The 72,089-nt window shown below is 38.7% G+C and overlaps 4 protein-coding genes and 1 long non-coding RNA gene across 6 annotated transcripts; 3 read left to right on the forward strand and 2 right to left on the reverse strand.

Annotated features, from left to right (window-relative positions):
• The first annotated feature begins 673 nt into the window (after positions 1-673).
• LOC133647968 (protein Wnt-8a-like) lies at positions 674-11,764 on the forward strand. Its single transcript, XM_062043730.1, has 6 exons — positions 674-1,031; positions 1,092-1,125; positions 1,187-1,325; positions 1,485-1,610; positions 6,933-7,075; positions 11,142-11,764. Exons 1-6 carry the CDS (start codon positions 961-963, stop codon positions 11,703-11,705), a joined length of 1,077 nt encoding a protein of 358 aa, XP_061899714.1. The 5' UTR covers positions 674-960; the 3' UTR covers positions 11,706-11,764.
• Positions 11,765-12,117: 353 nt separating this feature from the next.
• On the forward strand, positions 12,118-20,479 carry LOC133647969 (protein Wnt-8-like). Its single transcript, XM_062043731.1, has 4 exons — positions 12,118-12,419; positions 12,527-12,652; positions 17,336-17,478; positions 19,928-20,479. Exons 1-4 carry the CDS (start codon positions 12,269-12,271, stop codon positions 20,477-20,479), a joined length of 972 nt encoding a protein of 323 aa, XP_061899715.1. The 5' UTR covers positions 12,118-12,268.
• Positions 20,480-31,955: 11,476 nt separating this feature from the next.
• LOC133647972 (uncharacterized) lies at positions 31,956-38,616 on the reverse strand. The gene is made up of 4 exons (XR_009825815.1): positions 38,388-38,616; positions 36,325-36,430; positions 35,459-35,592; positions 31,956-32,315 (listed from the first exon to the last, which is right to left on the reverse strand). It is a non-coding gene; the product is annotated as an uncharacterized LOC133647972 (long non-coding RNA).
• Positions 37,442-38,381, reverse strand: syce3 (synaptonemal complex central element protein 3). The gene is made up of 3 exons (XM_062043732.1): positions 38,159-38,381; positions 37,825-37,930; positions 37,442-37,753 (listed from the first exon to the last, which is right to left on the reverse strand). Exons 2-3 carry the CDS (start codon positions 37,928-37,930, stop codon positions 37,605-37,607), a joined length of 255 nt encoding a protein of 84 aa, XP_061899716.1. The 5' UTR covers positions 38,159-38,381; the 3' UTR covers positions 37,442-37,604.
• Positions 38,617-44,202: 5,586 nt separating the features above from the next.
• Positions 44,203-46,113, forward strand: foxi3b (forkhead box I3b). Of its 2 annotated transcripts, XM_062043735.1 has the most exons (3): positions 44,203-44,925; positions 45,009-45,140; positions 45,211-45,398. In XM_062043735.1, the coding sequence occupies exons 1-3, from the start codon at positions 44,325-44,327 to the stop codon at positions 45,249-45,251; spliced, it is 774 nt and encodes a 257-aa protein (XP_061899719.1). In that variant the 5' UTR covers positions 44,203-44,324; the 3' UTR covers positions 45,252-45,398. The 2 variants fall into 2 exon arrangements, with proteins under 2 accessions (XP_061899719.1, XP_061899717.1); XM_062043733.1 differs by having other exon boundaries at positions 45,009-46,113.
• The last annotated feature ends 25,976 nt before the right edge of the window (positions 46,114-72,089 follow it).

A 72,089-nucleotide genomic window follows, 5' to 3' on the forward strand; every position in this document is an offset into this window, starting at 1 on the left:
TTTATTGAGCAACCTAGTAACACAGCTCAACTTATCTTGTTCCTTCTACACGCACGTCTATCCTCCTCCTCATTTCCGCAACAACAACACTTCCTCCTTCTTCGCCAATCACCTTACAGGCGTGCTACGTTCACAACATTGGGAATTCTAAATCTCACTCACTCGAGAACACAACATCAACTTCAGCAGGTCGTTACACTATATTAAAAAAATAAAAACAGCATGTGGTTATTGTTGACGACAATGCTTGTATAACGAAATATATATTTTTACATTTAAAAAAAAATCACACATGGCAAAGCACAATTAAAGACGTTTCCCACATTAGTGGTGTCATGGATTTACAGTCTTGTAAATTCCAGACTATTTTCACACCAGGTTGCTTCTGAGGGAAACATCTATTATCCTATTATCACCACCATGCCAATGTCGGCGATGCGTGAAGGACTATTTACATGACTATATGGGCAAGACTTTATGGCTTTGTCGTCACCATGTGCGCCCACACCCCCCACCCCATCGCACCCCGATCCACCCCCAAACATGGAACATATTTCGGTATCATTCGTACTCACCACCCTCTGCAAGATGCACTTCTAGCGGAGCATCCGTGCATTAGATATCGTGTTTAAATGCGGGATTACATCCTCATTACATGTTGCCAGTGGGTGTGAAAGGAAGAGGAGGGCAGGTGACTGAGTGAGGGGTTTGCTGAAGTGTCTGCGGCCCCTCTTTGAAGTGCATTTACGCACGGACGGCTCCTATTTGTCTACAGGCGCAGAGCGGAGGGGCGATTGCTGTCGTCTTGGTTTTGTTTTTTTTTGTTTTTTTTTGCCTGACAAATCTGTCAATCAAAGGGCCAAGCGGCATATAAATATCATCAGTGAGAAAGTCAGGGGCACAACTTCTCTCCTCTTTTGGCCCCTCGCACCTGGGACAGGACGGGGTGTGCATGCAGCCATGGGACACTGGACGTTACGCACAGTGATGGTTCTTTACCTGGCTTGGAATTTGCAGCCTTCATCAGCTTGGTATGTTAACTCGATTTGGGTGCGTTTATTCAGCGGTTTAATTATGTGTTCTTTTAACAGGACGGTGAATAATTTCCTCATGACCGGACCAAAGGTAGTTAAACACCAACATGCATTGCATGCAACAATAGTATATCCTCTCTCCATCTCTGTAGGCTTTTCTGACGTACGCCGGCAGTGTGCAAGTGGGTGCGCAAAGTGGAATACAGGAGTGCAAACATCAGTTTGCGTGGGACAGATGGAACTGTCCGGAGAGTACACTTCAACTGTCCACGCACAACGGCCTGCGAAGTGGTAAGATGCTTAAATATAATCCTTATTTCCCAAAGTCTGCCGTGCGCAATAGCACACCCAAACAGCGCAGCCTAATGCATTTTTTACGCATCAGTTTACGCACGATGCCATTCCAAAATATATGGTGGCAAAAATGATTTTTTTGTTTGTTTTTTTTAGCCACTAGAGAGACATCTTTTGTCCACGCCATCAGTGCTGCAGGAGTGATGTACACTCTGACCAAGAACTGCAGCATGGGAGACTTCGACAACTGTGGATGTGACGACTCCAGGATCGGACAGACAGGTATGACCCGTCATAGACGTATACGAGGAGAACATGGGTCCCCAAACTACGGCCTGCGGGCCAGATACGGCCTGCCAGCGTCCAAAATCCGACCCGCGGGCAGTCCCGAGTAAAATTATAATTGTTTCTAATCTGTTTTTTCTAAACCCATCCATCAATCCATTTTCTACTGTTTGTTACTCTCTGGGTCTCCTAGCCGCTCAGGCAAATCTAAAAATGCATTTTCCCATTGATAACGTGACACAATCTTTGGGGAAACGTAAAATAGAATGTAGAGTTTTTAAACATCAGTGGACATATGACTTTTTTTTTGTTCAGTGTAAGGAAAAGGCAGTTTGTCTAATCTGCAATGAGACAGATCATATATAGCACAACATGAGAATCGCAATTCGAATTCGAATCGATTTTTTATATGTATATAAATTAGGGGTGTGGGAAAAAATCCCCTAATTTATATATATATATATATATATATATATATATATATATATATATATATATATATATATATATATATATATATATATATATATATATATAAATTAGGGGTGTGGGAAAAAATCGATATATATATATATATATATATATATATATATATATATATATATATATATATATATATATATATATATATATATATATATATACTATATATATATATATATATATATATATATATATATATATATATATATATATATATATATATATATATTTTTTTTTTTTTTTTTTTTTTATATAAATTAGTGGTGTGGGAAAAAATCGATTCGAATTCGAATCGCGATTCTCACGTTGTGCGATTCAGAATCAATTCTCATTTTTAAAAAATCTGATTTTGTTGTTGTTGTTTTTGTTTTTTTTTAATTAATCAATCCAACAAAACAATACACAGCAATACCATAACAATGCAATCCAATTCCAAAACCAAACCCAACCCAGCAACACTCAGAACTGCAATAAACAGAGCAATTGAGAGGAGACACAAACACGACACAAAACAAACCAAAAGTAGTGAAACAAAATGAATATTATCAACAACAGTATCAATATTAGTTACAATTTCAACATAGCAGTGATTAAAAATCCCTCATTGACATTATCATTAGACATTTATAAAAATTAAAAAAAAGAACAATAGTGTCACAGTGGCTTACACTTGCATCGCATCTCATAAGCTTGACAACACACTGTGTCCAATATTTTCACAAAGATAAAATAAGTCATATTTTTGGTTCATATAATAGTTAAAACAAATTTACATTATTGCAATCAGTTGATAAAACATTGTCCTTTACAATTATAAAAGCTTTTTACAAAAATCTACTACTCTGCTTGCATGTCAGCAGACTGGGGTAGATCCTGCTGAAATCCTATGTATTGAATGAATAGAGAATCCTTTTGAATCGGGAAAAAATTGTTTTTTTGAAAATTGAAAAAAAAATCGATTTTGAATCGAATCGTGACCCCAAGAATCGATATTGAATCGAATTGTGGGACACCCAAAGATTCACAGCCCTAATATGTATATATATATATGTATATATATATACATATATATATCTGGCCAAATTTTTTTAACCCAATGTGGCCCGCGAAGTTTGTGGATCCCTGGAGTAGTGTCTACTTGGGGGCCATTTGCGCCCCGAAGACCGAGTTTTGTAGGCCAGCCGCATATTGTCAGGGAAAAAAACAAGAGCAGTGAAAAGGTTTGAAAAGTACTGTGAAAATGTATAAGGGGCAAAAAATCGTAAAGTAATAAGAAAAAGCTGAAATCTTCAAATGAATAATCAATAATAATACACATTCTCATTTATAACACAAAGCCGGCACAAAGTGTTGTCTTTAAATATATGTAATATCTGTTTTAGCATATGTTTGAAATATTAAAAGAAAAAATCTAAATGCTCCTGACACTTTTTCAGTATACAACCCTTGAGGGAAAAAAGTTTAGACACCCCTAATATAAAATACAAGAAGCTCTCTAAATGAAAAAATAAATAAATAAAATAAAATATGAACAACGTTTAGTTAGTTAGGTCAGTGATTCTCAAACTGTGGTACATGTACCATTTGTGGTATGTGGGCTCCATCCAGTGGTTCTTCCAAAATAATAATTTAATTAAATGAATTTTTTTGTATTTGATTAATTATTTAACTACAGTATTTACTTTTCCTATATATCCAAAAACATTGTTACTGGTCAAACTGAATGTAATGGTATAGTGGACAAAAATATTAAATATACTTGGTTTTTTGGTTTTTTTTTTGAAGAGGCAAGTGTTTTCTGAGGTGGTACTTGGTGAAAAAGTGTGGAAACCACTGAGTTAGGTAATTCAAAAACAAGAGTAATACTAACTTATAAATTGATTAATTTCAACAACAATAATAAACATTGTTAAAGGTGCACTGAAGATTAATATTTTTTTTACAGGCATATTTTGTACAATACAATCATATTATTTTACTGTTATTATTAAAACAGAGGGGAAACAAGTAAACATGTAAGAAAAAATAGAAAAACAATCTGAATGTAATGAGAAAAATTTGATAATAAAAAAAATATACTTGTGCACGCATAAAACACAGCTGACATGCATTGTGTCTTTAAATATAATATCAGTATTCGGCATGTTTTTTTTCCCAAAATCAAAATATAACAAAAATTGTCCCCGCGTATACCTTGACTTTTCAGTATGCGGCACTTGGTGGAAAACGTTTGGACACCATGAAGGACACCGTTAAGCTTTTCAATCTGGACTGCCGGATATTCCCAAATAATGTTTTTATATCTTTAATATCGAAACTGCAGCTTCCATTATGATGTGCAGTGATGTTTTCAAATTACCGTAAGTCTTGAACTATACAAAGTATTTCAACGGTTGGAATCTGCGCTTTTGCATGATACATTAGTTACTATGGTAATCTAAGTCAGAGCAGCTCAGACGAGGCACCAAGCGGTGTGGGTGCGGAGCATTTCCACAGAGTGTTTCCAGACCAACCAGCCTGAAATGCGGGTGTCAGGGACAGACACGGAGGAGATTTTTACAACAAAGTTCTAAAGCTTAGTGATATATCAGATCGTAGTTTTTTGTTTTTTTTACTCTTCGCGTTCATACAGTATTTCGCTGTGTTGTTGCATTTTTGTTGCGTTTCACTCGATTGTAAAATATGTCGATCGAGAGGGGGTGTGACGTTCTTATGTTGTCAATATTCAATGTTTTATCGTTCATAGTTAATATTGTAAATTCCACATTCTTTATTTTCATGTACATTCTGGGTGTATCATTCGGTAAAAATATGTAAAATTCCATTCCGTTTTTTCAGGCGGTCTGTCATAAAATTTTTAGCATTCAATCATACATTATTGTGAGGTTTTGTATTAGTGTTCCTAAAAATAGAAATACCGGCCCCCAGACACATTTTGTTCTCTAAATTTGGCCCCCGAGTCAAAATAATTGCCCAGGCCTGGTATATACTCACATACACACAATTATTCATACATATATACTCACATACACACAATTATTCATACACGTATACATACATATGCGTACACATAGGTACCTGGCTCCCACATAAATACACAGATACAGTAAAATATATACACACTAAAGGTACATACATCCACACGCACATTCACTGTAGAAACATACATATACATATACTGTACATATACAAGCACATACTGTATGCATACACACAGTCACGCATATAACCACGTTTCATCAAACATATATTAATGTTGTTCCCCTAGGCGAAATTGGATAACAACTGAAAAGGCTTAACTTATTGTTACTATAACAATCTACAAGGTTAAAACAGTTTGCCTCTCTTTCTTCTCCTCCATGTATCTGCTTTATTTTGTATTTTAAGTTGTTTCAAGTGTTGTCAATATTCAGTGTTTTATCGTTCATAGTTAATATTGTAAATCCCACATTCTTTATTTTCATGTACATTCTGGGTGTCTCATTCAGTAAAAAAAAAAAAAAAAATTCCATTCCATTCCGTTTTTTCAGGCGGTCTGTCATAACGTTTTTAAACATTCAATCAGACATTATTGTGAGGTTTTGTATTAGTGTTCCTAAAAATAGATATACCGGCCCCCAGACTAGGGTTGTACGGTATACCGGTATTAGTATAGTACCGCGATACTAATTAATCATATTCTATACTTTACCGCCTCTGAAAAGTACCGGTCATGTCGTGTCATTGCTGGTTTACGAGCAGACAAGCATGTTCGGCAGCGCACAGTCACAGAGTACCTACAAGCAGACAGTGTGTAGACAGAAAAGGGAAAACGGACGCATTTTGGCTTAAAAACTTACGATAAAGGTGAAGTTATAACACTGAAACGCCCTCAGGAAGAGGTGCTTTAAGACATGGCTAGCTAGCTAGCGGCTAAAGTTCAGCCGCAGTCAGCAGTGTTTTAGCTACTTCTAAATCACAAATCCTGGTCTCCATGGCGACAAATAAAGTAAGTTTCTTACAAGTATCATCCCTGCAGGACGAGGAATAGCTAAACATGCTTCACTACACACCGTAGCTCACCGGCGTCAAAATGTAAACAAACGCCCTGGGTGGATCTATATCTATCATCCACTCTAATGATTACAAAGTACTGGAGGGTATCTAGTCGATACTACTATGATTATGTCGATATTTTTTTGGCATCACAAAATCTTTTTTTAAATGTATATTATGTTTATAAACTCAGGAAATATGTCCCTGGACACATGAGGACTTTGAATATGATCAATGTATGATCCTGTAACTACTTGGTGGAAAGGTGTGGTACCATCCAAAACTAATGTAAAGTATCAAACAACAGAAGAAAAAGTGATTATTACATTTTAACAGATGTGTAGATAGAACATGTTAAAAGAGAAAGTAAGCAGATATTAACAGTAAATGAACAAGTAGATTAATAATTCATTTTCTACCACTTGTCCTTGATAATGTTGACAAAATAATAGAATGGAAAATGACACAATATGTTACTGCATATGTCAGCAGACTAAATTAGGAGCCTTTGTTTGCTTACTTACTACTAAAAGACAAGTTGTCTTGTGTGTTCAGTATTTTATTTAAGGACAAACTTGCAAAAAAAAAAAAAAAAAGTTTAATGTATCGTAAGATTTTTTAATTAAATAAAGCCAATAATGCAATTTTTTGTGGTTCCCTTTATTTAGAAAAGTATCGAAAAGTACCAAAATAATTTTGGTACCGGTACGAAAATATTGGTATCGGGACACATTTTTTGCCCCGGCCTGAAGTAGATTATTAGAAATGATGCTGTAATAAAAATATTTTTGTCATCTGCAGGTGGCAGAGGGTGGATTTGGGGAGGCTGCAGTGACAATGTGGCGTTTGGAGAGAAGATCTCCAAACAGTTTGTGGACGCACTGGAGAATGGTCACGACTCCCGTGCAGCGGTCAACCTGCACAACAACGAGGCCGGCAGACTGGTGCGATATTTTAAATTCACATTCATAAATAGAGCGATGTACACTATATTGCCAAAAGTATTTGGCCACCTGCCTTGACTCACATATGAACTTGAAGTGCCATCCCATTCCTAACCCATAGGGTTCAATATGATGTCGGTCCACCTTTTGCAGCTATTACAGCTTCAACTCTTCTGGGAAGGCTGTCCACAAGGTTGCGGAGCGTGTTTATAGGAATTTTCGACCATTCTTCCAAAAGCGCATTGGTGAGGTCACACACTGATGTTGGTCGAGAAGGCCTGGCTCTCAGTCTCCGTTCTAATTCATCCCAAAGGTGTTCTATCGGGGTTCAGGTCAGGACTCTGTGCAGGCCAGTTAAGTTCATCCACACCGGACTCTGTCATCCTTGTCTTTATGGACTTTGCTTTGGGGACGGCGTGGCGCAGTTGGGAGAGTGGCCGTGTCAGCAACCTGAGGGTTCCTGGTTCAATCCCCACCTTCTACCAACCTCATCACATTCGTTGTGTCCTTGAGCAAGACACTTCACCCTTGCTCCTGATGGGTCGTGGTTAGGGCCTTGCATGGCAGCTCTCGCCATCTGTGTGTGAATGTGTGTGTGAATGGGTGATTGTGGAAATAGTGTCAAAGCGCTTTGAGTACCTTAAAGGTAGAAAAGCGCTATACAAGTATAACCCATTTTGCTTTGTGCACTGGTGCACAGTCATGTTGGAAGAGGAAGAGGCCCGCTCCAAACTGTTCCCACAAGGTTGGGAGCATGGAATTGTCCAAAATGTTTTGGTGTCCTGGAGCATTCAAAGTTCCTTTCACTGGAACTAAGTGGCCAAGCCCAACTCCTGAAAAACAACCCCGCACCATAATTCCTCCTCCACCAAATGTCACACTCGACACAATGCAGTCCAAAATGTACCGTTCTCCTGGCAAGCTCCAAAACCCAGACTCGTCCATCAGAATGCCAGATGGAAAAGCGTGATTCATCTAATAAAGCCGACAGTTGACTTTGTAATATTTAGGAGTGAGCACATTTCACGACTGGAATTGTTGCGCAGGTGGCATCATCTGGCCAAGATCTTCAGCTCTCACTGGATCGGTTCGGAGCCGAGTGTGAAGCGACTGGGATGGGAATCAGCACCTCCAAGTCCGAGTCCATGGGGCGGTATTGCTCGGTTGGTAGAGCGGCCGTGCCAGCAACTCGAGGGTTCCAGGTTCAATTCCCGCTTTTGCCATCCTAGTCACTGCCGCTGTGTCCTTGGGCAAGACACTTTACCCACCTGCTCCCAGTGCCACCCACACTGGTTTAAATGTAACTTAGATATTGGGTTTCACTATGTAAAGCGCTTTGAGTCACTAGAGAAAAGCGCTGTATAAATATAATTCACTTCACTTCTTGCCCGGAAAAGGGTGGAGTGCCATCTCCGGGTTGGGGAGGAGATCTTGCCCCAAGTGGAGGAGTTCAAGTACCTCTGAGTCTTGTTCACGAGTGAAGGAAGAGTGGATCGTGAGATCAACAGGCGGATCGGTGCGGCGTCTTCAGTAATGCGGATGCTGTATCAATCCGTTGTGGTGAAGAGGGAGCTGAGCCGGAAGGCAAAGCTCTCAATTTACCGGTCGATCTACGTTCCCATCCTCACCTATGGTCATGAGCTTTGGGTTATGACCGAAAGAACAAGATCACGGGTACAAGCGGCCTAAATGAGTTTCCTCCGCGGGTGGCGGAGCTCTCCCTTAGAGATAGGGTGAGAAGCTCTGTCATGCGGGGGTAGCTCAAACTAAAGCCGCTGCTCCTCCACATGGAGAGGAGCCAGATGAGGTGGTTCGGGCATCTGGTCAGGATGCCACCCGAACGCCTGCCTAGGGAGGTGTTTCGGGCACGTCCGACCGGTAGGAGGCCACGGGGGAAGACCCAGGACACGTTGGGAAGACTGTGTCTCCCGGCTGGCCTGGGAACGCCTAGGGATCCCCCGGGAGGAGCTGGATGAATTGGCTGGGGAGACGGAGCTCCTGAGAGCGGCACATTCTTTCACAAATGTTTGTAGAAACAGTCTCCATGCATAAGTGCTTGATTTTATACACCTGTGGCCGGGCAAAGTGATTAGGACACCTGATTCTGATCATTTGGATGGGTGGCCAAATACTTTTGGCAATGTAGTGTACAAACCTCGTTTCCATATGAGTTGGGAAATTGTGTTAGATGTAAATATAAACGGAATACAATGATTTGCAAATCATTGTCAACCCATATTCAATTGAATGCACTACAAAGACAAGATATTTGATGTTCAAACTCATAAACTTTATTTTTTTTTGCAAATAATAATTAACTTAGAATTTCATGGCTGCAACATGTGCCGAAGTAGTTGGGAAAGAGCATGTTCCCCACAGTGTTACATGGCCTTTCCTTTTAACAACACTCAGTAAACGTTTGGGAACTGAGGAGACACATTTTTTAAGCTTCTCAGGTGGAATTCTTTCCCATTCTTGCTTGATGTACAGCTTAAGTTGTTCAACAGTCCGGGGGTCTCCGTTGTGGTATTTTAGACTTCATAATGTGCCACACATTTTCAATGGGAGACAGGTCTGGACTACAGGCAGGTCAGTCTAGTACCCGCACTCTTTTACTAAATTCCTTGCAATAGCTGGTTGAGAAAGGTTTTTCTTAAACTGTTCAACAATTTGCTCACGCATTTGCTGACAAAGTGGTGACCCTCGCCCCATCCTTGTTTGTGAATGACTGAGCATTTCATGGAATCTACTTTTATACCCAATCATGGCATCCACCTGTTCCCAATTTGCCTGTTCACCTGTGGGATGTTCCAAATAAGTGTTTGATGAGCATTCCTTAACTTTATCAGTATTTATTGCCACATTTCCCAACTTCTTTGTCACGTGTTGCTGGCATCAAATTCTAAAGTTAATGATTATTTGAAAAAAAAAATTTTTTTTTATCAGTTTGAACATCAATTATGTTGTCTTTGTAGCATATTCAACTTAATATACACATATACACATACTGTACATATACATTCACTGTACAAGCACACATACACATACTGTACATATACAAGTACATATGCACACATACACTCATGCACATAATCACGTTTCATCAAACATATATTAACGTTGTTGCCCTAGGGTAAACTGGGTATAACACATGGCACACTGACAAAGCTTAACCTATTGTTACTATAACAATCTACAAGGTTAAGGTTGCTTCTCTTTCTTCCCCTCCATTTTTCTGCATTCTTTCGTATCTCAAGTTATCATTACGTATATGTATTGTTGCATTTGAACAATTGTATTGTTGATAATAAAGGTAAAGTACTGGTATTGTTTATTATCAATAGCACTATTTCTATTGGTATTCATATTGCTCCATTTTTAGTGTAATAATGCTCATTGTCATTTCTGTATTTTTTTTTTTTAAATTTTCGCTAACTGCTTATTTGCTATTACTTTTACCATCATATTTGTACATGTCGTATTTGCTGATGTTGCTCTGTTGTTGTTGTTGTTGTGTTTGCTGTTGTTGTTTTTGTCTCTCTGTCTAATCCCCCTCTTGTCCCCACAATTTCCCCCTCTGTCTTCCTTTTTCTCTCTTTCTAGCCCGGCTTCACCAAATGATAATATAAATACATTTAATAAAGTCAAAATACAAGTAAGGCAACAAGAGAAGTATCCTACACTTCTCTTTTGTAAAGTAAATCTGAACAGCCGATATGGGCATCTACATCTGCTATATGATTTGCCCGAGAAGCTGGGCAGGACATTATTAAAAAAAAAAAAAAATTAATTTAAAAAAAAAAAAGTATTTATTGCCACATTTCCCAACTTCTTTGTCACGTGTTGCTGGCATCAAATTCTAAAGTTAATGATTATTTGAAAAAAATATATATATTTATCAGTTTGAACATCAATTATGTTGTCTTTGTAGCATATTCAACTGAATATGGGTTGAAAATGATTTGCAAATCACTGTATTCCGTTTATATTTACATCTAACACAATTTCCCCAATTCATATGGAAACGGGGTTTGTATGTATGTAATAATGCGTGTTGTGTGTGCAGGGAGTCAAGGCAACCATGAGGAGAGCATGCAAGTGTCACGGCGTGTCCGGGAGCTGCAGCATCCAAACATGCTGGATGCAGCTGGCCGACTTCCGGGAGGTGGGCCACTACCTGAAAATGAAGCACGCTCAAGCCAAGAAGCTGGAGGCGGACAAGAGGCCGGTGAGGGCCGGCAACAGCGCGGTTAACCGAGGGGGCATCGCGCACGCCTTCCGCAACATCCAGCGCACGGAGCTCATTTTCCTGGAGGACTCCCCGGACTATTGCGTCAGGAACCAGAGCTCGGGCTTCCCGGGCACGGAGGGACGCGAGTGCCTGAGGGGGGACAAGAGCGCGCCTCAGTGGGAGAGGAGGAGCTGCCGCCGGCTGTGCTACGGATGCGGCCGGCGTGTGGCGCAGAGGCGCACGGAGGTGGTCAGCAGCTGCAACTGCGAGTTCCACTGGTGCTGCACGGTGCGATGTGACAAATGCACGCAGATTGTGACGAAACATTACTGCGTGCGCAGACACGGTGCGGGGAGAGCACACGGGAACGAAACAAAACGAAAGCCTGGTCGGCACTGAGCATCTTTATTAATGCACTTTGTTACATATTTGATGGGGGGGGAAAAAACCCTGTTTAATATTTTATTTTGTACTTAATAAATATTTTTATATCATATAAAAGAAGTCATTCCGCCTGGTTTTGTCTAGCCACGCTTGTATATTGGTGTCATGGGGAAAATAAAGTATGGCCTTTGAAGTGCGCATATAGGCGTTTCCTAAAGCCGTTATCCAATCAGCTTTTGGCCGCTTGGGGGGGAGGAGGAGGAGGACACAAGCCCCCCGTTTGTTCCTCCTGTAAATAAAAGGCTCACGTTGCAGAAGACGGACTCATATTAAGTTGGCAATTCTTCCAAAATGCTGCATTCACTGTGGCTGCTGCCGATATTATGCCGAGTTGATGCAGGTCATGCTTGGTAAGTCACTTTTTTTTTTTTTTTTTTGGTTTCTGTGCTGTGATTAGAACTAATGTTGTCTCCTTAGGTTTGCAAGCAACTTTCTCATGACGGGTTCCAAGGTAAAATGAGAAATTAAATCATGCACTTTTTTTTTTAAGAGTTGCAGCATTTTGAAACTTAAAATGAATGTTGTTGGCGTGCATGCAGGCGTATCTTACCTACGCCAGGAGCGTGCAGGTGGGTACGCAGCGGGGCCTGGACGAGTGCAAACAGCAGTTTATGTGGGAGAGGTGGAACTGCTCTGACAGCGCTGTCCAGCTTAGAGGACTCAGGCATGGTAGGTGACATGCGTTTTACCCAAAATAATTACTATATCAAAACATTGCCTTGAGTGTTAATTTGGTAAAAAAGCATAGGTTGTGATGCATCTCCTTTTCTTTGCAGCCACCAGAGAGACGTCTTTTGTTTATGCCATCAGTGCAGCAGGAGTCATGTACACTCTGACCAGGAACTGTAGCATGGGGGACCTGGATAACTGTGGATGTGATGTCTCAAGAAATGGCCAAATTGGTATGGTATGAGATGATCAATTATATATATATATATATATATATATATATATATATATATATATATATATATATATATATATATATATATATATATATATATATATATATATATATATATATATATATATATATATATATATATATATGTATATATACACTACCGTTCAAAAGTTTGGGGTCACCCAAACAATTTTGTGGAATAGCCTTCATTTCTAAGAACAAGAATAGACTGTCGAGTTTCAGATGAAAGTTCTCTTTTTCTGGCCATTTTGAGCGTTTAATTGACCCCACAAATGTGATGCTCCAGAAACTCAATCTGCTCAAAGGAAGGTCAGTTTTGTAGCTTCTGTAACGAGCTAAACTGTTTTCAGATGTGTGAACATGATTGCACAAGGGTTTTCTAATCATCAATTAGCCTTCGGAGCCAATGAGCAAACACATTGTACCATTAGAACACTGGAGTGATAGTTGCTGGAAATGGGCCTCTATACACTTATGTAGGTATTGCACCAAAAACCAGACATTTGTAGCTAGAATAGTCATTTACCACATTAGCAATGTATAGAGTGTATTTCTTTAAAGTTAAGACTAGTTTAAAGTTATCTTCAGTGAAAAGTACAGTGCTTTTCCTTCAAAAATAAGGACATTTCAATGTGACCCCAAACTTTTGAACGGTAGCATATATATATATATATATATATATATATATATATATATATATATATATATATATATATATATATATATATATATATATATATATATATATATATATATATATATATATATATATATATATATATATACACACACACATATATATTTACACATATACAAACCCCATATATATATATATATATATATATATATATATATATATATATATATATATTATATATATATATATATATATATATATGTGTGTGTGTGTGTGTATGTTTATATATGTGCAAATGTGTATATGTGTATATATATAGGGACAATTTATGATATATATATGTATATATTTATATATATATATATATATATATATATATATATATATATATATATATATATATATATATATATATATATATATATATACATATACATACATATATATGTGTGTGTATATGTATATATATATATATATATATATATATATATATATATATATATATATATATATATATATATATATATATATATATATATATATATATATATATATATATATATATATATATATATATATATATATATGTATAATAGGGATGTCCAATAATGGCTTTTTTCCGATATTGTCCAACTCTTAATTACAGATACCGATATCAACCGATACCGATATATACAGTCGTGGAATTAAGACATTATTATACCTAATTTGGACAACCAGGTATGGTGAAGATAAGGTCCTTTGTAAAAATAATAATAAAATAAAATAAGATAAATACATTACAAACATTTTCTTGAATAAAAAAGAAAGTAAAACAATATAAAAACAGTTACAAAGAAACTAGTAATTAATGAAAATGAGTCAAATTAACTTTTAAAGGTTAGTACTATTAGTGGGCCAACAGCACGCACAATCATGTGTGCTTACGGACTGTATCCCTTGCAGACTGTATTGGTATATATTGATATATATTGTAGGAACCAGAATATTAATAACAGAAATAAACAACCCTTTTGTGTGACTTAGTGTGAATGAGTGTAAATAGGGAAGGGAAGTTTTTTTGGGTTGGTGCACTAATTGTAAGTGTATCCTGTGTTTTTTATGTTGATTTAATTTTTTTTTTAAATTAAAAAAAACAACAACAAAAAACCGATACCGATAATTTCCGATATTACATTTTAAAGCATTTATTGGCATGCCGATATTATCGGACATCCCTAATATATACACATACACATATATATATATAAACTGTATATATATATATATATATATATATATATATATATATATATATATATATATATATATATATATATATATATATATATATATATATATATATATATATATATATGTATATATATATATATATATATATATATATATATATATATATATATATATATTTTGTATATATATATATACACATACATACACACATGCACACACACACATATATATTTACACATATACAAACCCCAAAACCAGTGAAGTTGGCACGTTGTATAAATCGTAAATAAAAACAAAATACAATGATTTGCAAATCCTTTTCAACCTACTGTATATTCACTTGAATAGACTGCAAAGACAAGATACTTAACATTCAAACTGGAAAACTTTGTTATTTTTTGCAAATATTAGCTCATTTTGAATTTGATGCCCGCAACATGTTTCAAAGAAGCTGGCACAAGTGGCAACAAAGACTGAGAAAGTAGAGGAATGCTCATCGTGGAACATCCCACAGGTGAACAGGCTAATTGGGAACAGGTGGGTGCCATAACTGGGTATACAAGCAGCTTCCTTGAAATGCAAGTCATTCACAAACAAGGATGGGGCGAGGTTCACCACTTTGTCAACAAATGCGTGAGCAATTTGTCAAAGAGTTTCGGGGCGGCATGGCGTAGTGGGTAGAGCGCCCGTGTCAGAAACCTGAGGGTTGCAGGTTCGCTCCCCGCCTCTTACCATGCCGTTGTGTCCTTGGGCAGGACACTTCACCCTTGCCCCCGGTGCCGCTCACACCGGTGAATGAATGTTGAATGAATGATAGGTGGTGGTCGAAGGGGCCGTAGGCGCAAATTGGTAGCCACGCTTCCGTCAGTCTACCCCAGGGCAGCTGTGGCTAAGAAAGTAGCTTACCACCGCCAGGTGTAAATGAATGATGGGTTTTTAACATGTAAAGCGACTTTGGGTACTTAGAAAAGCGCTATATAAATCCCAGGTATTATTATTATTAAGAACAACATTTCTCAACGAGCTATTGCAAGGAAATTAGGGATTCCATCATCTACGGTCCGTAATATTATCAAAAGGTTCAGAGAATCTGGAGAAATCACTGCACATAAGCGATGATATTATGGACCTTGGATCCCTATGGCGATATTGCATCAAAAAGTGACATCAGTGTGTTAAGGATATCACCACATGGGCTCAGGAACACTTCAGAAAACCACTGTCAGTAACTACAGTTTGTCGCTACATCTGTAAGTGCAAGTTAAAATTCTACTGTGCAAAGCGAAAGCCATTTATCAACAACACCCAGAAACGCTGCCAGCTTAGCTGGGCCTGAGATCATCTAAGATGGACTGATGTAAAGTGGAAAAGTGTTCTGTGGTTTGACGAGTCCACATTTCAAATTGTTTTTGGAAACTGTGGACGTCGTGTCCTCCGGAACAAAGACGAAAATAACTATCCGGATTGTTCTAGGCGCAAAGTTCAAAAGCCAGTATCTGTGATGGGATGGGGATGTATGGGTAACTTATACATCTGTGAAGGCACCATTATTGCTGAAAGGTACATACAGGTTTTGGAGCCACAAATGTTGCAATCCAAGCAATGTTATCATGGACGCCCCTGTTTATTTCAGCAAGACAATGCCAAGCCATGTGTTACAACAGTGTGGCTTCATAGTAAAAGAGTGCGGGTACTAGACTGGCCTGCCTGTAGTCCAGACCTGTCTCCCATTGAAAATGTGTGGCGCAATATGAAGCCTAAAATACCACAAGGGAGACCCCGGACTGTTGAACAACTTAAGTTGTACATCAAGCAAGAATGGGAAATAATTCCACCTTAAAAGCTTCAACAATTGGTCTCCTCAGATCCCAAACGTTTACTGAGTGTTGTTAAAAGGAAAGGCTATGTAACACTAGTAAAAATGCCCCTGTGCCAACTTTTTTGCAATGTGTTGCTGCCATTCAATTCTAAGTTAATGATTATTTGCAAAAAAAAAAAAAAAGCTTCTCAGTTCGAACATTAAATATATTGTCTTTGCAGTGTACTCAATTGAATATAAGTTGAAAAGGATTTGCAAATCATTGTATTGTTTTTATTTATGAATTACACAACGTGCCAACTTCACTGGTTTTGGGTATTGTACATACACATATGTATACAGTATATACATATATACACACACATATGTATATATATATATATTTATTTTTTATATATATATATATATACACACACACATATATATATATATATATATATATATATATATATATATATATATATATATATATATATATATATATATATATATATATATATATATATATATATATATATATATACACACACATATATATATATATATACACACACACACATATATATATATATATATATATATATATATATATATATATATATATATATATATATATATATATATATATATATATATATATATATATATAGATATATATATATATATATATATATATATATATATATATATATATATATATATATATATATATATATATATATATATATAAAATAAATTGTCCCTAGTGTGTGATTGTGAGTGTCAATGTTGTTTGTCTCACTGTGTTGGCCCTGTGATGAGGTGGCAACTTGTCCAGGATGTACAACGCCTTCCGCCCAAATGCAGCTGGGATAGGCTCCAGCCCTCCATGAATCCGAGACGGACAACCGGTAGAAAATGGATAGATGGATGGAGATATAAAAGAAAAATTCAGATGTTCACCATTATCAAATTATCATTTGTGCATGTAGGTGGACAAGGCTGGCTCTGGGGTGGCTGCAGTGATAATGTGGATTTTGGGGAGAGGATTTCCAAACAGTACGTGGATGCACAAGAGACTGGTCAGGACTCCAGAGCTGCTGTCAACCTGCACAACAATGAAGCCGGACGTCAAGTAAGCCTCTTAATAAACACTAGATGGCAGGGCTATTCAACTGGTGGCCCGGGGGTCAAAAATCTGGCCCGGGAATAACACCATATACCCCCCGAGTTCAGTAAAAAATTTGGGTGACTAACATTTTTGCAGCATATTTCTAAAATCACCAGAGTGCTCCTGTTGTATAGAGGAACTGAGACAAATGTAAACACATTGGCAGATCCTTGCATTTACATTATAACCTTGCTGGCAAACATAGAACACCGCAATGTAACGTTGTCCCAATACCAATAATTTGGTACCAGTATTGGTACCAAAATGTATTTAGATACTTTTCTAAATAAAAAGGTACCACAAAAGTGGCAATATTTATTTCAACAACATATCTTATGATACATTAAACATACGTTTCTTATTGCAATCAACTAACGATTTTGGCATTAAACGAGATAGTATACACACCCGACAACTTCACTTTTAGTAGTAAGTAAGCAAACAAAGGCTCCTAATTTGGCTGCTGATGTATGCAGTAACATATTGTGTCATTTCTCATTGTATTATTTTGTCAAAACTATGGAGGGACAAGCAGTAGAAAATGGATTATTAATCTATTTGTTAATTTACTGTTAATATCAGATTATTTTCTGTTTTAACGTAAGAAGCACTTATTATTCTGTTGTTTGGATACTTTACATTAGTTTTGGGTGATACCACAAATGTGGGTATCGATTTGATACTAAGTTGTTACAGGGTCAGACATTGGTCATATTTAAAGTCCTCATGTGTCCAGGGATGTCTTTCCTGAGTTTATAAACATGACAGACATTAAAAAAAGGAAAAAAACATTTAGTGATGATAAAAAATCTCGATGTAATCATCGTCGTATTGACTAGATATGACCATTCTCCATCATCTGTCTTCACACTCTTTCTGCTTGCAAGAAGTGCTGTGTGTGCGTGTGTTGACTGACATGCACTGCAGCTTGTTTGCCAGCATTGTCATCGCGGCACACATCATGTCAACGAAAAAAAAAACAGTACAGTCACTTTTCGAAAGCAGTATAGTACCATTTTTAATTCATTAGCACCGGTATACCGTACAATCCTACCATAATGTGATTTACATAACTGAGGTGTTACTCTAGGCACCCATTTAAGCCCCTTCCTATTTAGCAGTTACTCTTTTTTTCTTTCATAATGTGATTAACGTAACTAATGTGTTCCTGTTGCTTGTTTACTTCAGATGCAGTCAATTTGTTGTTATACTTCTTTAGTTAAAGTAGTAGTGTTCCTCTAGGTTCCATTTTAGGTCCTCTCTAAGACCCTGTCTACATTAAGCCGGATAACTCATTAAACAAATAATTATTTAGCCTAAGCCTCGTTTCGGCCACACTAAACCATCGTTTAAAGTTCCCCTCCTTGGGGAATTTTTTACACATTCTATTTCTTGAATCTCCGGCTCTTAGCTTTGTATGGACTCATTGATCGTTTACAAACTGAGTTTGGAGAGGAAGTGACGCCAGAAAGACCGCGCCACAACCAGCTTCATAACAGACGCTTGTGGAAATCCTACATGAATACCTTAAAAGAAGGAAACGCTCGATTGCAGCCATTTCGGATACAACACATCTTCGACGGCAACATAGCAATGTTGAGTGACGGTTTTGGATAAGGCCTGGAAAAACGGCAGCCTGGTAGGATATGTTTGTCAACGAGTGTTGTGCCACAGGAACGGCAAGAGAACTGTCAAATGTCCAGGTCAGCTGTGATTGTACTTAGCGAAAAACTGTGTCCATTTGTCGAAGGGGAGACAACGAGAATGCGGGCTCCCGTGAATGAGGGAAAACAGCGAATACATTTAGACTGGCAAAGCAGACTCTTACTAGGTATTGTCCGCGATGTATGTCAAGCGATTACTCAACGTCTAGTTTTGTACTCCATAACTATTGTGAAGCCATGAAGTGGTTGCGGCCGTCAAGTACGATCCTCAATTTCAGCCTACAAGCACAGTGTCCTTACCAGATATCTAGATCCCTAGATTGATTGTTGTAAAATGTTATTTATCACATTGTTTACTTTCACACGTCCATTAAAGATATGATTCATTGTGTGAAAATCACCTTTTTACAGCAGTTTTCTTAAAAACACCAGAGTGCTATCATAGAAATGATCTTTGACTAGCTTTTTTTGCAGAAGCTCTTTAAAAGCAGCAGAGCTCTCCTGGAACTGACAAAATAAATAGACCAAAATCAAATGTCTCTTGAATATACAAAATAAGAATAGTAGTAAGGGAAGAAGTCCAGTCCTCCGGTCTCTAGCTTTCAAAATAATTTAGTTGAATAGCCCTGCTGTATGGATTGGTGATATTGCAAGCGTAATGTTGTAAGAGAAAGGGCGTACTGATGGATGTTGCATTGAAGACAATTTCATTTAAATCCAAATAAATGGCATTGTTGATGTCTCCATAGGCGGTGAAGGCGACCATGAAGCGCATCTGCAGATGTCACGGCATGTCTGAGAGCTGCAGCGTTCAAACCTGCTGGACGCAGCAGTCCGACTTCAGAGAAATTGGCGATTATCTAAAGGTTAAGCACGGCCAGGCCCAAAAACTGGACGTCGACAAGAAGCGCAAAAGGGCCGGCAACAGCGCGGACAGCCGTGGGGCCATTGTGGACGCTTTCGGCAGCATCGCCCAGAGTGAACTCATCTACCTCGAGGACTCCCCCAATTACTGCAAGAGAAACGCCACTCTCGGGTTGTACGGCACGGAGGGCCGCGAGTGTGTGCAGCACGGAGAGGGCCTCACCCAGTGGGAGAGAAGGAGCTGCCGCAGACTTTGCCACGAATGCGGCCTGAGGGTGGAAGAGAAGCGCACTGAGGTGGTGAGCAGTTGCAATTGTAAGTTTCACTGGTGCTGCAAGGTGAACTGTGATGACTGCTCACAGGTCATAGTAAAGCACATCTGCGCCAGGAGGGAAGGGACTGACGGCCTCAGACGCAGATATCGTGGCCCCAAATAAGACACATATTTGTGTAACAATCTTCCTAATAAGGGCCAAAATCTGAATGTACATCATGTTTGCACTTTTTTTTAAAATGTTTTTATGTTGTTCATGTATTTAAATCAATGTGTGCCACTGAGTGAAAGGTGTGAGTCTTGAATAAAAGTTAAACATATACAGCGCTTCTTTATCTTTCATTTCAAATGGTTAAACAGAGATAGTTTAACTTGGGGAAGAAGTGGATCTACGACAGACCACAAGGCAAGCCATGCCCATTAGAATTAGAATGGGGTAAATACACTTAACAGAGGATTACAGGGATAACATGGTGCAGATGACACCTATCAAGATGTTGATCCGGCATGACTTTGATGTCAACGCGTATTGAATTGATTCTCAGGCTTTAAAAGACAAATTAGAGAAGTATTTCCACTACTAGAAGTCAGCCGTTTGTCCTGATAATCTGGGAGGATACCCAGCTCAGGCTTGGTCACATTCAGATGATGCTAATGCAGCACACAATACATCAAAGCTGGAAGACAAGAGGGGGAAAACTTTGACAGCCTGCTACATTTCTGCTACTTTCTCTACAGTACATGACGCATGTGCTGAAGATACTCCCATTGTCCACCTTGAATCTTATTTTATCTTATTTTGTTCTTCAAATGCAGTTACATGTAAGGTCTGTGCTGATTTTCTCTTCCATAAAGTATCAACACAAAACTTTCCTCTCAGCTGGACGTGTCATAAATCTGCCATGGTCTCAGTTTAATGAGAGATAGCCTGGATATTTCTCTCATCAGGGGGTCCGGGCTTAAAGGAGAGGGGGAAGCAGTTTTTTATTTTTTTTACTTTTCCAACACTATGTTTGGGGCAAGAAAGAAACAGACTATACAAAAAATAGGCTTCAGTTTCAGATGATGACAGAAAGGACCCAAGAAAAAAAAAAGCGACAGATAGTGACTCTGAACACAAGAAAGTCTTTATCCCCTGAACTCACCTTCCAATCCCCTTTTCCCATATGTCTGTTTGCTCCTGGGGATGTCCTGTATTTCCCAGGCTATCCTGCTGTGCACTAATGAAGGCTTTGCCCCATGGAGGTCTTCCTCAATCCACTCCTTATCTCCACCAGTTATAGATGATTGCTTCCATATTGGCCCCATAAACGAATTGTCTGACCTGATGTTTAAAATGTGTTCTTCACTACAATAAAGGCCTACTGAAACCCACTACTACCGACCACGCAGTCTGATAGTTTATATATCAATGATGAAATCTTAACATTGCAACACATGCCAATACGGCCGGGTTAACTTATAAAGTGCAATTTTAAATTTCCCGCAAAATTTCCAGTTGAAAACGTCTATGTATGATGACGTACTGTATGCGCGTGACGTCAATCGTTGAAACGGAAGTATGCGGACACATTGAATCCTATACAAAAAACTCTGTTTTCATCTCAAAATTCCATAGTATTCTGGACATCTGTGTTGGTGAATCTTTTGCAATTTGTTTAATGAACAATGAAGACTGCAAAGAAGAAAGTTGTAGGTGGGATCGGTGTATTAGCGGCTGGCTGTAGCAACACAACCAGGAGGACTTTGACTTGGATAGCAGACGCGCTAGCCGGCGAACTCACCTTAACTTCCTCCGTCTCCGGGCCGCTGACCGCATCTGTGATCGGGTGAAGTCCTTCGTCGCACGGTCGATCGCTGGAACGCAGGTGAGCATGGGTGTTGATGAGCAGATGAGGGCTGGCTGGCATAGGTGGATAGCTAATGTTTTTAGCATAGCTCTGTGAGGTCCGGTTGCTAAGTTAGCTTCAATGGCGTCGTTAGCAACAGCATTGTTAAGCTTCGCCAGGCTGGAAAGCATTAACCGTGTAGTTACAGGTCCATGGTTTAATAGTATTGTTGATTTTCTATCTATCCTTCCAGTCAGGGGTTCATTTCGTCTGTTTCTATATGCAGTTAAGCACGATGCTATCACGTTAGCTCGGTAGCTAAAGTGTTTCGCCGATGTATTGTCGTGGAGATAAAAGTCACTGTGAATGTCCATTTCGCGTTCTCGACTCTCATTTTCAAGAGGATATAGTATCCGAGGTGGTTTAAAATACTAATCCGTGATCCACAATAGAATGCCACCCGAACGCCTCCCTAGGGAGAGAGTGTGGAATCCAATGAGCCAGCTTGTACCTAAGTTACGGTCAGAGCGAAAAAAGATATGTCTTGCACTGCACTCTTGTCCTTCACTCTAACGTTCCTCATCCATGAATCTTTCATCCTCGCTCAAATTAATGGGGTAATCGTCGCTTTCTCTGTCCGAATCGCTCTAGCTGCATTGAAAACAATGGGGAAATGTGAGGAGCCTTTCAACCGTTGACGTCACGCTACTTCCGGTACAGGCAAGGCTTTTTTTTATCAGCAACCAAAAGTTGCAACTTTATCGTCGATGTTCTCTACTAAATCCTTTCAGCAAAGATATGGCAATATCGTGAAATGATCAAGTATGACACATAGAATGGATCTGCTATCCCCGTTTAAATAAAAAAAAATAATTTCAGTAGGCCTTTAAGGATGTCAAAACAAAGTATTTTTCAAGAGAAAATTTGCCATTGATTGCTCGAAACAACGTTTCCAACACTTGCTCTTTTATCATACATCTTTCCATGTTGACTTTACAGTGGCAAGATCCTGTCTTTCACCAGGGGCACGTCTCCAAATCAGAACATTAGACTAAAACCCATGCAGAGGGGTGGCGGAGGGTGGGGGGATCTTCCACTAAGACCCCCCAGGAGGACACATGTATTCACCCAGACATGCCTGAGGGTCTGGGGGGTGGATCACACCGTGATTGATCATCCCCTATCCCTGTCGCCCGCCTTTATCACCTACGTGTGAGTTGAGGACTTGCTGTGCTGGGTGGCAAGATTGGATTCAACAAATGCCAGTGAATAAAATGATATAATCCAAATTAATAAAACATAATATTAGATCTCAGTAACTTTTTTTTTTAAAGCCCATAGCCTCAATAAAGGTTATTACTGTATGATACATTCTAGTTTAAGCGATTCTTGGTACAACACATTTTCAAAGAGTGTTAAATATGTGTCTTGCATAATTCTACAGGGATATGGGAGCTTTTTGTGTCATACATCATAATCACTGACATTATATTGTTAAATGACTCATTAAGTATCATTAACACTTATAACATGCTAATTGATTTACTGGTAGGGTTCTGCAACCTCTTTTCTTCTGAAAGCAACTTTTACAAAAATCAATCAATCAATCAATGTTTATTTATATAGCCCTAAATCACAAGTGTCTCAAAGGGCTAAATGTTTGCAACATTTTATTAAAGGGCGCAGTCGTCACGTTGTGACATTGCCGGTATAACGAGCAGAGGAGCATGTTCGGCAACGCACAATCACAGAGTGCTTACAGGAAGACTCATTGTGTAGACAGAAAAGAGAGAGGGGACACATTTTGGCTTAAAAACTAACGAAGATTAGCTATAACACTGAAATGCTGCTCAGCAAGACATGGCGAGCTAGCTAGCGGCTAAAGTCCATCCGCAGTCGGCAGTGTTTAAGCTACTTCTAAATCACTAATTCTCGCCTCCATGGCGACAAATAAAGTAAGTTTCTTACAAGTATCATTCCTGCAGGATGAGGAATAGCTAAACATGCTTCACTACACACTGTAGGAGGATACAATAGCTCACCGGCGTCACCGCGAAGAAGCTGGCGCTTCACAATGTAAACAAACGCCATGGGTGGATCTACACCTGACATTCACTGTAATGATACCAAGTACAATAGGGTATCGAGTCGATACTACTATGATTACATTGATATTTTTTATTGTCACAAAAACTTTTTTCCTTTTTTTTAAACTTCATATTATGTTTATTAATTCAGGAAATATGTCTCTTGACACATGAGGACTATAAATATGACCAATGTATGATCCTGTAACTATTTGGTATCTGATCGATACCTAAATTTGTGGTATCATCCAAAACTAATGTAAAGTATAAATGTATAAGAATAAATGATTATTACATTTTAACAGAAGTGTAGATAGAACATGTTAAAACGGAAAATAACCAGATATTAACAGTAAATGAACAAGTGGATTAATAATCAATGTTTACAGCTTGTCCCTCATAATGTTGACAAAATAATAGAATGATAAATGACAATATGTTACTGCATACGTCAGCAGACACATTCGGAGCTTTTGTCTGTTTACTTACTTCTAAAAGACAAGGTGTCTAGTATGTTCACTATTTTATTTAAGGACAAAATTGTTATTCAATTGCAATAAAAAACACATGTTTAATGTATCGTGGGGGGGGGGGGCGTAATGTTGTAAATAATAATATTTCTATTAAATAGGCTTTACTTTGCATTTTAATTAATGTGGGATTATTTTTTGTATTTAGAAATAATAGTATCAACTTTTTTTTTTTTTTTTTCTCCAATATTTGTGGCACTGGTGTGGCGCCCCCTGATGGACGGCGCCCTTAGCATTTGCCTATACGGCCTATGCCACGGGCCGGCCCTGAGTCCGAGTCCATGGTTCTCGCCCTGAAAATGGTGGAGTGCCATCTCCGGGTTGCGGAGGAGACCCTGCCCCAAGTGGAGGAGTTCAAGTACCTTGGAGTCTTGTTCACGAGTGAGGGAAGAGTGGATCGTGAGATCGACAGGCGGATCGGTGCGGCGTCTTCAGTAATGCGGACGCTGTATCGATCCGTTGTGGTGAAGAAGGAGCTGAGCCGGAAGGCAAAGCTCTCAATTTACTGGTCGATCTACGTTCCCATCCTCACCTATGGTCATGAGCTTTGGGTTATGGACAAGATCACGGGTACAAGCGGCTGAAATTAGTTTCCTCCGCCGGGTGGCGTGGCTCTCCTTTAAAGATATGGTGAGAAGCTCTGTCATCCGGGAGGAACTCAAAGTAAAGCTGCTGCTCCTCCACATCGAGAGGAGCCAGATGAGGTGGTTCGGGCATCTGGTCAGGATGCCACCCGAACGCCTCCCTAGGGAGGTGTTTGCTGGTATCCGGCAAGGACAAGTCAACAGGTGGAGAAAATCCTCAGTGCTGAGCTCTGTAGAACTTGCACCTGGCTAGCTGACAACAAGCTATCCATACACTTGGGTAAAACAGAATCCATCCTGTTTGGGTCCCACATCAAACTTAAGAAAGTCAATGACTTCACCATAAAAGTAGGTGACATTGTTATCACCAGGAAAGATGAGGTCACCTACCTAGGTTCCATTCTAGAGGCTAACCTTTCCTGTGATAAAATGGCAACCAAGGTAATCAAAAAGGTTAACCAACGAACGAGATTTCTCTACAGAATTTCCTCTCTGGTCAACAAAAGCACCTTGAGGATTCTGGCGGGAACTCTCGTTCAACCCTTTTTCGATTACGCATGCACCTCCTGGTACCCTAGCACCTCCAAAACCCTCAAATCTAAACTCCAAACATCTCAGAACAAGCTAGTCAGGTTACTTCTAGACCTCCACCCCAGATCCCACCTCACTCCTACCCACTTCTCTAAAGTGGGCTGGCTCAAAGTGGAGGACAGAGTTAAACAACTTGCACTGAGCCTAGTCTATAAAATCCGCTACACCTCCCTGATACCGAAGTACATGTCAAACTACTTCCTTAACGTAAATGACCGCCATAACCACAACACCAGGGGGTGCTCCACTAACCACGTTAAACCCAGATTCTGAACTAACAAAGGTCTTAACTCATTCTCTTTCTATGCCACATCAATGTGGAATGCGCTCCCAACAGGTATAAAAGAAAGGGCATCTCTATCCTCCTTCAAAACCGCAATAAAAGTTCACCTCCAGGCAGCTACAACCCAAAACTAACACCCTCCCCGGATTGCTAATAATCAAATGTAAACAATCAAATGCAGATACTTTTTCTTATGCCTTCTGATCTCTCTCTCTCTCTCTCTCTCTCTCTCTCTGTCCACTACTTGATGTCCATATCCCCCCCCCCCTCCACACCCCTGATTGTAAATAATGTAAATAATTAAATGTGATTATCTTATGTGATGACTGTATTATGATGATAGTATATATGATAGTATATATCTGTATCATGAATCAATTTAAGTGGACCCCGACTTAAACAAGTTGAAAAACTTATTCGGGTGTTACCATTTAGTGGTCAATTGTACGGAATATGTACTTCACTGTGCAACCTACTAATAAAAGTCTCAATCAATCAAAAAAAAACGTCGGACCGGGAAGACCCAGGACACGTTGGGAAGACTATGTCTCCCGGCTGGCCTGGGAACGCCTCGGGATCCCCCGGGAGGAGCTGGAAGAAGTGGCTGGGGAGAGGGAAGTCTGGGCTTCCCTGCTTAGGCTGCTGCCCCCGCGACCCGGCCTCGGAAAAGCGGAAGAGGATGGATGGATGGATGGACAAATCGGAGTTGATACATGGCATGCAGCAATTCTTAACAATTTGCCATCTAGCATGTCCGTCCCAGCAGGTTTATCAGATGGCAGTGATGACAACAAGTCCTCAAAATCAGAACTACTAACTGGTACAAAATCAAACCTGCAGTTTTTACCCTTCATTATATGATTTTCAATTAATGTGCATGAGGAGGAGCCATCAGAAGGCGTCATATTTACTCTCAGATTTTCCACCTTGTTTGTGAAGTTATTATTAAAATATGTGGCAATTTCCATTGGCTTAGTCAGGTAAGCTCCATCAACTTCTATAAACAAATTTGTTTTACATGATGCTGATCTTCCCATTATTTGATTTAAAATGTTCCACAATTGTTTTCCATCATGTCTAAAGTCATAGATCTTTGTCTGATAATATACCTTTTTATTACCTCTATATATTTTAGTTACACAATTTCTTAATTTACGATAGATCATCTCATCAGAAAGTAGACCAGAAGAGTGTGCCAACTTTTTAGCCTGGTTACGTTGCTTCATAAGTGCTTTGAGCTCATTCCCTAACCAGGGGGCGCCATTTGCCCTGACAGTTGTTTTCCTGACAGGAGCATGCTTATCTGCAATCTGCAAAAATCCTGAATGTGCTCAAAGCAGCTTCAGGATCCTCCTCAAGACACACAGTTTCCCAGTTAACATGTTTCACATCACCTATACATTTTACCTCATTAAAATATTTATAAGACCTTTTATGTATAGAACAATATATGGTGGAGGTGTAGCTGTGTATGTGCAGAGTCACATTCCTGTGAAATTAAGACAGGTTTTAATGTAGGCTCCAGCGCCCCGCGCGATCCCGATGGGAATAAGCGGTAGAAAATGGATGGATGGATGGATGATATTGAGGCCCTGTGGATCCAGGTTCACCTGCCACAGACCAAACCCATACTGGTTGGGTGTATAGTAGTCACACTAGGAGCTTTGGAGAGCTTGGTCTTCCTCCTTATTGCAATTAAGTTGTGGTCTGTAAAGCCAAGAGCTACTGATACTGTTTCAGTGCATTTATCAGGAACATTGGTGAATAGGTGGTCAATGCATTTGGATGACTTTAGCCCATTTCTATTTATAGTTAATCTGGTTGGTAGTGTAATGGTCTGTGTGAGGTTACAGGCATTAGCTACAGCAATAAGTTTCTTTTTCAGCGGGCACATAGAAGACAAATCAATGTTTGTGTCCCCAATAAAATATATCTCTCTGTTCTCATCACTAGATTTATCCAACATCTTGCATATTAAATCCAGGTATTTTATATCGGCACTAGGTGGTCTATAGCAGCACCCAACCAGTATGGGTTTGGTCTGTGGCAGGTGAACCTGGATCCACAGGGCCTCAATATCATCCATCCATCCATCCATTTTCTACCGCTTATTCCCTTCGGGATCGCGGGGGGCGCTGGAGCCTACATTAAAACCTGTCTTAATTTCACAGGAATGTGACTCTGCACATACACAGCTACACCTCCACCATATCTTGTTCTATCCTTCCTAAAAATTGTGTATCCATCAACAGCTAATTCAACATACTCAAAAAAAAAAAATATATATATATATATATATACTTATATAGTGTGTGAATGTGAGTGTGAATGTTGTCTGTCTATCTGTGTTGGCCCTGCGATGAGGTGGCGACTTGTCCAGGGTGTACCCCGCCTTCCGCCCGAATGCAGCTGAGATAGGCTCCAGCACCCCCCGCGACCCCGAAAGGGACAAGCACTAGAAAATGGATGGATGGATATATTTATACATACACACACACACACACATTCGGGATGTCAACATATGAACCTTTCTCATCACGTTTATTGTGACCAAAATCATCACGGTTATCATTATTATTGCGGTAATTTTAAATGTGCTCAAAATGTTCAAAAACTACTTATGGTATATGGAAATGCTTTAACCAAGTTTTATTTAAAAAAACAAAAAACCCCACAAACAACACATTTAAAATGTAACTCAAGTAGAAAGTTGAATGTGCATATATTAAAGCAACACAATCATTATAAACAAAGTAATGTAGCAGAAACAAAATAATACTATAAATAAATAAAAATAAATGAACATTTCGCAAGATGGCACCCTTTTGACATTAGATGTAACAGAACTTTTTGTTCATTCAGATAAAAATAGTGTTCATATATGAGGTCTAGTCTGACACATTGGACTGCACAATTATGGGCAAAATAATTATTAAGATTAGTTTAATCAATATTGAAATCACGGTTATTAATAATGATTATTCATTATGTTTGGTAAAACAGTGTTGGGGTGTGAACGCGATGCCATCATGTAATTTGTAATATCTAAGAAAAATATTTTTGTTTTTGTTCATTAATGGTATCAGCTTGCCAGCTTTTTATTATATTATATTTCTTAAGTTATATACCGTAATTTCCGGACTATAAGCCGCACCTGACTATAAGCCGCACCAGCTAAATTTAGGGGAAAATACAGATTGCTCCATATATAAGCCGCACCCGACTATAAGCCGCAGGGTTTTGATGTGTAATTACAGTACTATATAGTGGTTCCTGCTACCACGGAGGGGATTGTCGGGACAGAGATGACTGTTTGGGAACGCAAAGCGTCCCATTTATTAACAATAAATCTTTCAATCATTCAATCAAACTTTCACATCTTTGACATGGCGAACAGCATTCGTGCAGAGTACAAATAATACAACGGTACAAAGTAATACAAAGTGCTCGCCTGTACGTTATCAAAATAACCAGCCTACCGGTATATGAAAAGTCAGTCTTTAATCATTGTGTCATCGTCTTCCTCCTGCGTACTAAAACCACCGAAATCCTCTTCGTCTGTGTCGGAGAAGAACAGGCCGTAAATAAGCCGCACCGTTGTATAAGCCGCAGGGACCAGAACGAGGGGGAAAAGTAGCGGCTTATAGTCCGGAAATTACGGTACATACATTTACATGTACTATTGCGTGTACATGTACATGCTGTATCTGGACAGATCCGTTGAGAGTTTGAGCAGAAATCTGGCATGTAGGTATCAATTATACACCATAAAACATAAAAAAAATGCTACGTCACATGAATGGTTATTAAAGTAATTACTCTGTGGAATGAAAAAAACAAGTAATGTAAAAAAAACACGGTGTTTACTTTTTGATATTAATATAAAACACAAAGCAGTTTGGCGAATGAAGATAAAGTCAAATAAACAACCTTTGTTCTTCAACAACAACCATGTACTTCAGTGCAACAGTTTGGCCAACAAAAATAAACAAGAGTGATACCACTCATATCTAATATACAATCTTTGTGCCTCACCGACAACTCAGCCAGCATTCAATTCAATTAAATGAGAAAAAATGTTAGCTAGTATGGATGTTATTGGGACACTGACAATCTTAGCAGTTAAAATAAAGGATGAGTGACCATCCCAGTAAACAAACTACAGACTTTATAAACAAGTTGTGGCAACGTTCCAGACACATCGCCTGCTACATGGTAACTGTCAGTCCCAGCAGCTGACGGAAGGACGCTAGTTGCACGTTCAAAATGAAACTGCAACATCAAATATTTTTCTCCTGGAACAGCATTGCGCTCTTAATCGCACACCAAGACTCCACGGAAGTAGAAGCAATTGAAGTGAAACGAAATGGTCAGCCCCGTTAGCTCGGACGGAACATTTTCAAAGCAAAGTCCGTGAAGTCGCCGCCATGTTTCGTGAGCTGAATGGCTGTAATGCGCATGCGCAGGCACGGCGGCGCTTCAGCATTCAGGAAGTAAGCAGTGTTGCCTAAAATGCATTAATAAATGACGGTTTTTCGATAATTAAAAATGTAAACAGTATTAATAACCGTCTGGTATTTTACCGCGGTTTATCATTATACCGTTACATCCCTAACACACACACACACATATATACATATAGTATATATACATATATATATATACACACACATATATATATATATATACACATACATATATATATATATACATATATACTGTATATATATATACACATACACATATATGTATATATATTCATGTATATATATATATATATATATATATATACATGAATACATATACATATACATATATACATATACACATATACATGTGTGTATATATATATATATATATATATATATATACATGTGTATATATACATATATATATATATATATATATATATATATATATATATATATATATATATATATACACACATGTATATGTATATATCTATATATATACACATGTATATGTATATATGTATGTATATATATTCATGTATATATATATATATATATATATATATATATATATATATATATATACATGAATATATATACATATATATGTGTATGTGTATATATATATATAGTATGTATATATATGTATGTGTATATATATATATGTATGTGTATATATATATATATATATATATACACATACATATATATATATACACATACATATATATATATACTGTATATATATATATACACATACACATATATATATTCATGTATATATATATATATATATATATATATACATGAATATATATACATATATATGTGTATATATATATACATATACATATATACATGTGTATATATATATATATATATATTATATATATATATATATATATATATATATATATACACACATTTTATACATGTAAAATGTATATATTATTTATAAATAAATATATCCATCCATCCATCTTCTACCGCTTGTCCCTCTCGGGGTCGCAGGGGTGCTGGAGCCTATCTCAGTAATTAATTTAAAATTAACTTTGATCTAACCTGCTTGATGATCATCAGAAAACCCATTTGGTGATCATAACCACTTGCTGTAAATTACCTTCAGTTACCCAAGTGACATACCCTGTTAAAACAAAGTCAAATATACAGTTGCTACACTATCCAGCGTAATATTGCATTGCTTAACAGCATTTCAAACAACTACAACGTAAGGGAACTATATCATTTTATTGCAATTTGCATCTCATGCAGTGTTTTTGTTAGGCTGTAATCTACTGCATATGTGCACTACTAGGTAAAAGTTAGAGTATTTGTTCACCATCTGGAAATAAATATAGCCTTCATTTAAATCACATTCCAAAGAATTGGTTTAACTACAAGCACGTACAAAAACTGAGCAGCAGATGGTGCTATTGTCAAAGCAATGCCATAACACACAAGTGTTAAAGGTGACCCGTGTACCTTATCATTTTGTTAAGTTCATTTATGTAGGTCCTATTACTGTGTCTTAGTTGTACTGTGGTTTCAAACTTTGGCTCCCAGCTGGTGTGGAGATGCCGCTCTTAAAGAAGTAAATAAGGTCCTCTCACATCATGCTTAAATCTGTAGAGCATAAAAAAAGAAAACTTTAAATATATACACAAATAGACAATGTTTATGTGCATGAGGCTTCTCAATTGGGTTACAGCTCTCAGGTGAAGAAAATAATTACATTTCATTGACTGCACCAACCAGACCTTTATCGTGCAAATAAAAGTATTTGTATCAACTAGGGCTGTCAAAATGAACACATGAAATTGTGATAAATCACAAAAAGATAATCATGTACACACTTAGATTATTCCTGCAATTTATTTTGACGGTACAAGCTATTTTACCCTTACCGCTATACATTCAGTGATTAAATCAATGCAAACGGCAGTCACAAAATGAACTTGTGTGCTCGCTGGCAAATTTCATACCAAAATACAGCCTGAAAAAACTTTAGATAAAACTGTTACTGAGTTTTGTGCAAATAAATGACATGCACTCAAGTAAAATATTCAAAAACGTTCCTGGATGACATTCTGACAATAAAATCAATCAATCAATCAATCAATCAATGTTTATTTATATAGCCCTAAATCACAAGTGTCTCAAAGGGCTGTACAAGCCACAACGACATCCTCTGTACAGAGCCCACATACGGGCAAGGAAAAACTCACACCAGTGGGACGTCGGTGAATGACTATGAGAAACCGCATATGTGGGTAACCCCCCCCCCCTCTAGGTGAGACCGAAAGCAATGGATGTCGAGTGGGTCTGACATAACATGTGTAAATTGCATTAGGCTCGTTTCTTAAGTAAATGTTAATCATGCAGGCGATTAACACTTGTGATTAATCCAAATTCCGTAATGTGATTAACATATTTTCCGGACTATAATGCGCACTTAAAATAATTTTTTTCCTCAAAACTCGACAATGCGCCTAATAACCCGGTGCGCCTAATTTACAGAATTACTCTGGTTTTGAACACCAACCTCGAAGCAATTTTATTTGGTACATGGTGTAATGATAAGTACGACAAATAGATGGCAGTCAAACATAGAGATAGTGGTAAGAGGTATGATGACAATATCACCCAAGTAAACAACACCAACATTGTATATGTTCCATTGAAAATATAGAACATTAAACACGACGCTCAAAAACCTATCAAAATGTTATAGTACGACTTTGGTAAGCTATGAAGCCGCTCCGCTTGGTGAATTGTCGGCGCATTAAACATACAAGTATTATGGTGTGTGTATAAGGTAAGACATATTATCTGGCATTTTATTTCGCAATATTATGCAAAAGCAACTTTTCTTAGCTTCTGTTTTTTTATTTTGATTGATTGAAACTTTTATTAGTAGATTGCACAGTACAGTACATATTCCGTACAATTGACCACTAAATGGTAACACCGAATAAGTTTTTCAACTTGTTTAAGTCGGGGTCCACGTTAATCAATTCATGGTACAATTATATACTATCAGCATAATACAGTCATCATACAAGTTAATCATCAGAGTATATACATTGAATTATTTACAATCCGGGGGGTGGGATGTGGAGGGGGTTGGGGGGGTTAGGTTAGGTTGCTATCAGCATATTTCAGTCATCATACAAGTTTATCATCTGAGAAATGGACATTGTAACAGTGAAGGTCTCACTTCGTAGGATATGTACAGCGAGCAGTGAACATAGTGAGCTTTGAAAGCATAAGAACAAGTATATACATTTGATTATTTACAATCCGGGGAGGTGGGATGTGGTGGGGGGAGGGGGTTAGGCTAGGGTTGTAGCTGCCTGGAGGTGTTCTTTTAGTGCGGATTTGAAGGATAGAGATGCACTTTCTTTTACACCTGTTGGGAGTGCATTCCATATTGATGTGGCATAGAAGGAGAATGAGTTAGGACATTTGTTAGGAGAATGAGAATGGTACCTGCTGATATGTATTTGGGATCTTCATAAATCCTGAAAAATTGCGCGGCTCCGCCTTTGTAGTCTGTACCGACGACGTAGTCAATAGAGAAAAAGAAGAAGCCTATCTTCTTGTTATGTGGCATTCATTCTCCACTGTTGCCATTTTCCAATATAAAGTAGTGTAAAGTTCTTACTTATATCTGTCAGTAAACTCGCCACGGAAGCGCTAAAACATACCTGTGTAGTGAGTTCATATTATTCACCCAAGACGGTTTGTCACGGGACACATTTCCAGCCTTGTTGTTTCCGGATGAAGAGATGCTGCGCCTTTATTGATTTAAGTAAAGTCTAAATGTCCTTAAAACAGTTAGCTCCATTTTTTGACACTTCTTCCATTCCCATCCTTTCACGCTACTTAGACTTGGACTTAGACAAACTTTAATGATCCACAAGGGAAATTGTACACCGCTACAACAAAGATGACGGGGAGAAGACGCTGCCGAAGGTAAGCCACGTAAATAAGACCGCCCACAAAACGGCGCATCCGGAAGCGACTGTCAGAAAGCGCCTTAAAAATGATCTGGAAAACATAATCTGTGCAAAATTTTGACCAAAAAGCCACCATTACATGTTATGTACAAACGTAGTAGACCACAAGGAAGTGGAACAAAAAACAAATAATATGACTCCTTTAATGCGCCCTAGTGCTCCTTTTATGTGAAAAAATATCAAAAATAGACCATTCATCGGCAGTGCGCCTTATAATCCGGTGCACCCCATGGTTTGGAAAATACGGTAATCTGATTAACAAAATAATCATTTGACAGCTCTAGTATCAACACCAACTATCAAGTATGTAATGTGTGTTTCCATTTTCAAATGTGTGTGCACGTAGCGAGTGACTTGTCCACATCCATCCATCCATTTTCTACGGCTTGATCAAAAAGCTAATGAATATATCCCTAGAGAGATATATATATATATATATATCCCCACCTTCTACCATCCTAGTCACGTCCGTTGTGTCCTTGGGCAAGACACTTCACCCTTGCTCCTGATGGCTGCTGGTTAGCGCCTTGCATGGCAGCTCCCGCCATCAGTGTGTGAATGTGTGTGTGAATGGGTGAATGTGGAAATAGTGTCAAAGCGCTTTGAGTACCTTGAAGGTAGAAAAGCGCTATACAAGTATAACCCATTATTTAGAGGTATTTTTTTGTCATTCTGGTAACTCGACTCACTCACAAAAAAACAGTAGCTCAATTTTTGGTATGTATAATTGTTATTCAACTTTATTACCTCTGTTTTTCATACATCAGTCACAGGTGAAGCTTGCGGCAGCTGATTCGGTGCCTCCTGGACTTTCAGGTGTCCCAGCTTGTCAGGGTGGCCGACAGAAACGATCAGATCACACAGCTTAAGCTGTATTTGCACTGCAGGGGGAGGGGAAAAAAAGAAATGCCTGAGTATCCGCAGGTGGCAGCAAACCACTTAAATGTTGCATGTGTAGAGCTGAATGCATGTTATAAAACAATACTGTTGTTATATAAAACACTTATCAGGCATAATGTATGTCATACATGATTTCTGGAATGTTTTACTTATTTTAAGTGTGATGCAGTGTAGATAGATAGTACTTTATTGATTCCTTTAGGAGAGTTCCCTCAGGAAAATTAAAATGTGTAGTTAGAGTGTACATCTCTGTAACTTCAATTATAATGTAATAATAAATTAATTAATACATCTCTTAGCGTTAGGAATAGAACAAACATAGGTTTGAGCTTTTCATGTCAAAATAAATGTTTACTTCTGGTACGCTTTATTTTTATGGCTCGAACTGTCCCCTTTGGCAGAGAACAAGTCACATCTAGTTTGAGTGATAGCCATTTCAGTAATCCTTCAGTTACCTCTATGCCACTAGCGGGGTACAATCTGACAGGCGTCATGTACAACAATGTAAGCGAGGCGCCACTGACACCTCTGAGTGTGGCTAACTTGCATAGCGGTTGGACTTGCTGTAATCCACGTGCGGCTATCGCATTGCAGATCGAGGGCAAACAGTTGCATGTGTGCTTTGCACAGTTGGAAATTGATCATCAATGTCACCTTACAACCTATTGATCCTTACTGACATTTTGGAAGTAGAAGAAAAACAAACCACACACATGCTAGTTGATCCATGCAATCAGACAGTAAGTCCAGCCCTTTTAGGATGTATTCCAGATCAACGCAGGTGTTTGAGGAAGATTGCTCCATTTCTCTGCTATCCATCTGGAAAACAACAACAAAACAATTACATAAACAGCAGTGACTCACTCCATGTGAAATAATTGTTAGATTGTTTAATGCGGTGTTTTTCAACCACTGTGCCGCGGCACACTGTGCCGTGAGATACAGTCTGGTGTGCCGTGGGAGGTTATCTACTTTCACCTATTTGGGTTAAAAATATTTTTTGCAAACCAGTAATTATAGTCTGCAAATGATGTGTTGTTGTTGAGTATCGGTGCTGTCTAAAGCTCGGCTGAGTAACTGTGTAATACTCTTCCATATCAGTAGGTGGCAGCTGGTAGCTAATTGCTTTGTGGATGTCGGAAACAGCGGGAGGCAGTGTGCAGGTAAAAAGGTATCTAATGCTTAAACCAAAAGTAGACAAAAAGGTGAGTACCCCTAAGAAAAGGCATTGAAGCTTCGGGAAGGATATGCAGAACAAAACTAAAACTGAACTGGCTACAAAGTACACAAAAACAGAATGCTGGATGACAGCAAAGACTTACTGTGGAGCAAAGACGGCGTCCACAAAGTACATCCGAAAATGACATGACAATCAACAATGTCCCCACAAAGCAGGATAAAAACAACTAAAATATTATTGATTGCTAAAACAAAGTAGATGCGGGAAATATCGCTCAAATGAAGACATGAAACTGCTACAGAAAAATACCAAAAAAAGAGAAAAAGCCGCCAAAATAGGAGCGCAAGACAGGAAATAAAACACTACACGCGGGAAAACAGCAAAAAACTCAAAATAAGTCACGGCGTGATGTGACAGGCCGTGACAGTACACCTACTTTAAGACAAGAGCTATATTGATGCATGCTTGGTTATGGTTTAAAGTCATAAACGACTTTTTACTGTCAAATGAGTTTCGTTTTTTTAATGATTTCTGCTGGTGGTGTGCCTCCGGATTTTTGCAATGCAAAAAATGTGACTTGGCTCAAAAAAAGGTTGAAAAACACTGGTTTCATGAATAACAAAACAATAAGGAGTCAATATTTTTCTGAAAATGTATTTATTTAAACTTTCAGCAGAATTTAACTATTACACTTACAGGCTCACAGTCTACATAAATGCATGAGTATAGAACTACCTCATAATGTACACTTCCAAAATGTATCCCTGGAAAAATATAACAATGTGTAGCTGCGATTATGGAATGAAAAAAAAATCACGTGGAAGTGCGTGGCTCCTGCTGCGGGTCACCTCTCACAGCGACCGAACATAGGAGGCGAGCCTCCTCCAGTTGCAGCATGGAGCTCCACAGTGCGGGGTCGGTCCGCAGCGCCACCATGTCATACGCCATCCATGTCAGCTGCACTGCAGGCGGACAGGACGGCAGCTCAATCGTACGGTACTTCGGAACATACGTCCGTCAATAAATCGCATACCTGATATGTTTTCCATGTCTTCTATCATTCTCTCCAAAAACTCATTGAGCTCCAGCGAGTCTTCAGTGCTGTATGTCAGCCCAGGAGGTGACGTGGAGTCGGTCATCTGTTCAACAAACCGGCATTTCCATCCTCAACTAAAACTCTTTCAGCCATGTTGGATTATGACGCTCATTTCCCTAGCTCACGTTAGCTTATGATGCTAACTGCTTTCATCTTCACCAGTTTGCATAAAGTTGTCGTTGTTTCGGTCACTTATTACGAGAAACAACCGAATCGACTACTTGTGTGATTTTAAAAAGTATTTTTTATGGGTATTAAAATATTTACTTACACTAAGAGCTTTTTGGTCCAGTCAGGCAGACGTCCTTCGTGAAGAGAACTTTCTAGTGAAGTGCTAGCATAAGCACACCTTTAATTAAAGCTATTTTGGGAAATTTGAAAGATCTAATCTTTTTTTAATTAATCATACATTTTAAAATTCCCATATCACTTTTAAATGTATTTTGTGTAAGTTTAAAAAATACACTTAAATGGAAGACAAAATGTATGAATAAACAAACCTTCAAGGCAACCACTCTGTAGCACAGGGGTTCCCAAACTACGGCCCGCCAGCGTCCAAAATCCGGCCTGCGGGAAGTCCCAAGTTAAAAAAAGAAAATAATAATAATAATAGTTTTTTTTTAAAATTATTATTATTATCATTTTTTAAAATATGTCCTTTCTAATCCATTTTCTACCACTTGTTACTCTCTGTGTATCCTAGCCACTCAGGCAAATCATATTGTCTAAAAATGCCTTTTCTCATCGATAACCAGACATCATTGCGCTCGGAACATATATGTATGTATATATTAGGGGTGTGGGAAAAAATCGATTCCAATTCGAATCGCGATTCTCACGTTGTGCAATTCAGAATCGATTCTCATTTTTAAAAAATCAATTTTTTATTTATTTATTTGTATTTTTTTTTTTTTAATTTAATCAATCCAACAAAACAATACACAGCAATACCATCAATCAATCAATCAATGTTTATTTATATAGCCCTAAATCACAAGTGCCTCAAAGGGCTGTACAAGCCACAACGACATCCTCGGTACAGAGCCCACATACGGGCAAGGAAAACTCACCCCAGTGGGACGTCAATGTGAATGACTATGAGAAACCTTGGAGAGGACCGCATATGTGGGTAACCCCCCCACCCCCCTCTAGGGGAGACCGAAAGCAATGGATGTCGAGTGGGTCTGACATATAATAGTGAAAGTCCAACACATCAGCGAAAGTCCAGTCCATAGTGGGGCCAGCAGGAACCATCCCGAGCGGAGACGGGTCAGCAGCGTAGAGATGTCCCCATCTGATGGACAGGCTAGCGGTCCACCCCGGGTTGGGAGCAGAGTAGAAAAGAAAAGAAAAGAAACGGCAGATCAACTGGTCTAAAAAGGGAGTCTATTTAAAGGCTAGAGTATACAAATGAGTTTTAAGATGAGACTTAAATGCTTCTACTGAGGTAGCATCTCTAACTTTTACCGGGAGGGCATTCCATAGTATTGGAGCCCGAATAGAAAACGCTCTATAGCCCGCAGACTTTTTTTGGGCTCTGGGAATCACTAATAAGCCGGAGTTCTTTGAACGCAGATTTCTTGCCGGGACATATGGTACAATACAATCGGCAAGATAGACAGGAGCTTGACCGTGTAGTATTTTATACGTAAGTAGTAAAACCTTAAAGTTGCATCTTAGGTGCACAGGAAGCCAGTGCAAGTGAGCCAGTATAGGCGTAATATGATCAAACTTTCTTGTTTTTGTCAAAAGTCTAGCAGCCGCATTTTGTACCATCTGTAATCTTTTAATGCTAGACATAGGGAGGCCCGAAAATAAAACGTTACAGTAATCGAGACGAGATGTAACGAACGCATGGATAATGATCTCAGCATCGCTTGTGGACAAAATGGAACGAATTTTAGCGATATTACGGAGATGAAAGAAGGCCGTTTTAGTAACACTCTTAATGTGTGACTCAAACGAGAGAGTTGGGTCGAAGATAATACCCAGATTCTTTACCGAGTCGCCTTGTTTAATTGTTTGGTTGTCAAATGTTAAGGTGGTATTATTAAATAGATGTCGGTGTTGAGCAGGACCGATAATCAGCATTTCCATTTTCTTAGCGTTGAGTTGCAAAAAGTTAGCGGACATCCATTGTTTAATTTCATTAAGACACGCCTCCAGCTGACTACAATCCGGCGTGTTGGTCAGCTTTAGGGGCATGTAGAGTTGGACCATAACAAAGCCGACCTAGCAACACTCAGAACTGCAATAAACAGAGCAATTGAGAGGAGACACAAACATGACACAGAACAAACCAAAAGTAATGAAACAAAAATTAATATTATCAACAACAGTATCAATATTAGTTACAATTTCAACATAGCAGTGATTAAAAATCCCTCATTGACAGTATCATTAGACATTTATAAAAATAAAAATAAAAGAACAATAGTGTCACAGTGGCTTACACTTGCATCTCATTTCATAAGCTTGACAACAAACTGTGTCCAATATTTTCACAAAGATAAAATAAGTCATATTTTTGGTTCATTTAATAGTTAAAACAAATTTACATTATTGCAATCAGTTGACAAAACATTGTCCTTTACAATTATAAAAGCTTTTTACAAAAATGTACTACTCTGCTTGCATGTCAGCAGACTGGGGTAGATCCTGCTGAAATCCTATGTATTGAATGAATAGAGAATCCTTTTGAATCTGGAAAAAATCGTTTTTGAATCGAGAATCGTGTTGAATTGAAAAAAAAATCGATTTTGAATGGAATCGTGACCCCAAGAATCGATATTGAATCGAATCGTGGGACACCCAAAGATTCACAGCCCTAGTATATACACTACCGTTCAAAAGTTTGGGGTCACATTGAAATGTCCTTATTTTTGAAGGAAAAGCACTGTACTTTTCAATGAAGATAACTTTAAACTAGTCTTAACTTTAAAGAAATACACTCTATACATTACTAATGTGGTAAATGACTATTCTAGCTGCACATGTCTGTTTTTTGGTGCAATATCTACATAAGTGTATAGAGGCCCATTTCCAGCAACTATCACTCCAGTGTTCTAATGGTACAATGTGTTTGCTCATTGGCTCAGAAGGCTAATTGATGATTAGAAAACCCTTGTGCAATCATGTTCACACATCTGAAAACAGTTTAGCTCGTTACAGAAGCTACAAAACTGACCTTCCTTTGAGCAGATTGAGTTTCTGGAGCATCAAAATGGCCAGAAAAAGAGAACTTTCATCTGAAACTCGACAGTCTATTTTTGTTCTTAGAAATTAAGGCTATTCCACAAAATTGTTTGGGTGACCCCAAACTTTTGAACGGTAGTGTGTATATATATATATATATATATATATATATATATATATATATATATATATATATATATATATATATATATATATATACATATATATATATATATATATATATATATATATATATATATATATATATATATATATATATATATATATATATATATATATATATATATATATATATATATATATATATATATATATATATATATCCGCCCGAATGCAGCTGAGATAGGCTCCAGAGACCCCGAAAGGGATAAGCGGTAGAAAATGGATGGATGGATACATATATATATATATATATATATACAGCCCGGCCCCCAGCCAAATTTTTTTAACCCAATGCGGCCCCCAAGTCAAAAAGTTTGGGGACCCCTGCTGTAGCACTTTGAGATTCCAGAAATATAAAGTGTGTTATAAATAAAATGCAATAATACTAACAAAAATAATAATCATTTTTATTATTACTATTATTTAATACACTTACATTATACTGCTATAACATGATACATTTTAATTTATAATTATATCAACTGACCCAACTGACTGACTGAGACATTAAAACCTTTTGTATGTCAGATTGTGGAATTAAATTATGGAATTGGCCATGCAAAGAAGTCAAACAATGTACTACTATGATCCAGTTTAAAGGGGAACTGCACTTTTTTTTTTGCCTATCGTTCACAATCATTATGTAAGACAAGGAGACAGATGTAATTTTTTTTAATGCGTATTAACTCCTATATAAACACAATTAAAAGTCCGCTTACAATGGAGTCAATGGGAGGTTCTTTACTTCGCCCATAAAAACCTCTAAATAACCATCCAAAAACTGCCAACACTGCTCCATCTACTTGAATATTAACTACGTATTAGTGATATTGTGCTAAAGCAGACTAAATATTTATAGCAGCGCCGTGATCACAGACCTTGTGTGGCCATGTTGACATCATCGGCTGGTGAGCTGCTTTCTCGCCTTGGAGCTTGTGAAAGTTTGTTTTAGATCATAGTAATGACTCTCACCTTGGTAGTAGAAGGATAAGGACATAATCCGACAACGATTATGAGTCATTCTTTATCTAAACAGGACTATATCATAATTCTAACAGTCGGCATCTTAGTGAGAGCACACATTGTACAGTAAGTGATGTTTAATTATGTTTGTTGACTCTCATGAAGTATGAAGTGAGTAGTAATCAGTGATGTTGTCATAGGTAAAAGCGAACGTGGTGATGCATTATTTTAATTTGTATTAGTTTATTTGACAAGGACAGTACAATAAACATTGCTACCTATAGGTAATCAATGCCAATGCACATAAGGCTTCTAGACACAGGCTATTTTGCAATACTCATCCCTGGTTAGGCTTTTAAAGAAAAGTTCAGAAAGGTGAGAAACATGTACAAAATGATTAAGACAAGTACAAAATAAAAATACATAAAAAATAAATGGTCCCAATTGTCCATAGTATATCCAGTTCTAGTGCTCACACGTCTGATTTTCTTTAAACACTTTTTTAGTTTTGTGGAAAAAAGTTTAATGTTGGGCTGTGACTTTTTTGTGAAGTTTTTTGATTAAAATGCAGAAATGTTACATGTTAATATGAATGTGCCTGTTACTACATTACATATACTGTATACTTACAGCGTGTATATAAAACTTTGATGGAACTGTTGAATGTTTTTAAGGGCTTTATAGGCACAATAGAGCGAATCCCATTGTAAGATGACTTTTGATCGCATTTATTTACTAGTTAGTATGCATCAAAAAAAGAAAAATGTGTGCTTGTGTGAGATAAGGAATTTGAATGATAGGCACAATTTAAAAAAGTGCAGTTCCCCTTTAAGAAACTTTTCAAACTAAAAGTGTATACATAGTACAAGTAAGTCGAATTATGATAAACCTCTTGAACTTATTGAAAATATAGTATTAATCTTATTAAGTGAATAATAACTAATTCAACTATTTTTTTAGGAGAACGTTGTATTTACAAATCTTTGATGTAAATTGTGTTGCAAATTAAGGACAGGAAGTAAACATGTGTTAGTAATTCCTATGATGTGGAAACAGGGTACGATTAAATAAGCTTTGCTTCTTCCTACTCCTTTGTGGGCATGCTGTAAAATAATTGGAAAAAATGTGATGTATCATATTAAATCTGTATACATGTTTGAAATAAACTTCAACCAACCAACCAACCAACCAGTTATTCTAAATATGAAGAACTGTGGTGGCTTTGACTGATAATAATAATAGTGATCAAAACACAATATTTTTATGGAATTGGAAAGGCAATCTATGGTTGAGTATTGTTGGATCATTACCCATGTTGTGGTTTATTTGTTTTAAAGTTACATTTAAAAAGTTACATAAAAGAACATCATGTGATTATATTTTCACATTTCAACATATCTGAAACGGAGTAGGGAGAAACAAAACGTATATTTAATCCTACCCCATCTTCATGTATTTTACTGATAGTTCATTCACAACATAACTTTTAGTTTTTTTACTTTAAGTTCAATTCCTGTTTATAGGAAGAAAGGTTTTGGGGGGAAAAATAACACGTAAAAACATATTGGTTATAGTCAATGAATGCTATGTGTTACTTAATGCACATCATTTATTCAGACAAGGTACAATTACAGAAAAACAAATTATTATATACATATTTTTTTCCATTCAGCCATAAGGTTTAAATCCATGTTGGCAAGGATACAACTTAATTAATCATGTTTGTACTGAGCAGGCTAAGTCATTTTATTCCGTTTTTTTATTTGCATAGTAATAATAGAAAAACATACAACTGAACTCAGTCATACTCTTACAGCTTAAGTTTTAAGACAATGGATTTAAACAAGGTTGAACAAAACCCCTGAGGGAACTGAATAGGCCGAAAAAAAACAGGCTGCTCACCTAAGGAGACAACCAATCAAACGAGACTGGGGGCGTTTCCGGGAGGCCGATAAAGCAGGTATGACAGGTGACATGTGAACATAAAGCAAGGGCAAAACGGACAAGCAAGGACAGCAGTTTGGATCAGCTTGCTACCTCCAACACTTTCATAAACTGAACGCTCTCGTCAAGGTAAGAAGAAACACTGCTTGACAATGTCTACATTTGAGACACAGGACCAGTCTCCACCACGCTGTGGCCCTCAATTTCCGAGCCTCGGCCAGGAGCCTCCTGAACTCAGCTTGTACAGTGACTGTTACTACCCTCCGCCATCACTGCCAAGTCCTCAGCGTACCACACCGACATCATACGAGCTGAGCGAATTCAGCACTGCCTCCGCTAACCCTTACCTTTGGTTCAACGGCTCTGGGATCAACACACCATCATACCTGACCACCAACGGGCCACCAGGCAACCCCGGCCCTCCCTTTGTCCCGCAGCACTACGGCATGCAGAGGCCTTACCTCGGTGCTACAGGTGCTGGAGGCCCAGGAGGGGAGTTGAGCTGGTTTTCCCTGCCTTCACAAGAGGACTTGATGAAGCTGGTCAGACCCCCTTATTCTTACTCCGCTCTCATCGCCATGGCTATCCACGGAGCACCAGACCGCAGGCTGACCCTGAGTCAGATCTACCAATACGTCGCAGACAACTTCCCTTTCTACAACAAGAGTAAAGCAGGCTGGCAAAATTCCATCAGACACAACCTGTCACTCAATGACTGCTTCAAAAAAGTACCAAGAGATGAAGACGATCCAGGTAATATTTTGAGATATGCCTTTCCTTTGTTATGCAGCCTATGTCTTATTGAAATATCCTAATGTATCCCTACGCTTTTACAGGCAAGGGCAACTACTGGACACTCGACCCAAACTGTGAAAAGATGTTCGACAATGGAAACTTCCGTCGCAAAAGGAAGAGAAAGTCAGACTCCCTTTCTGGTGTCGAAGGTGGTTCAGGGGCCACTGAGTCAGGTGAGAGTGACAGGGGAAGTCCCAAACTCTCTGCCAACTCTGCCCTTAACATCTCCCCAACACCGGACAGAATTCCTTCTCCGTCATCGTCTGGTGCTACACCTTGTCTAAGCAGCTTCCTATCCGAGATGTCAGGAGTGACTGCTGGATCTGCCAATGATGTGGGAGGTGATGGCTTGATCCGACCCCTGCAGGTCAACCTCCCCATGGATGGGCCTCACAGGCTTCCACAGCCTGGAAGTTTTAGTAGCTACTCCCCAAACTCAGCTGGCCGAGAATGGCTTCCACAGGTGCAAGCTTCCCCTGTGCTCTCCTCTTCACCCACCCACTCTTCACTGGGGTACTCAAGTCCAATCCTGAGCCAGTACAGTGGGTCCAGCGGACACTTCTACCCCCCGCTGGGCTCAACGGGAATCATCTATCACCGCGAGGGCACTGAGGTTTAACATAAGGGGAGGGACAACTGGTCGTACTTTCTTTTGCAGTAGAGATCCAATGTTGTTTTGAGATGCAAAACAGCCTTAGCATGTTTGCGCTGACTGAGACAGTTGGTCACAAGAGCGTGTGACAGCAGACGAGCACACCTTGATTCCCACAGGAACAGCCGAGTCAGCAGCGAAGGGCTGAAACTGTCTGAGAGTACCAACTCCGATGTCAGCTTTTTATCCTAACCAAACGCTGGTGTCTATCAGAGCTGACTCAATCCTAACTGATCTGATCTGCTGACATCAGTCTGTTCCACACAACTGTCTGTGATTCTTTGATGGTTATCACACAAACACAACGTAGGCAGCACATTTAGAGGGGTGCTTCATTACACATTTGTCTACATCTTGTGTTGCTTCTGCTTTTATAAAAAATATGTTTTTCTGTAAGAATCTTATGAAGTTACAAGAGTCTTGTTGAATGTGTCTTGCAATGTTAATCATTTATGTTACTGGTCTGTTTGTACACCTGTTAATATTCATAATGTAAGGTAATGTTATGTTGTGTTTTTGATATTAATAAAATGCTTTGGACTTTGACAGTTGCATTTTTCTTTATCAACATGTGAACAGTTTTTGCTTTGTTCAAAAATTAAAAAAAATTTGAGAACCTAAAGTAGAACTGAAGACAAGAACAGAATGACAAAAAACAGCCCTGCCAGGGAAAGAGATGCTCAGTATAAAGTAAAAGCAGCATGTAAGTGAAACCTGATCCTTGTGTGATGGATTGTTTAACTGATTCTTCTCAATGATAAAAATTCACATTCCCATGCTAGCCCTCCACCCCTTAACAACTAAACACCGTCATCGTGCTTCTGCATACTGCTGACTGAATGTGGCATTAATCACCTTCAGGATCAACTGTGACAACCTTCTCAAGGTTTTGCAAGTAAGTGCTGACTAAGCAATCATGCATTTTAATGGATAATTAACCATCAAATTGGATTATAAATTAAATCTAAGGAGTATAAAGCAGGGCTAATCAACTAAACTGTTTTGGGAGCCAAATTTCCAGAACGCTAAGGTCGGGGAACAGGACTTCTCCCTCCACTGTTATTCTTGTTTTGAGAACCAGCATCCTTTGCAGTGAATATTTGTTTTTGTTTTCTTTTGTCAGAGTACACATTTCAGGAATAAAAGCCCTGATATGCAAAATACAAGTGTCCACTGCATTGGATGCTGACCTTTATGAGGTAGAAATAGTATCGGCCAATGTGTTTACATCGGTCCAAGTTCCTCCATACAACAGGAGAGCTCTGGTGTTTTTAGGAAAGTGCTGCAAAAATGCCACTCTCCCAAGTTTTTAACTGAACTTTAGCCAAACTGGTATCATTCGGGGGCCGGAATTGGCCCCCTGGCCACTAAGTCTTATATTTCATCCAACCCTTAAACATGTGAAAGCAACAGATACAATGTCAAAGACAAAAATGTTTTATTGTCATACTTGTGGCTATCATTAAGACCTTCAATAAACACCAATGACATAAAAAAGGTACAACTGGATAAAAAAGCATATGAAATTGAAATCTGCAAAGTAAATGTCTCAGAAAACAGCTTTGGCAAGTTTGCTTAGCAAAATAACTCACTCTGTGATTTATGGACACATTACCAACACTGATATTACTGTACCGTACTTGTTTTTGCACATACATACACATTCAGTAAACTATAATTGGATGGATGTCAGCCTGAGGCCTTTATTTACCCTGAAACACAGGCAGCATGACATTCATTTACACTAAACACAAAAAGAAAGAGAAACACTGAAACAAAGACAGAAAAAAAGAGAGAGAAGTACGTAAAAGAAGGAAAGGTTTAAGTGGAATTTAACAACCTGATGGTTTGAGGGCAAAAAGATCAGGAAGATAACATTTGCATAAATGATTGAATAACTATGAGAATGTATTAAGATGAAAGTCAGACTTGATTAACTCGGTTTTAAATCATGACGAATATTCTGTCATTTGTGGGGGAATTGCGACCAAGCCAAATTCATATGCAAATACTTGCAGTTTTCATAATGCATCAGAGCCATTTCAGTGGAGGAAAGAGACTTGAAGATGAGTGTGGAAAGTGTTATGAAACAGAATCACTGTCTAAACGTGCTTGTTTTGCTATCCACAATTTGAATATACATGTTTTTTGAATTATTTTTTCCCCTCCCTGCTCCACATCCTGTTCAGACTTTGAACCGACAGGTGAACAATGTGGCATCAAGAATATACGGGTGGCGTTATTTATCCAAAATGAGCTCTTTCCGCCAACAGAAACATGACAGAAATACCCCATTAACAGGGGAAGTCACCTCCTGCTGTCTCATTTGAACTGCTTCAAATAATCAATGCAAATTTGGAGTTATTAATGAAGTGTCGGATAGATTTCAGAGTACTAAGCTTCCCAGGTGTACTTTTTTTTATAAGGCACGGCAGGTGAAAAAAAAAAACAGAAACCAGAAAATTCCCATAATCTATTGCCCTGAAATGAATGGTTTTCCAAATTATTGTACTTATGCCTTCATTATTTACATAGTATTTTGTCAATTATTTTATGCTGCTACTGTTTACCAATCAGGTCATCAATCATTCGTCAATGTCTCCTGCCTCTTTCTATGACTTATCACTTGTCATCTAAGAATATGTTTCAATATGTTCCAATTTGAAATTGGGAGTGTTTTTTTAAAATATTTTTGTAATTATCATAAATGTTTCCTTTTCCCCCCGTTGTTGGCATAATGACAATAAAGACTCTTGAATCTTGAATCATGCATTTTTTTTTGACATGTCATAGGGATCCTTTAATTCAAGGATGCAGCATCCAGCCCTTCATCTATCTATCCATCCATCACCCGCACCTTCCTTGCTTTAGGCGTTGAAATTATTGCTCAATACAGTCATCAAAATAAAATCTAATAAATCCTCACCCTCACCTGCTGCCTGGCTTGTGGCTATTTCACACACCTGTCGAGCTGCCTGAATTTGCCCAAACACGCATTGTTTATACGTGTATGTGTGTACGTAGCAGAAGATGTTTATATCATAAACTAAGAAGGAAAACGATTATCTCTACGCGAGTTTGTAGTCTGGCAACAGTGAAATACATTTCTTGTAAGCCCTGGCAGGCAGTGAATCTGTTCAAATTAATGCAAAAAGGGTTGTTGTTGTTCTTTTGCTACCTCAATACTATCAGAACCAGAATCCAAACTGTCCTGGTACCAAATAAACCCAAAACACAGGCACATACGACTTCTGTATTTACTAAAACAGTCATGTCCTATCAAAGCTGTTTAGTAAACGGCAGGGGAGAACGTCAAGCCTGGAGAAATGCGGTCATGCTCAGTATTCCAGCAAGGAGTGGGCTCAGGATTTACCAGCTCAGTGTTATGTGTAAACACCCAAACACACTCCTGACACACGTATGCAGGTTATGAAAGCACCAAATAATGTGCCCTTGGTCTGCAACTTTTGCGCTCTTTAAAGGTCAATGGAAAACATGCACAATGTCTTCGAGCACAGCTCGGAGTCTGCATGCTCTATAAGCTTTTAATTAAAAGAAAAAAACAAAAACAAAAAAAAGCAATCGTTTTCTACAATTAAATTCTAATTATTGATTGATACATTCCATAACCCATTACCAACCATTTTAGTCCCCAAAAATGTTCCGGTTTAGACGAATTCCAGTCAATTTTCCATGCCGGGGCACAAAAAAGGCAGCATCCTCATAGTAATGTCCATCCCTGTCAGCCCCTGGAGAGCAAAGTCGTGAGTGTTCTCACCTTCCTAAACATGGCTTATATACACGATTTGGGGAAAAGTGAAGTTTAAAGACAAACACAGAGCACAGAGAGCTGTGTATATATGAATCATTGCTAGTTCACCCTAAAATATTTTCCATGTCAACATGCAGTAAACATGACGATATGAAGAGGGCTTTGCAGGAAGAGAGAGGGAGAAAGCCCTACAACTGTCGGAATTGAACTCATTACTGGATTATTATGAAATTATGTACGGCATCAGTGATAACGTACATATTTATCATGGAGAAACTGTTTGCAGGTTTGATCATGTTCAATGTTATATTACACGATATATTTAATACATTTTTGAAAATTTTGGATTGAACCTTTCACATTGGGAATCAATATGGCACATGTTCCTGGTACCCGGGAATCGGTACCGCTACTCAACGGTACCAATATTCGGTACCTTTGTGAGTGTTGAAATGTGTTAGTAAACTTTAAATGTTTAAAAAAAAAAAAAATTTACTTTAACATTGAACACTGAGCTGTGCTGTCCAGTCATATTGTTTTCTTAAACTTCTGTGTATCATTTGCAAGTATTATACTGTATTTCATAGTACATAATATTGCATGCAGTTGTTAATTAAGTTAGATGACAGTGGTGTATAGAGTGTAGCCATTGCAGGTGTGTTGCTTTGGCCAGGAAGTAGTCTTTGCCATTATGTTGAATGTGACAGTTTTTTCTTTTGTTGAGGCCTTTAAAGTGTTTAAACTGTAAGTATTGTATTTGTTACACACACATTGTTTGATTGTAACTTGCATATTAGTTGTTGATTAGTGATTTAGAAGTAGCTAAAACACTGCAGACTGCGGATGGACTTTAGCCGCCAGCCCGTGTCTTTTCCTGACGGCATTTCAGTGTTATAGCTTCACCTTTATCGTTAGTTTTTGAGCCAAAATGTGTCCATTCTCCCTTTTCTGTCTACACACATTGTCTGATGGTAAGTACTCCGTGATTGTGCGTTGCCGAACATGCTCCTCTGCTCGTAAAACCATCAATGACACGACTTGACGAAGAGGCACCGCCATCATGCCCGTTAAAAAAAAAAAGTGCATCTGGTTTGTGGGAGGAATGTCTCATCGACACAAAAGCAAAAAAGCGATCCACTTATGCAAATCCAATACAAATACAAAATCAAGCATATTTATATTCAAATCTCAAAAATATATTTACAAATACACGTTTATTTATACAAATTCTTGATTTATTTGTATGTCAAATTTTTACATTTATACATTTTATTTGTATACATTTTCAAATCTCAAAAATATATTTACAAATATGCGTTTATTTATACAAATTATTTATTTATTTGTATATCACATTTGTATTTGTATATTTATTAATATATGCATATGTATTAATATCATATTGATATATATAAGTTGATGTGAGGCAATTCTACTTCCATACCCGGAAGACATTCTGACAATAAAATGCATTTGCATACAAATATTGGGGTCTTTTTTCAATTAAATTTTAATCATGCAAGCGAGTAATCACCTATGTTTAATCATGATTAATCCAAATACTAAAATGTGATTAATCTGATTAAAGATGGATGGATAAAAAAATTATAATTTGACAGCCCTAATTATAATAATTATTTTTAGAAGTTGGGTTTGTGGGTGCAGTGCTTTACAGACACTGATTACAAATATTATGACAGAATCATAAATGAGTACCGAGTTCGGTACTTTTATAGACACCGACCGAATTCCGTCAGTACTACCGTGTATCGATTCACGTAAAACCAAGCGGTGCGATATTTGTATACCCTCGTTGTAAGTGACGTCACGTCCGGTTGCAGATTCATCAGGCTCAGACAAACAAGCAGTCAAGATGCACTCGAAGTGGACTCATTCGTAATGTTACACTTTTCCATGCCAACAAAACAAATATGCTTGGAAAAAAACACTCAAATGTACAGTATTTTTCAAAACGTGCTAGCTCATTGCTAATTTGCATAGGATTTTCCTCAGATGTGCTACTGAATAGCATTAGCGGTTTTACATGGCAATATCAACACCAAAACATTTGGTAATGAAAGCAACAACTAAGATGCACGTTACAATCGAACAGTTGGTGTGTAATAAGTAAAATACTTACACCGTAAACACTTTTTTAGGGTGCATTAAAAGACTAGATTCCGCCTAATAACAAAGACTACTTCCTGACTAGGCAACACACAGTACTCCAGAGCCGTGTGTAGAGACAATATGGCCAACACGGTTTTAGAGTTGGTCGCAGAAATGACACCCTTTAGTAACGTGAAGTCAAGTCAAGTCAAGTCAACTTTATTTATATAGCACGTTTTCAACAACTTTTAAATTGAACCAAAGTGCTTTACAGGTTAAAAATAAGCATAGAGCAAAAAAAAACCCTAAACAACAAACAAAGAACATAATACAATGCAATACGGTAAAAGGGGTCAAATAAAAAGTACAAATTTGCAGAATAAAAATAATAATAATTAAAGTGCGACAAATTGAAAAATAAAACTAAAGCGATGGGGGGGTGGCCTAGTAGGCGTGAAGGCAATCAGACAGAGTATGTCCAGACGATCTCCTAAATTATTCCGAAAGCCCCTCACATGACCACAGGGCGCCAATTTGGGGACCACCTCTGAAACCGAGCTGGTCATACTCTCCCTATACATAACTTTGCCGCACTCTATACACTACTGCCATCTAACATCTTGAAATTGCAATTGCATGCAAAGTCTACTATATAATATATGCAAATGAGAATCCGAAGTGTAAGAAATCAACATAGAACTAGAAAGCATTGTTATCATTATCAGCTTACTGTTAAATGTTAAATTGAAAAAATGTAATTGTATTATCCAACAAACTAACATTTTTGAACACATGAACATGCACAAAAGTACCAACAATTGGTACAGTTGAATGCAGCTGAGATAGGCTCCAGCACCCCCGCGACCCTGAAAGGGACAAGCGGTAGAAAATGGATGGATGGATGGAGTTCCAGTATCGATTCTAAGGCACCAGGAAATGGTGCCATATCGATTCAAATGTGAAAGATGCACATGCCTAAACAGAATGAAGAATCTTTGATCGTGTATAATTGTAGTTAATAAATGATTCTTCGTTAGCAAGTCTGGTTAAGTGACTTATAGTAAAGGTATGATATGTGAACAAATGTGATATACAGGAGCTTTTCAGACCACTACTGGCAAGTTGCAAGCGGCACGGCAAAGACAGCCCATCTCGTGGCCTATAAAAGAAATGTGCAACTTTGAGAGAAGTCATTTTAAAGGTGATGCTCAATAATATTGATGTGGTGTACATGTGCACTAGTGCATTGTGTTTTTTCCACTCAGTTGACCGATATGGTCATTAACTTCTTCAAATGTTGCTACGCATCAAATAGATACTGTGGCATTAAAAAGGCGGCACGTCTGCTTTCTCGATGCAGGTCAAAGTTCAAATCAATGGTAAATTAATTGCCGTGGTAAGGTGGGTGTTTTACACATGGCTGATCTTGACTGATCATCTAATAAAAGCCTGCACCCACCTTGAAGTAGAATAATTTACTAATAAATGTTCCTTTTAGTAATCAATTATATACAAAAGTGGTATGTTTTGATAAATGTATACATATTTTCAATGGCATTTTTAAATGCAGGGTTTTCTTGTTATGTCATGTTTTTAAAGAATTGAATTACTTGATCCAGAAATTACTATTAGATTTATTTTAACCAAAAAATCAAGTATTTGGATTAGAAGCATGGCTTTCATTCAGCAAACACATTTCCACATCTAATTGAAATGTTATCGTAGTATCCATTACAGGATGAGATAATGTAAATATATTATGACTAGGGGAGAAAATGATGACATCATATGGCAGAGAGGGACATCTGAATGATTGTTTATCATTGTTTGGTTTGGAAATATGAGATTTCCTTTGTAGGTTTGATGACTGAGGTTTTAATTATTATTTTTTCCCATCATCCTGAGCATGTTGCGTTGGGAGATAAATCATTTAAAACTTGCAGTGCATGATCGTGCTGCTTATGCTGTACCTGGCACCGTCGAATATTTCCAAAGAGGTACATACCATGCAGAGCATTATGTCGATCTAAGGCTGCTTTAATTAAATGTCGACAATTATGCAGAAGGAGTAGAGAGAAAAAAGAATACAAGCTAGAACAAACGTGTGGGGAAAAATATAAAAACATCCAATTGATCCAATTGTCATAGTAGTTTTTCTTCTATACATAATTCAAATGTACCTCTGCCCTCTGTATATGAGCAAGTGACCAAAGTCAATGCATCATGTGAGGAAACAGCGGCCCCTGCTGACATGAAATGTTAACAATAATGAGGATGAAGCCACACAGGAATAAAATGATGTTTTCTCATAAAGCCAGTCAGTTGGTGGCATATGTGACTTTTAGATAATATGTTGGGACCGCTGAGCTTCATTGAGGGACATTAGTCCCATTAGTCATTAAACCAGACACTTTCATAATGACTTTGACAGCATTGGTACCAGACATGAAATTTAAAGAGGTGTGTTTCTCTTATTAAGAACTTTATAACATTTTCCCACTAATTCCTAGTGTTGATGTGAGCGTGTGATATGTCCAGACTGCGCTGAGGATCTGTAAATCTGCACCGCTACCACAGAGTTTCCCCGTTGAGAGATACATACAGTCTATCCTATCCTATTCCAGGTAGTAGGTTCAACAAACCCTGAGTCTAAACCTGAAGTCTGAGTTGATTTACCCTTAGAAAATAAACTCTGAGTGTCAGGTTCCAGAAAAGCTGAGTATAAGTCATGATCAATATATGTGCAATGTGCAATATATTTATCTGTACAGTAATCTATTTATTTATATCTGCACCTTATTGCTTTTTTATCCTGCACTACCATGAGCTAATGCAACAAAATTAATTTCTTATCTGTACTGTAAAGTTCAAATTTGAATGACAATAAAAAGGAAGACTAAGTCTAAGTCTAAGTCTATCAATGAAGCGCTGATTCTATGATTCACCATAGCAATTGGCCACAGAAAAGACCATCTTTCTTTAACCAGTTGGGTCTGAAAGTGTTATGTTCATGGTAAGTATGATTTTTTTTTTGGTGGGGGAAAATAAGTTATATAGTCAAATAATATTGGACTGAAGTAAGAAATAATCACTACCAAAGTAAGTGCAGAAGCTTATTGAAAAGTGGGGAACTGATGAAAATCGTATTTAAATTTTTACGGCGATCCCTCATATGAAAAACGCACATGGCGACATCTGAAAAATAATATCTCATATTTGTTTCCATTATATTTGACACACAAAGTCAGTGCCAATGCAAAGTAAATATTGTTGACCGATTAATTTTCTAATTAAGCCAATTTGCTTATCAAAAGTGCAATGTGAGATATATGTCTTGAAATAAGAAAATAATTACAATAATGAATTATTTTATTTAGTATAAGTAATGCAGCTCATATATTAGTTACATTCACAATAATGAAATACCCAAAAATATAGTTTTTAATAAAAAAAAAAAAGGCTACAAGATTTAATATTTGAAACCAAGGTAAAATATATATATATATTGTGGGTTTTTTTTATGATTGTTTTTTTTTTTTCTTACCAGTTCCTTTCATGTTAGTAATAGTTTAAGTAATATCCTCCTGCGAACCAGCATCCTAACCAGTGGATATTTTTGCATGAGCATCAAAGACGCTCAGGTTCTTAGCCACACATTTTAGTTAGGGTTTAAAGGCCTACTGAAATGAGATTTTCTTATTTAAACGGGGATAGCAGATCCAGACTTGATCATTACGCGATATTGCCATATTTTTGCTGAAAGGATTTAGTAGAGAACATCGACGATAAAGTTTGCAACTTTTGGTCGCTGTTAAAAACTCTTGCCTGTACCGGAAGTAGCGTGACGTCACAGGTTGTGGAGCTCCTCACATCTGCACATTGTTTACAATCATGGCCACAAGCAGCGAGAGCAATTCGGACAGAGAAAGCGACGATTTCCCCATTAATTTGAGCGAGGATGAAAGATTCGTGGATGAGGAAAGTGAGAGTGAAGGACTAGAGGGCAGTGGAAGCGATTCAGATAGGGAAGATGCTGTGAGAGGCGGGTGGGACCTGATATTCAGCTGGGAATGACTAAAACAGTAAATAAACACAAGACATATATATACTCTATTAGCCACAACACAACCAGGCTTATATTTAATATTCCACAAATTAATCCCACATAACAAACACCTCCCCTCTCCCGTCCATATAACCCGCCTATACAAATCAAACACCTGCACAACACACTCAATCCCACAGCCCAAAGTACCGTTCACCTCCGCAAAGTTCATACAGCACATATATTTCCTCAAAGTTACGTACGTGACATGCACATAGCGGCACGCACGTACGGGCAAGCGATTAAATGTTTGGAAGCCGCAGCTGCGTACTCACGGTAGCGCATATCCAACTCAAAGTCCTCCTGGTAAGAGTCTCTGTTGTCCCAGTTCTCCACAGGCCAATGGTAAAGCTTGACTGTCATCGTTCGGGAATGTAAACAATGAAACACCGGCTACGACGTAGCCGCTACGTGTTTGTGTTGCTGCAGCCGGTCACTAATACACCGCTTCCCACCTACAGCTTTCTTCTTTGCTATCTCCGTTGTTCATTAAACAAATTGCAAAAGATTCACCAACACAGATGTCCAGAATAATGTGGAATTTTGCAATGAAAACAGACGACTTAATAGCTGGCCACAATGGTGTCCCAAAATGTCCGCTACAATCCGTGACGTCACGCGCACACGTCATCATACCGAGACGTTTTCAGCAGGAGATTTCGCGGGAAATTTAAAATTGCACTTTACTAATCTAACCCGGCCGTATCGGCATGTGTTGCAATGTTAAGATTTCATCATTGATATATAAACTATCAGACTGCGTGGTCGGTAGTAGTGGGTTTCAGTAGGCCTTTAAGTTTATGTTGAAAATGCATACAGTTACTATATGATACATTACAAATTTCGCAGTTTCTCATTGCAACATGTCTGAAAAGGAGTAGGAAGAAGCATATCTCATTTAATCCTTTTTCTAATTCATAGCAATTGCACATTTGTTCACTGCCTGTTTGCAATTAGTAACACATTTTAAATCTATAAATAATAAAGTTCTCAATAAATCGTTACATAGCTTTTAATTCATATAATAGGATTGTCTCACTTTTCAATAAAGTATAACACGTTTATCAGTTCATCAAATCTTGTCTTATAAGGAAAGTATATTTAACCTACCATGCCCTCAAAATCCAGTCGACATGGACCTTCAGGAATTAATTGTGTCAGGACATCGACTGTTTACAAAGAGAGATATAGTCATGTCTGACAGCCTGCTTCAGGTTTTTTTAGGAGGCAGAAGACATGGAAAATCTTAGGGTTTGTTCAATAAAACCTGCCAGCAGGCAGATTAGGTTCAAGGAGTATGGCCATGACGCTTGTTGTTGTTGGACAATGTGCAGTCACATACGCCGTAAGAGACCAGACCAAAATAATAATCACAATTATTTTCATCAATATCAGAATCACGATAATCTATTGTTAGTTAAAACATATGTTATTGCATTTTTTTGGCTTTCATTTCAAAATGAAAGTATAAAAATAGTTTATAAATGTAATAAAATAAAATTTACAAAAGACAAAGGGCTCACTAAAATAAATATGACATTGCAGAGTGCAATCATTAAGTGCATATTATTAAACAAAACAAGTTTATGCATGAAAGGCACATAAACAGTATATAAAGAAAATGTGTCTTTGGCCAAATAAAACGTTATTACATCTGTGATTTTGGCGTGTCTTTGAGAGGTGGATGAATACAGGGTCTCTTGGTGCTTGCTTGAAGTTACGGTCTTCTGCCGGTGGCAAGCGGTTTGCTCTGTTAGCGACCAACTTTACAGCGCAGTTAATTGATGGCGGTTGAGAAAAGAAGGGAAGTCGTTAATGCTTAACGTGTCTCTGCAACTTGATAATTTGTTTGGATGTGCACACGAACGCAGCTTTGCCGTGCAACTCTTGGTGGCGTTTTAATGGTTCATCTGCCCGGGGGCATTTCCAAATTTGGGGAAACGAGTGGGAGAGTGTAGACGAGAGAACGGAAGAGCGGTCGGGTTAAAATGTGCGCCTGTTGGTACTGTTTGGGTAACTGCGGGAGGGGAGGGCACCGATGTAATGATGCTTTTATTTTCCCATAATTTTCGGGGCCTACTGGCTGATCTACCTTCAACCTCTGTTGTCACCCACTATTACCCTCTCTAACATGAGTCCACTGTCTCACCTGACTGTTGGTTGTGGGTGTGCTTGGTTTGAAATGTAGCAGAGCCTTTTTTTTTTTTAAATGTTAAAATCTCCAACAACCACCCCCATTTAATCGTAGGTGCCAAAATTATGATCACGAGTTAAATTTGATTAATTGTGCAGCCCTACCATTGAGTATGTTTTTTTTTAAATTTGTAGTGAACTACAAGTGTAAATGCACCCCCGAAGAGTGATACGTCTTGATAAACAGCAAATTCTAATTTTAAAGTTAAAAAGTTAAAGTCCCAACGATAGTCTCACACACAGTAGGTGTGGTGAAATTATCCTCTGCATTTGACCCATCCCCATGTTCACCCCCTGGGAGGTGAGGGGAGCAGTGTGCAGCAACGGTGGCCGCGCTCGGGAATCATTTGGTGATTTAACCCCCAATTCCAACCCTTGATGCTGAGTGCCAAGCAGGGAGGCAATGGGTCCCATTTTTATAGTCTTTGGTATGACTGGGCCGGGCTTTGAACTCACAACCTTCCAGTCTCAGGGCGGACACTCTAACCACAATGCCACTGAGCAGGTCTTTTAACGTGCATTCTCAATAATTTCAGCCAATAATATACATTGAAAAGAGCCAAACAAGCCTCCATAGAAACATTCCTGAGAAGGCAAAAAGAGTAGGCCGGGATAATGCATCACACAAGACAAGAAATGTGCATGATGCACACAGATGTGGGAGTCGGCAAGGGAATGTTCATTTGTTGAGGTCTTCATCCATTCATCACGACTTAAAGCAGTCTGTGCCTACAAAACCACATGAGAGCTTTGACAGTGGCTTGCGTCATCTGTTATCCAATAATTGGCTATTTAGCAGAAATTCCCTCCGAAGTCGTTACAGATCCAAGTAGCAACTGTTCATCTAATTAGTCCGACAGTACTGCCATGCTAATGTTTGCTGGATGGACTAAGAGACACCTTCTTCTGAATCGTTATCTTCCCGTGGGGCTTTTCACCAGTTGTTGAGTACCTTAACTGGTGCATATTAAAATGTGCTCTCGTCTCTGTGGCAAAACAGGAGAGAAGACGTGCGCATGGACAAGCATGTGTGTGGGCGGAGGTGGTCTCCGCTCAAAGGCGTTTACTCATGAATTTGCTGCAGGAAAAAATCCTCGACAGGTAACATGAGTCCAGTACATCTCTTGAGACTGGTTCCCTCATGCAGACACACTAAGGCAGAGAGCGCAGCTTAGATTAAACTGGCCTCACTATTGGCTTTGATTAAAGAACCCATAGCGTCCAGATAACCTACATTTCACTAACAAGTTCTCCTTATGTATTTTTTTCTCCCTAAAATGAATCTGGCAGTCATTTTCCATAATATCAATTAATTTTTGAGTAATGAGTAGATAACTAACTGTACTTGGAACGTCCTCTTTCCATTGCCAGGCTCGATATGCCGCCCATCTTGGTGTGATGTCCTTTACAGAACTGAAGCCCAATTTCCTGCAGGGTGTTTCCTGATTCCCCTGCTCTTCCATCTTCTATTTTATAGATACCATAGTTTGTGTTTCCTCATAATCTTTCAGCATTTCCTCAAGCATCTTTCTACTCAGTAGAAGAGGACACAAAATAGAATACTAGCAGCTTACCTTCTTTTTGTCTCGCTTTTCAGTGCCAGGTCTACTCTTCTTTCTCTGTTCTATCATATTTTCTGACTGAGTCCTTCTCACTTCAAGGGTGCTCCTGATTTTTGGGATCACATTCGACTTGAGTCTTTACGTTTTTTCCATTCAAACTATGACTAAATTGCTTCTTTTTCAAAGTCAGAATCTATAAAATGATGGCTGCAAGTTACAATCCTGTCACTTAGTCCGTCCCATTTTGCAAGGGTCAATGTGAGTGGAGAGGTCAATACTTTCTCATATTACCAACAATTATGCAGGCTGACCCCATGAATGATGGGTTCCCACTTCTCTGTGAGCGCTTTGAGTATCTAACAATAGAAAAGCGCGATATAAAATCTAATCCATTATTATTATTATTATTATTATTCTTTAGTTGTGTTGCTACAACCTGTAACAATGCATCTGGCAGACATATTTGATTACTCCTTCATATTCTGTGCAAAAATATTGTGATTTAGGATGACAATGTTACCAAAACACAAACAACGAATATTAAATTTCCTTCCCGTCTTCATTTTAGAGCTAAATGTGGATGTTTCAAAATGTGCTGAATCTCGTTTAAAAACACGTCTAAAACAACAGTGTTTTTTGGGACATAGACATAATTTTTTAGGTCCAGAACAATGAAATAAGTGCCAATGTTGTCAGCATTAGAGGGGCCCTTTACAGTCGAGAAGGATTTGATATGGGCCCCATTACTGGGTGGATCTCGCGTGAGTGAAAGAGGTGGGGTTAACCATTTTCCAATGCAGTCTGCTGAAAATGATAGAGGGCGCCACTCTACGTACCATACATACATTATCTTTAAATTTGGAAAAGACCAAATTTATGGCATTCTGTAATAAAATAAATATAGAAGTTAGTTTATCCATAAACAATGTGAAAATTGAGAAGGTGTCTGAAATCAGATTTCTTGGGGTCATCTTAGATGAAAAGTTGACATGGAAAGCTTATATATTGCATGTGAAAAATAAGGTATCTGGTGGCAGCGCGCGCACGTGGCGGTTGTCGGGGCGGACGAACTGTGTATATGTATGTGTATGTGTGTTTATGTATGTATGTATGTATGTATGTATGTATATATATGTGTATGTGTATGAATGTGTATGTGTGTGTATGTGTACATGTGTATGTGTATGTGTATGTATATAGATATGTATGTATATTTCTGGGGGTACGTTCTAGGCCTGCCTGTCGGGTGGGGGTCAGCGCCTCGGGCTACTGCATCCGGACTGCGTGTCTGGAGCTCCTGGGTCCCACCGTCCATCCCTTCCGGGTGCCCGTCTTGGTTGGGGCCTGCTAGGTCTGGTCCCTGCGTCTACTGTGGTAGCTTGGTGCTGCAGGGTATTCCGAAGTGCTGTGAGTCGGCCAGCTGTTGGGGTAGCGACCTTGTGTGTCAGCATGTCTGTGATCTTCTTTTAATTCTTCTTTTTTTTTAAATAGATTTAATTATTTATTTATTCTTATTTTATTAATATTATTATTATTATTATTTATTTATTTATTTTATTTATTTATGGCGGGGCGGTTGCTGGTTGTTCCATCTCCATCGTTGGGGTCCCTGCGGGTGGGGTGGGTGGTTCCCGTGGCCCCGTGCTGGGTGGTTCTGTGGCGGCCGGCTTGAGTGGGGTGGCCGTGGGCTGGCCTCGCCGCGCTCTCCGGGGGTGGGGGGTGGGTGGGGGGTGGGGTGGGGGGGGGGCTCGTGGGGGCCCGGTTGCCGGTTGGGCGGGTCCGGTCTTCCCGTCCGGTTGCGGGGGGTCTCCGGGCCCCTCGGGCGGGGCGTCCCGCCTTTCTGTCCGTGTGGGGTGTGGTCTCTCGCTGGCTTGGGGTCTGGCTGCCCCCTGCTTTTCTCGTGCCTTGTCCTCTGCCGGGTGCGTCTGTCTGCGGCCTGCTGCTGGCCCTTGTGGGCGGCGCGGTGGGCCAGGCTCTGGGGTTCCTGTCGCTGTCCGGCTTGGCTGCGTTGGGGCGGTGGTCCCTGGTTCCCTGGGCACCACACCTACTGTTTGTGGGATGGGCTCTCGGGGAGGCTGGGGCCGTACTCTGGCTCCCGCACACACTGGGAGTAAAATGTATTGTACATGCAAATTACACACTCAAAGTTCGTACATCCACACGCACGCTCATTATACAAACATACTGTATACACATACTGTACATATACATTCACTGTAAAAACATACATATACACATACTGTACATATACACTTACTGTACAATCACACACATACACATACTGTACATATACATTCACTGTACAAACACACACATACATATACTGTACATATACATTCACTGTACAAACACACATATACACATGCTGTACATATACATTCACTGTACAAACACACATACTGTATACACATACTGTACATATACATTCACTGTACAAACACACACATACACATTCTATACATATACATCCACTGTACAAACACACATATACACATACTGTACATATACATTAACTGTACAAGCACACATATACACGTACTGTACATATACAAGTGCATATGCACACATACACTCATGCACATAATCAAGCTTCATCAAACATATATTAACGTTGTTGCCCTAGGGTAAACTGGGTATAACACATGGCACACTGACAAAGCTTAACCTATTGTTACTATAACAATCTACAAGGTTAATGTAGGTTCCTTCTCTTTCTTCCCCTCCATTTTTCTGCATTTTTTCGTATCTCAAGTTATCATTACGTATATGTATTGTTGCATTTGAACAATTGTATTGTTGATAATAAAGGTAAAGTATTGGTATTGTTCATTATCAATAGCACTATTTCTATTGGTATTCATATTGCTCAATTTTTAGTGTAATAATGCTCATTGTCATTTCTGTATTATTTTTTATTTTCGCTAACTGCTTATTTGCTATTACTTTTACCATCATATTTGTACATGTCGTATTTGCTGATGTTGCTCTGTTGTTGTTGTTGTTGTTGTGTTTGTTGTTGTTGTTTTTGTCTCTCTGTCTAATCCCCCTCTTGTCCCCACAATTCCCCCCTCTGTCTTCCTTTTTTTCTCTTTCTATCCCCTCCTGCTCCGGCCCGGCTGCACCAAATGATAATATAAATACATTTAATAAAGTCAAAATACAAATAAGGCAACAAGAGAAGTATCCTACACTTCTCTTTTGTAAAGTAAACCTGAACAGCCGATATGGGCATCTACATCTGCTATAGGATTTGCCTGAGAAGCTGGGCAGGACCACACAAATCCACTCTTCATTAGGGCAGGATTTTTAACTTATTGAAAGTAAGTCTGTGCAGGCTATGAGAGCGCAAATATTAGCATTGCATTCTTGAAAAGTTGCCTGTCTCTGTCCATCTGTGACATTTTGACCCTCCCACTGACACTGTTAGCCCTTAAACTTCCTCTCAAACTGCACACATTTGTTAGGAAGCACAACGTGGACAAACAACAAACATTCAATCCCTTTAGTCAGTGAAAAGCATGCACTCAACAAATAACTCACATCTTCTCACTCACCGTGGCTCTGAACTGCTGGCTAAAAGAGTCAGGGTGGGGCTGAGGGCTTTATATAGGTGAACATATCTGCCCTTACTGATTAGGCCCAATTTGGGCCGAACCATGATTCTCAAAAGCTGGGTGTTAGAGAAAGACACTGGACATTTAAAAGTGGTGTTCTCCAAGCCTGAATATACTGTAGCAAAAATTACTGATCTACAAGCTCAAATGTACTATGTGAATACTTTAGACTTGTGATGGTTTATTCATGGTGTATTTACCAAAGCGCAGCATTCTTAATTCCCCCGTCAAATTGGTCCCAGCTAGTGGGAGGGGCTGCGGTCTATTTAAGTGGAAAAATTCAATTTTTCTGACAGTCTGCTGTCTGTCACTGCCAGAGGAGGTTCTCTGTCCAAAGCAGGAGCTCAGGTCTCCATGCATCACCAAACATCTACTGAGATTTTGGTGCTTGGTTTCCTGTTGTTGTTCACCTTTGACACTTTCGGGTTTAAATAAATGTTTGTAAACTGTTTACAACTGCGTGCCTTGCCATCCTTGGTTTGAAAGTCCGGTTTACAAAGGTTACATTACCTTCACTCGAGGCGGGGTGTGACACCATCCATCCGTCCATTTTTGTTAGGGTCATGGTGAGCCAATCCCAGTTCCCATCCATTTATGTTCTACTGCTTGTTCTTTTCAGGGTCGCGGGGGGTGCTGGAGCCTATCTCAGCTGCATTCGGGCGGTAGGCGGAGTACACCCTGGACAAGTCGCCACCTCATCGCAGGGCCAACACAGATAGACAACATTCACACACTAGGGCCAATTTAGTGTTGCCAATCAACCTATCCCCAGGTGCATGTCTTTGGAAGTGGGAGGAAGCCGGAGTACCCGGAGGGAACCCACGCAGTCACGGGGAGAATAGTTGACTTTGTGCAATAAGCTGGGGACCCGGGACAGTCCTATTGACAATCAAAAGTGTCCAATTAGCCCAGTGCTTCTCAAATAGTGGGGAAAAATGCAAACTGCACACATGTTTTAACATAGAATTTAGTTGTCCATCAATGTCTATATTTCTGACCCTTTACTCATTTAATATTGTTAATGAAGCCACTTAAATAGGTTATACAAAAAGGTACATAAAAAAATAATACTAAGACCATTGACAATATTAATTGGGGGTTTTCTGAGTCAATCCTGTCACAAAGATGTATGAAATCTATTTTTTTCACATTTCATCTAAAGTTTAAGTAAACAGTACTTCACATTATGACAGCCATATGCGGCTGACATTCCTGTCACATTCATCCTTCTTCACAATGACTAATACAATTCGGTCATACGGCAGAGATGTCATTCACGGCTGCCGCGGCCATTACTTTCCTCTCGCCTGCACCAGCAGCCCATCTGAGCGTGACATGGTAACATATTCCCTCTTCTCCTCTCTTGCATCCTATGGAATTAAATGAGATGCCACTTGGCTCTGGACAAAAAGCACTCCTGACACCCGGCTCATCTACATTTCAAGCAGAGAGGCAAAGGGGGACATGATTTGCTCCAGCCAGGAGCAAGTAGAGAGGAGGTGGAGAAGCCATGAGAGTCACATGACTGATTTGATAAGAAGGAGACAGGGGCTAAAGAGACGGAAATGTCAGAGAGGATGACTGTGAGAGATGACCGATGTAGGTCAAATGTAAGGCAAAGGAGCAAACTAACTTGTGGCACTCTCCTTTTTTCTGGTTTGTTGCTAGGTTATGACTGATGAGATGACCCGACACTGTTGGATCCCAGGGGAGCCAGCGGACCAGTTGATGGATTCACACTCCAGTGATTTGATACAAACAGAGGGAGCAGTGAAAGTCGGGGATGAAACGCTGCACTCACTTTGATTAGACGCGAATGCTGAAGCTCCCCAATCAGGTGTGAGTTGAATAAACAACGGTGGGGGGGGCATATTATGTTTGTTTTGTCCTTGATATATAAAATAAAACATGCTGCGTTGTTAAATAAGGTGGATAATTAAAATGTTTCAATAAAACATTACTTGGTAGTTCGAAACGTATTAACATTCCAATCAAGTCCTGCTCGCAAAGCAATTGTGCACTGCTCACGCGTCCTCTGGGCACAGCAAATCTATGCCGCGCACAAAATTAAATCCCATCTGAACTCTAAAGAAAATAAACACATAACATGATATTCTGTATGATTTTGCAATGAAGCTGCGAGTGACAGGTGACAACAAGTGGCCACAACAGATAATTTGTCAACACTGTTCAATTATTGTTATGTTTGATAGACTCTTTAAGGAGGACAGGAATTCCATCGATCACTTTATTGAGCAAAACTGTTTAATGTCGGCCGTAAACATACTGACAACTTTTGTGGGAAAAAATCTTGCAAAACTGGTCATAGCCTGCTGCACAAACCAGGACAAAACCAACTCTTTGTCATCTGTCATATCAACAGCACCCGCTCGCTCTTTTTTCAGCTGCACTAACACACGCACTCATACTTAACCAGTACAATCCAGGTTTTTACACTAGGTACGGCGTGGCGCAGTTGGGAGAGCTTCTACCAACCTACTCACGTCCGTTGTGTCCTTGAGCAAGACACTTCACCCTTGCTCCTGATGGGTCGTGGTTAGCGCCTTGCATGGCAGCTCCCGCCATCTGTGTGTAAATGGGTGAATGTGGATATAGTGTCAAAGCGCTTTGAGTACCTTGAAGGTAGAAAAGCGCTATACAAGTATAACCCATTTACCATTTGACTCTCCAACCAGCTGTGTGCTTAATCTTGTTACATTGGGAAGGCATGGCTGCGATGACCGTGTTCCCTCCAATGCAGAAATACAAGCAGGAGCAGCGTGCAGGTAGGATTGAGTTTGAAATTATTTCAGGCAGGACAAAAAATACAAAAAAGGCTCAGACGCTAATCGGATCAAATTGTCACCAAGGGTGAACAGCTAGGAATTCTAGAGTACGGAAAAAACACTTGGGCGTGGGGAAAAAAAGCAGTAAGGTAATTGTCACGAAAGCGAACATTGACCCAGCAATTTGTGCTGTGTGACTGAAAACCTAATAAACAAGGGCAGGTGTGGAGAATTAGTGGCCATGGAAACCAACAGTAAACGAAAGGAGCCAGGAAACAGACTAAAACATAGGAAACAAGCTACTAAACATAAACCACGCCATGACCCGGGTAACGGATCATGACAATTCTACTGTCATTTATTAAGAATAAATGTCTCTTTTTGGTTTACAGTCCGATTATTATGAATAATGATGGCACACTAACATTAAAAAAAAAATTAAACTGGTTGTAGATTCTTCAGTGTACAAACTAAAAAATCATGGTGTAAAAATGTATTTGCAAACATTTTTGGCAACATTGTGAGAAGCAGACCAGTCAGTAAGCCACACCCTTATCCTTTTCAGCTTCCACACATGCGCACACAAACACACACATACGCATCAGTGGCCTTGTGGTTAGAGTGTCCGCCCTGAGATCGGTAGGTCGTGAGTTCAAACCCCGGCCGAGTCAAACCAAAGACTATACAAATGGAACCCATTACCTCCCTGCTTGGCACTCAGCATCAAGGGTTGAAATTGGGGGTTAAATCACCAAAAATGATTCCCGAGTGTGGCCACCGCTGCTGCTCACTGCTCCCCTCACCTCCCAGGAAGTGATCAAGGGTGATGGGTCAAATGCAGAGAATAATTTCGCCACGCCTAGAGTGTGTGTGACAATCATTGGTACTTTAACTTTGAAATCATTTTATGCATTGAACATCCCAGGATGTCCAAACAGGTCAGATATTCAGTACCTGTGGTCGCTTTGTGTTTAATGCTGTGGTCACGCTCTTTTTCGGCTCTTCCACTCACACAGAGACACTGCAGGTGTGCATTTTTAATAGTCAATTAAGAGTTGCATTACGGTCATTTGATCCTCAACTCAATGGATGTTTGCAGGTGTCTTTTTTTTTTTACTTAAACACATGGAAGGAAAGGGCCCAAAATTATTAGAGACACTTCTGCAGTCTTCAATCTATGTCTTACAATACTGCAAAGTTACATAAATTCCCCTCAAGAATAAGCCAAAAGTGGCTAGTGGAAATTAAGGCACGTTTTAGTTCCAAACTGTTTTAGCATACTTAAAAAGAGTTGTGCTCCTCCTGACGCAGTATCTGCATTCACACCTAAAGCATTTCATCACGCAACCATCAAAAGGCACACACTCCACACATGTTGAAGATGGACGGAAGGAGTACAACATCCAATTGGTACTGATGGGACTTCTAATGGTTAAAGGTTAAGGAGCAATAACACACCTCGGCTTGAGAAAGGGGAAGGTTTTGGAATAGACTGAATCAATGGTCATTTGATACAGGAGTTATCCAATTTTCATTGTGTTACAATTTCAACGTTGTGGTCATGCAATCCTTTCGGCGGCTTTCAATTGTAGGATGAACATGTGTTTAATTACCCTCAAAATGGCGAATAAGAGCAGCAATCAACACGGTGGATCGCGACATCCTGGGGCGCGTTTGAGAGGAATTTTCATATCGTCTTGTTGTCCATGCTGCCGGTTTAGTTTAGTTTAGTTTATTAAGGATCCCCATTAGTCTACACCGCAGTGGAGACTATTCTTCCTGGGGTCCAGGCAAAAAACATCACACAATCACAAAACAAAAGATTAAAATGCAGTACAACATGATCAAATAATAAAATGTTGTAATACAAAAATAGCAACAACAAAGAACCAAAAAAATAATAATAACTTCGAGTTTACATAATATTGTTCATACCAAAGATAAAAAGAGCAATATAAAAATAGATATATATATATTTTTGCAAAAAAAAAATAAAACAAAGAACCAATGGCCTAAAATATATACCGGTACATTAGTGTACCAAAGACAAACAGTAAGTGACGAAAAAAGTTCCATCCACCATTTTCTACTGCTTGTCCCATAATCAATAAAATAGTCAATAAAAACAGTCATGACATTAGGTACAATCTAGAATAATCTCTTTCCGCAATACTTCTCCTCTTAGTCTATTCTTAAAACCCACTCTGCTGGTGATTGATACCAGATATTGTGGAAGTCGATTCCAGTAAGTGATTGCCCTATACATTACAGTCTTTTTCAAAACATCACTTTTGGGTTTAAGACGGGTGAAAGCACCTCTTAGGGCTAACCTGGTACCATAGTTGTGACTTTCACTAGCAAGCAACAGCTGAGAATACAGATATGAAGGTTTATGGTATGTATAGATTGTTTTTAAAAATAGAATCAAACTACACGCTACTCTTTCACCAACTCTCATCCATGACAATTCATTATGCATGATCTCAACGCTGGTCCTAAATGAGCAATGGAGAGCGAGTCTGGCAGCTCTGTTTTGGGTAAGCTGGATTTTATTGAGTTCTTGTTTAGATGCATTAGACCAGATTGCTGAGCAGTAGTCAATATGTGACAATACAAGGGATTGTATAACTTGTTTCGTAGTTGTGTTAGTTAAAAAATAGGCACTTCTTCTTATGATTGAGATGCTTCTGCTCATTTTTGTTACTATGTTATTAATGTGAGTGGCCCAAGATAGTCTTTCATCTATTGTAACTCCCAGCAACCTGGCTTCTTTAACTTGTTCAATATGAACTCCGTTCAAAGAAACATTCAATATGCGTTCTTTTCTATAAACATGTTTTGAGCAAATAACAAGACATTTTGTTTTGGAAATATTAAGTTTCATCTTATTTTCTGTAACCCATTTAGAAATCTGCATAACCTCGTCTTGTAGTATACTGCTCAGGTCTGTGCAATTATCAGCATAAGCATATATTGTTGTGTCATCTGCGTAAATTGCACAGCAACCATTCTTTAAAATACATGACATATCATTTACAAATATTGAGTATAATAAAGGTCCCAGGCAACTTCCCTGGGGAATACCACAATATAATGTTTTAATATTTGAAAGGGTTCCATTGAACATGACACATTGCTGTCTGTTGACTAGGTAGCTTTTCATCCAGTTAATCGCTGAGAGTTTAAAACCATAAGCAGACAGTTTTATAAGTAGTAGTTTGTGGTCAATAATATCAAAAGCAGCACTAAAATCTAATAGCACTGTGCCGGTGGTGGCCATATGGACCGCTTGTAACAAAGTACTCAAAGTTATGTACAACACATGGGTTCAAGCTCGGTTTGCTATTGTTTTTCATTTTTGAAATATCGAGTGAAAATTTTGGCGTATTGTTTTTGGATCACCATGTGTATCTGATTTATAACACCAAAAGACAAAGTTTGCGAGTAAATAGATATTATCAAAATACAAACCCCGTTTCCATATGAGTTGGGAAATTGTGTTAGATGTAAATATAAACGGAATACAATGATTTGCAAATCTTTTTCAACCCATATTCAATTGAATGCACTACAAAGACAAGATATTTGATGTTCAAACTCAAACTTTATTTTTTTTTTGCAAATAATAATTAACTTAGAATTTCATGGCTGCAACACGTGCCAAAGTAGTTGGGAAAGGGCATGTTCACCACTGTGTTACATGGCCTTTTCTTTTAACAATACTCAATAAACGATTGGGAACTGAGGAAACTAATTGTTGAAGCTTTGAAAGTGGAATTATTTCCCATTCTTGTTTTATGTAGAGCTTCAGTCGTTCAACAGTCCGGGGTCTCCGCTGTCGTATTTTACGCTTCATAATGCGCCACACATTTTCGATGGGTGACAGGTCTGGACTGTAGGAGGGCCGGGAAAGTACCCGCACTCTTTTTTTACGACGCCACGCTGTTGTAACACGTGCTGAATGTGGCTTGGCATTGTCTTGCTGAAATAAGCAGGGGCGTCCATGAAAAAGACGGCGCTTAGATGGCAGCATATGTTATTCCAAAACCTGTATGTACCTTTCAGCAATAATGGTGCCTTCACAGATGTGTAAGTTACCCATGTCTTGGGCACTAATGCACCCCCATACCATCACAGATGCTGGCTTTTCAACTTTGCGTCGATAACAGTCTGGATGGTTCTTTTCCCCTTTGGTCCGGATGACACGATGTCGAATATTTCCAAAAACAATTTGAAATGTGGACTCGTCTGGATGTTGTTGATAAATGGCTTTCGCTTTGCATAGTAGAGCTTTAACTTGCACTTACAGATGTAGCGACGAACTGTATTGAGTGACAGTGGTTTTCTGAAGTGTTCCTTAACCCATGTGGTGATATCCTTTAGAGATTGATGTTGTTGTTTTTTTTCTGAGAAATCGAAGGTCACGGTCATTCAATGTTGGTTTCCGGCCATGCCGCTTACGTGGAGTGAGTTCTCCAGATTCTCTGAACCTTTTGATGATATTATGGACCGTAGACGTTGAAATCCCTAAATTTCTTGCAATTGCACTTTGAGAAACGTTGTACTCAAACTGTTTGACTATTTGCTCACGCAGTTATGGACAAAGGGGTGTACCTCGCCCCATCCTTTCTTGTGAAAGACTGAGCATTTTTTGGGAAGCTGTTTTTATACCCAATCATGGCACCCACCTGTTCCCAATTAGCTTGCACACCTGTGGGATGTTCCAAATAAGTGTTTGATGAGCATTCCTCAACTTTATCAGTACTTATTGCCACCTTTCTCAACTTCTTTGTCACGTGTTGCTGGCATCAAATTCTAAAGTTAATGATAATTTGCAAAAAAAAAGTTTATCAGTTTGAACTTTGTAGCATATTCAACTGAATATGGGTTGAAAATGATTTGCAAATCATTGTATTCCGTTTATATTTACATCTAACACAATTTCCCAACTCATATGGAAACGGGGTTTGTAGTATCAATCTCATGGAGATTCCTGAGCCATTTGGAGAGGTAATGAGCAAGTCAGCAAGTGATTTGAGACATAGTGGTAGGAATCGCAGTTGTCTTGCCCATCAACAACAAAGCAAATCATGCAGACTTTGTGATAACTAATCACGATGACTATGGGAAAAATGATAAGCCAGAACTATATATTTTTGATACTGAATATAAGAAGAGGGAGCGACAAGTTTCAGAAGATGTGTGCTAAACAGATCCAGCTTTAGTGAAACACAAAGCATCATGTCGCAGTGTTGCTAAGTGTTAAACAATAAATACAAACTACCAACATAACAAAATGATCGCTTACTGTACAATGTCTGCTCTCACTGCGATGACGACTGAAGGGATGTTCACATCTTCCTGTTTAGATGAAGAATTAACATAATCCACACAAAGGGTTAAAAGGAAAAGATGCTGTGTGTATTTGTCTCCATCTTCGGGTATACATTGAATGTCACAGATGAACAACTTCTAGATTTATGGCTTTATCCTCCTATTATCCAGATGAGAGGCTTGACATTATAATCTAGAATAATTTTGACGAGCCGAGACTCAGCAGCAACAGGATACTGGCCCGCTCACAGCAGAGGGCTAGTTAGCTATCTGTTAACAATGCGCCCCTAAAAATAGTTTGTCTGCGTTAGCGCTTACGATAACAACATTGCTAATATTTGGTTAATATGTAATGGTGGCTGCACATGCTTTAAATTTTTGTAGATTTCCAGTATGACTGATCTACTGATATGGTCAGAGTGCAAAAGTGTTCCCATTCTGATGTCATCCGAGCCTGAATCTATGGAAATTGCGAAGACATTCGGATGGGATTATTTAAAAAGGCAGACTGAAATTGTGGCATTTTGTGATGTTTTGAAGGTATTTTCACATACTTTGCTCATTGTAAATACAATTGGATATGGTTTCATGGATAGAATGAAACAGAATTGAGCGCATCAATTCAACTTGTTTTTCCATTCTATTAGTACTTTAAGACCAGAGAGGCAGGAGTTTACAACCTATATATACTTAACCCCAAAAGAGATATTTTGCCTCCTCTTGTGCTAAAGAAAAATGGTCTGTAACCCCAAAACATAACACAGCATATAACATTTTAAATGTTTCAACTTTTTTTTTAATTTGACTTGGTAAATCATCACAATGTAACCGAAGTGCAATAACAAATAAATGACTACTTTTCAGAAAATGCTGAGTGGTTTTTATGAAAATGTTTTCTGGGTTTACTGTTTTTGTGGTTTGCTAATATCAATCACATTTAGCAGTCCCTCCAGGCTTTCGTGATCGCGCCAATTCATGCAAAATTAACTAATCCT

This window comes from Entelurus aequoreus, linkage group LG04 (genome assembly GCF_033978785.1).
Source record: "Entelurus aequoreus isolate RoL-2023_Sb linkage group LG04, RoL_Eaeq_v1.1, whole genome shotgun sequence".
NCBI lineage: Eukaryota > Metazoa > Chordata > Actinopteri > Syngnathiformes > Syngnathidae > Entelurus > Entelurus aequoreus.

Excerpts from the sequence above, each read along its gene's own strand:
- LOC133647968 (XM_062043730.1), top strand. The coding sequence starts at position 961 with ATGGGACACTGGACGTTACGCACAGTGATGGTTCTTTACCTGGCTTGG. Across the intron at positions 1,032-1,091 it reads TTGCAGCCTTCATCAGCTTG|GACGGTGAATAATTTCCTCA; the intron begins GTATGTTAACTC and ends TTCTTTTAACAG. Across the intron at positions 1,611-6,932 it reads CTCCAGGATCGGACAGACAG|GTGGCAGAGGGTGGATTTGG; the intron begins GTATGACCCGTC and ends TGTCATCTGCAG.
- LOC133647969 (XM_062043731.1), top strand. The coding sequence starts at position 12,269 with ATGTTGTTGGCGTGCATGCAGGCGTATCTTACCTACGCCAGGAGCGTG. Across the intron at positions 12,420-12,526 it reads GCTTAGAGGACTCAGGCATG|CCACCAGAGAGACGTCTTTT; the intron begins GTAGGTGACATG and ends TTTTCTTTGCAG. Across the intron at positions 17,479-19,927 it reads ACAATGAAGCCGGACGTCAA|GCGGTGAAGGCGACCATGAA; the intron begins GTAAGCCTCTTA and ends ATGTCTCCATAG.
- syce3 (XM_062043732.1), bottom strand. The coding sequence starts at position 37,930 with ATGACCGACTCCACGTCACCTCCTGGGCTGACATACAGCACTGAAGAC. Across the intron at positions 37,754-37,824 it reads AGACATGGAAAACATATCAG|TGCAGCTGACATGGATGGCG; the intron begins GTATGCGATTTA and ends GTCCGCCTGCAG.
- foxi3b (XM_062043733.1), top strand. The coding sequence starts at position 44,325 with ATGTCTACATTTGAGACACAGGACCAGTCTCCACCACGCTGTGGCCCT. Across the intron at positions 44,926-45,008 it reads AAGAGATGAAGACGATCCAG|GCAAGGGCAACTACTGGACA; the intron begins GTAATATTTTGA and ends ACGCTTTTACAG.